At 36.4% G+C, this 72,089-nt stretch overlaps 2 protein-coding genes, 3 long non-coding RNA genes and 1 pseudogene across 5 annotated transcripts; all 6 read left to right on the top strand.

Moving 5' to 3' along the window:
- Positions 1–9,966: 9,966 nt before the first annotated feature.
- Positions 9,967–13,460, top strand: LOC122149060 (adhesion G protein-coupled receptor E1-like). The gene is made up of 4 exons (XM_042778332.1): positions 9,967–10,085; positions 10,741–10,899; positions 13,049–13,195; positions 13,348–13,460. The coding sequence occupies exons 1-4, from the start codon at positions 10,076–10,078 to the stop codon at positions 13,458–13,460; spliced, it is 429 nt and encodes a 142-aa protein (XP_042634266.1). The 5' UTR covers positions 9,967–10,075.
- A 294-nt stretch (positions 13,461–13,754) lies between these two features.
- LOC122149000 lies at positions 13,755–14,448 on the top strand. The gene is made up of 3 exons (XR_006162782.1): positions 13,755–13,896; positions 14,030–14,176; positions 14,331–14,448. It is a non-coding gene; the product is annotated as an uncharacterized LOC122149000 (long non-coding RNA).
- A 1,632-nt stretch (positions 14,449–16,080) lies between these two features.
- Positions 16,081–25,696, top strand: LOC109068279 (adhesion G-protein coupled receptor F1-like). Its single transcript, XM_042778010.1, has 18 exons — positions 16,081–16,137; positions 16,290–16,436; positions 16,695–16,841; positions 17,949–18,095; positions 18,309–18,353; positions 18,743–18,843; positions 19,261–19,328; positions 19,454–19,590; positions 19,714–19,905; positions 20,292–20,492; positions 20,620–20,769; positions 21,086–21,261; positions 21,346–21,516; positions 21,891–23,225; positions 23,405–23,446; positions 24,063–24,122; positions 24,248–24,311; positions 24,481–25,696. The coding sequence occupies exons 3-18, from the start codon at positions 16,805–16,807 to the stop codon at positions 24,567–24,569; spliced, it is 3,015 nt and encodes a 1,004-aa protein (XP_042633944.1). The 5' UTR covers positions 16,081–16,137; positions 16,290–16,436; positions 16,695–16,804; the 3' UTR covers positions 24,570–25,696.
- A 1,082-nt stretch (positions 25,697–26,778) lies between these two features.
- LOC109068242 lies at positions 26,779–28,397 on the top strand (annotated as a pseudogene).
- Positions 28,398–37,453: 9,056 nt separating this feature from the next.
- LOC122149010 lies at positions 37,454–39,254 on the top strand. Its single transcript, XR_006162792.1, has 3 exons — positions 37,454–37,561; positions 38,719–38,850; positions 39,219–39,254. It is a non-coding gene; the product is annotated as an uncharacterized LOC122149010 (long non-coding RNA).
- A 9-nt stretch (positions 39,255–39,263) lies between these two features.
- LOC122149009 lies at positions 39,264–44,485 on the top strand. The gene is made up of 3 exons (XR_006162791.1): positions 39,264–39,329; positions 44,117–44,165; positions 44,362–44,485. It is a non-coding gene; the product is annotated as an uncharacterized LOC122149009 (long non-coding RNA).
- The last annotated feature ends 27,604 nt before the right edge of the window (positions 44,486–72,089 follow it).

Genomic DNA, 72,089 nt, shown 5'->3' with positions numbered 1-72,089 from the left:
TGAATGCCAATGTTTAGCACCACCAAATGACTTATATTATACCCAATAATCACCAATAAGTAAATGCTTCCTTTATTATTGTATTTTACTTAAGTAAGCTTGAGCAACTCATTTATTAATAATAAATGCTAGTTCAATGGTTCTCTTGCCTTCATTGAACAACACAGTTAAAGTACAGGGTAGTAGGGTCGACGTTTAGGTTGTAACATCAGCCTAACACCAACTTTCCCCAGTAATTTGGGCTAGCACAAGCCTTAGACCAAACCAGTGTTCGTGTCCGAAATCTTCCTCTGAGAATAGGCTGTGGGACAAGGCACATGAGCAGAAGTGCCCCCACATTATGCTGCTCTCTGAAGCAGCAAGAAGAGATCCGAGGCGGGAACTCAGGTTTGTCCAGTTGAGGTGGGGTTTTGTAGAGCTTCATGGGGAATTGTTCCAGTCAGTGGTTGTGGATTAAAACAGTAGGAGACACCATTTGGGACAAATAAAGTACACCGTACCAAGGCGCCTGAGAACCGTAAGACAGCAACAAGTGAATCGGGGATTAAATCATCTGTCACAACATTGTATGGTGGCAGTTCGGATTAAAAGGTTGGAACCATTCAAGAATGCTGAGGTGCACAAAGGAACGATGTGTTCCAATAAACATCTGTTAACGTATCAAAAATATGTCACCAAAACATGACAAATTGCGCTCATAAAAACCATATATCGTCTTGTTTATTAAGACTTGTTAACTTCGAGGGAACACTGCAAGATTACAAACGCTGTGTACAACTTAAAAGATGCGGCATGTAGTTATATTGACTATAATAAGCATAAAAAATTCTACAATTTCATATATTTGCAGATTATTTAGGGAATATGGAAGCGAGCAAACAAGCTGGGTCAAAGGATTGCAGATTCAACCCAACCTAAAAAGTCGTATAATGACCAGAGGTGTATTAAAACATGGATAAATCCACTCATCAACTGTTAGTCTCATTTCCTTCCAATGTCCGTTGCGCTCATTGCCTGTGGCGTGGGGTTTCCCTCATTCTGGACAACGAGCTTGAGCGACGAAACCAGGCTGGAGGATAAGGTCACTGCCATTGCAACCACTAGCTGTCGATAAAACTGCGGGGGCAGCTGACATACCTTTTTGAAATGTTTTCCTTTAGAAGTATAGCACAGTGTAGCTCTAGGCAGACAGCGGGGGCAGCTGACATACCTTTTTGAAATGTTTTCCTTTAGAGTTGTTTTTAGTGTGATTCTGTAGAAGGCTCAGCCAGAGGGTATTCAGCCAGTGTGGAAGAAAGACAACAGTGTAAAGCAGAGAAGAAATTCAGATTCGGTTACAGAAGTGCAATCTAAAAATACACAGAGAAAGACAACAGTGTAAAGCAAGGCAAAACATTTGTTGTGCTATTACTTTTTTTTTCTCTGTATTCTTTGTGTTGTTTTTATGTATTATTAATTTTATTTTATTTTTAGATACAAATTTATCCATTTTAAAAATTTGGTCTCCTAATGAAATCAAGTCATAAAAGCTTATGCACTGAAATCAATCTTTTAAAATTAACTCAAATGAAAATATAATAGTTTCCAACAAAACATTGCATTTTTATTTATTGTGTTACCACCTCAGGGGTTGCCAGTTTAAAAACACAGAGAGAACAGAGTCCCGACAACCAGGGAGATGCCGAATAAAAACCAACTTTATTTTCTTGAATGGCAAATATTGAGGGGAAGACAAGGTCAAAACATAAACAAAAACAAACCTGATTTTAGCAGCTCTACCTGACCTCACACAAAAATAAAGAACACAAAATAAAAACAAGTTAAGCTTGACCTAACCTCCATCACAACATAAAAAATGTGAAAATGATATACCAAATAAATGGGGCATCAATCCACCTATGTCCCTTAATTGGCAAAGTGTATTTACAAGCTTATTTACAAAGGGGGTATTTACAAAGTCTTGCAGTGAATACAAATGAAAATCGGAATCCAAGTCGTAGTCAAACAGGCACAGTTTCACTACACTCAATAGGCAGCCGTGGCCTAATGGTTAGAGAGTTGGACTTGTAACCCAAAAGGTACCGACAGGGATTGTAGGTGAGGGGGAGTGAATGTCCAGCACTCTCTTCTACCCTCAATACAACAACTAAGGTGAGACCCTTGTGCAAGGCACCGAAACCCCCAACTGCTCCCCGCAGCACATGGCTTCCCACTGTTCCCAGGTGTGTTCACGGTGTGTTGTGTGTTCACTACTCGCTGCTGTGTGTGTGCACTTGGATGGGTTAACTGCAGAGCAACAAATTCAGAGTATGGTATACTATACTTGAACTACATGTTACATCACTCATATATCTCTCTGGTTACAACACTCTTTTCACAATCAAATGACGATTCTCAACGAACAATGGCAGAGAAAAACACAATCAATCAGAATGAAGGCAAAACACAATGGCACAAAACCAGTAAGGCATTAAGGTGCTTAGCAGGAAAACAATCACCACCACCGGCTAGTTGATGACACACCAACACACCCCTCTGGAGCACAAACGTGTTTATACACAGACAGAGAGATCATATAAACACAAGGATAGTTGAAATAATCATATCTCAGGGACACACCAATTAAATTATTATTTATTTAGTCAAATAAGATGCTGCAACAACAGAACTGTATAATATTCAAACATGGATGAAAATGTTAAACTTGGCTGTCTGATATTCCTTAAAATAAAAGATTCTAGGTCCAGTGTGGTTTACTTGTGGATCAAGAAGCAAAGTTGTGAATGACTTGAGGGATGAATACATTTTTCACCATATGTTTTTGGTGGGAATGTTCACCGGGGTGGGTGACCTCGGATGACCAGCCACCCCTAACTTAGACCCCCACCGTGAGGAGCCGACACCACAGCGTCCGCAAACAGATGGACACGCAGACAAGAAGGTAACTTCAACAGGGATAACAATCTTTATTGAGCACAATATATACAGTGAGCACAAAGCGTGAAATAGACTTCAGTGTCCTCCCTAGGTCTTACTTTCAGCTACGGATGGTACTGATCGTACGTCAGTTCGCCCTGACGGAGCGACCTTCACCAATAGGGCGGCTCTCTTCAAGACTCGGGCAGTGAGGTCTACAGGTAAGGATACTTCTCAGTCAAGGATACTTGCGTCAATACACAGTAGTGAGACAGTGGTTTTAAAAAGGCGTTACTTCACCAGCATGCTGCATTCTTTAGGACTCCGTCGGTGATTAGAAGGTCAGGGTTCTTCGCAGTACCAGAATACTTTCGTCAGGGCACATTAGAGAAAGAGTAATTTAAAAAAGCTTGCTCTCAGCAATGCTGCATTACTTTCAGACTCAGACGGTACGTAGGGAGGTAAGAAGTCTCTCAGTACAGAATGCTGGCGTCGGTGCACGCGAGTGAGTGCGACAGTGGCTTAAAAAGCTTACTTCACCAGCTATGCTGCGATACTTCCAGGACTCAGACGCGTACGTAGACAGGTAAGGGATTCTTAGCAGTACAGAATACTTTCGTCGGGGCACATTAGAGAAAGAGTGATTTAAAAGCTTACTTCAGCGATGCTGCGTACTTCCAGACTCACACAGTAAGTAGGGAGGTAAGAAATCTTCTCAATACAGAATACTGGTGTCGGTGCTACGCGAGTGAGACAGTGGCTTAAAAGTTACTTCACCAGCTATGCTGCATTACTTCCAGGACTCAGACGGTAAGTAGACAGGTAAGGGATTATTTCGCAGTTCAGAACACTTCGTCGGGGCACTTAGAGGAAAGAGTGATTTAAAAAGCTTACTTCCTCAGCGATGCTGCGTACTTCCAGACTCAGACGGTACCTAGGGAGGTAAGAAGTCTTCTCAGTACAGGATACTGGCGTCGGTGCACGTGAGTGAGACGTGGCTTAAAAAGCTTACTTCACCGCGATGCTGCATACTTCCAGGACGGTAAGTAGACAGGGTAAGGTGTTTCCCTCAGCAATATGTTCCTCCTTCCCTAGGGCCTGCAAACAGAGAGAGTGGTTAAGAGGGAGATCTCAGCGCGCAGTATAGTACTCAGAAGCTCAGACCACCCAAGAGAGGATAGCGCAAGAAGATACCTCACCAGCTCAGGCGTATCACTCCTGGGATTCTAATGGAGAGCAGGTATCATAACTTTTCACAAAAAAACGTGTAAGCAGGGTTGGGACTACTTCTCAGCAAAGCACACCACCACTCGTGATCACCACAAATCCCCAGCAATGAATTCAATGTGTAACAATAAGGCAAATAGCACTGCAATTCACTCACACGGTAAGGCTGATCAGAGGTCTCAATCCATTTGTTACACTCCCGTGCGGGATATTCAATCTCAATTCCTCTTCAGCACACTTTCCCTGAAAACACATAGCTTCCCTAACAGTCAGATTTACATTCACTGTATCCTCTTTCAAGCTTTTCGAAGGTTTGTAAAGATGAAATCAATTCACTTATCTTTCTCTCTCCACTTCACAGCGCAGATCAATCGATAATCAGTCCAGCAAGATTCCCACAGACGACGAACTCTGTTCCAGCAGACTTCAATAGAAAAAACCTTTTCCCGGAGACTTCAACAGGAAACACTTTCACACCCCAAATTACTTCCCTGGGCAAGCTTGTGCCCAAACTGCTCTCAAACACAAAGACCCACCGCGCCCCGAACTTCTCTGGAAGAGCCCTTTTATCTTTTGCTTGTAAAGCAGGAAGCCTAGTGTGCACGCCGTCCTCTCTCTCCTCGCACCTGCAGTGCATTAGCGCCATAGACAGTAATAGAAATGGACACTTCCGTTTCTGGACGCGCAGACTAAAAAACTAAGCTTGATGACGACAGCAACCTGTCTGACAGATGTAAATCTTCTAGTAGCTGTGCGTGCAAACTGCCGTCGTTAATCTGCAGAGACGGCGAGCTTGAGCGGGGAGTTCTTTGGCGTGAAGTGAGCAGGAGTAAGTATTCTGATGAATTATTTTGTATAGTATTTTACAAGTAACGCCAGTACGCCATATTAAGTTAATGCATACTATTAAGAAGTTATGTAAAATTATGTTCAAGAACTGATATGAATTCATACCCCAATAGTTATTAACGGCCCAGGGATCGAATATTTTAAATATAATTAATTTTTGATGCACATGATGTTGTATAACGTTAATGGGCGAAGCCGAATATAACCACAAAATGGCGTTAACTGTTACTCTACACATCTACATCGCAAGAGAACAATGGAAGAATCACAGTCATATAAAAAAAGTTATTCAGTAAATCGCTTGGACAAAAGCGTCTGCTTTGGCCTGTTAAAATAACATATAGATAATAAATGGACAATAACGAATGTCACCAATAACATCTATAACTAATGGTTGCCCTTTCATTTTTCTTTCTCATAGGTTTAAAAATACAAACTTTTCTTCGGCTAACACCAGAAAAAGAAGAATTTATTTTAATGAAGTAGTATAAATTAAATTAAAGTTTCGTGGATAAAAGCTACTTCATATGTATTCACCTTGCCACATACCGAAAATTATTTCCCAATTCCCCAAAACCGTTGTTGAAATATTTTGGTCCCGTTGCTTTTATGGACTCAATATCTATGGGCTTCTTCTTGACGTTCCCCACGATTGCCTGCGAGCTTCTCCTCCTGTCTGTACGGTAATTTCTCTACTGTGCGGACAGAGAGTCGAGTGGTTTATGACGCAATCGTTAGCCTCTATTTTTACAAAAAACTGTTTCCTACGGGGCCATAATGTAACATAGAAGGTAATGAGCCCTTTATATATTGTCGTGTATCTTTAGAACATAAATAATGGACAATGGAGTCTTTAAACTCCTCAGATGTAAAGTTATTCGCTGTCAAAGTGACGCCCCAAAATGAATGGGGAGCTCAATGGATGCTAACGCAAGTGAAGTTCTGCTACAAGATGGTCGGCACGCGGACCGACTTCAACTTCCGGTCGACTTCCTTCCCGCCCGATTAGCGCTAATCAGGCCGGACCCAGGAACCGGAGTGGGATGTGTCACACACAAATCGTTCCCCGGGGAACTCGTGACTCGTACCAGAGGGGTTCCGCTCCGCTGAGCGTTGTTGTCACCCGTGACATGAACATATGGTGTACCTTTAAGGTAGAGTTTGTTGGTGCTCTTATCAATAATTTATTTATTTATTGGTCTTTATTTTTGCTTTGTCCATGAGCTGCACTCAATTTTGAGTGGACAGGTTGTTTTTTAATGGGTTTTTTTTTTTTTATGATCTTTAGGGTTTAGTAGAGACGTGCCCATTTAAATGAAAACATTCACCTCAGTGTCTTTTTTTATTTACAATTTATTTTATTTTATTCTATTGCAAAAATTTTCAGGAATTTTTGTATGGTGTCACATGAAAAGAAGAAGCCATTATGACGTATAAATCGCAGCATATTTGTTACATATGTCCTTCCTCATTCTTAGTATACCTTGGTCTGAAAAGGCATTTTGCATATTTGCCACTTGCATTTTTAAACAGGTTATCTGTGAGTTTACAGGATATAAATTATTTAAAAAATAAATAAATCGATAAATCTGCTCTTCTTTAGCTTGCTTCTTAACCTAGTTGTCAAATATACCTGCCATTGTATATTACAAAAATATATTAATTAATTACAAATACTAATTGACAAATTGCTTTTGTTCCTCTTTTCTAAGTCAGTTTGGATAAAAGTGTCTGCTAAATGCGTAAATGTACTATGTAAATGTATTATTCCACTCGGGTATGTTTAGTATTCAAAAAATCAGTATTAAGATTAAGATTTAAACTCCAACTCTAATTTTAAACTCAGTCTCACTTAAGATATTCTTATTATGTGATAATATATTTTGAAAAGGGGAGAAATGCATGGAAACTATTGGAGGGAAAAAAAAAAACAGGTGTAGGTGGATCATTTCACACGGAAACAAAAACCTAGGGAAACAAAAAAACCTAGATCTCAAATAGATTACTTCATAGTTTAGGCTGTACGCAGCATTGTTTTTTTTCCAGACGCAAGGTAAGGAGTGCTAATTCTGTTCTCTACTTTCAAATGCAAATACTCCGTGTTGTTTGTTTATTTGCTGTTTGTTTCATAAAAATGTTTTGGTAGGCTATGTATACATTAAAAAGTTTCAATGACAGGGACCTTTATCTTGATAATGCTTTTTCAGTATCATCATGCCTGTATTTTGTACATACCACACTTATGGTTATTAGAGTCTGACATGTCACATGTGATAAAAATTTTCTGATTTACAGAAAAATCCTGGATGTCCCTATGAATAAAAGAAAATCCATGTTTTGAAGAAATATGCTTAAGTGATTGGAATTTACCTTGAAAGTTAAACATGGCAAAAGGAAGGTACAAAAACATCGCATAATTGTTAGAAATCGTCATGTTATGGCTTCGTATTATGTTTTTTCGTTGGCAGTTTATATCACTATCAAAAGAAGTTTCACGAATAATTTGCTCTGATTGATTCCCCTTTTAAATCAGCACCAGTTCATTTTGTCAAAAATGAAATGAAGAAGAAAATAAATGAAGAAATTTTTTTTTTTTTTTTTTTTTTAACTCAGCGATGATATGAAAAATATGAATGAGCCCTGTTGAAATTAATCTGTTTAAACCAGATTTGTGAGTTTATATGAGCACTATTACACAATAAAAACAATAATAAACAAAAACTAAAAAACAACAAAAAAGAAAAAAGAACAAAAAAAAAAAAAATTTAATTTAACACTTACTTAGCAACACATTTTGTAGTTCATATATATATATATAATTCATAATTATATGAGGGGGTAAAAGGCTCAATAGCAGGGCACAAAAGTTATATATATATTTATATAATATATATATAATTCATAATTATATGAGGGGGTAAAAGGCTCAATAGCAGGGCACAAAAGTTACGCAGTATTAGTATAAATACTTCAGCTAAAATAATGTATTTTGCGTAATATCAAGTCAATACTTCTTCAAAACAATTTAGCAAAGTTTGTATCATATTCTGCTTATTTTGATATATAGAATCTTTTATTTTACTGTTCAATAAATTACACGTCTTTAAAATGTTCATTTTAAAAAGAGAAGAAAATATTACTTTGAAAAATAAAAATTCTGAAAGCTTCTTATTCTGCTTAAGAAATTCCTAAAATAATTTAATATGGCTTAATATGTTCACGATTAAGCAAACAACAGAATAAATCTAATATCACAACTTTCATCTCAATGAAATGAAAATAAAAATTCAAAAGGTGTTAACCTGTAGCAAGTAATTTATTATACTGTAATTAAGTATACATAATTAAGTATACATAATTAAGTATACTGAATTATTATTATTAAAAAGATACCTTATGGTATCATCCCACTGACAGCTTTGTAGCTTTTTGGGAGGTAGAATGTATGTCTCATGTCGTTAAGGCTGCTCTAGTCTACCACCTACAGGCTGTACTGTATGCTACCAGTTTTAAGGTGCTTTTGCTTTCTTTTTTTTTGTTATCAGTTTACAACAAGGATATTTCACATTGATATGATGCACATTTTATATAATTATGGACATTTTTAAGAATGATACATTTTTGGCCCTTAGGAATAGGAATCATCATGGCTTTCCTGCTGACCCATGTGTGTGTTGTGGAAACTCTTGATTTTTCAGGAACAAGTACGGATTTACAGGTAAGGAAAGGCTTTAAAAAAATAAAAAATCAAAATTAAAAAAAAAAAAAAATATGAAAAAAAACAATAAACACTCCTTAAAATTCAAAATAATACAAAATCAAATAAAATGTTTATTACATGTAAAATATACAGAATATACATATGCCAACAGTATGCCAATCACTGACCACAAAAAAAAAAAAAAAAAAAAAAAAAAAAAAAAAAAAAAAAAAAAAAAAAAAAAAAAAAAAACACTGTGATGAGTCATATGATAAACATTTATATGTAAATAATTATTAAATAAATTATTTTGGAATTAGTACCATTCATTCATTGTGAGATTTATATATTTATGTATATATGTATGTATATCATTCCAGTTTAGCTACACAGATGAGTCGGCGCATCCTATAAGACGACGATGTGCAGGTCTGGTTCACAGTCTTGTCCTCCACTTAAATACACATAATAGTTTTATGTTCTATATATGAAAATAAACAAATAATAATTTTCACTTATAATCTATTTGTTTTGAGAGAGTGGCTTTATATTGACCTACTACTGAAATCACATTGTTTTCTTATGTTTAGATCTAGTGGAATACACAAGTGGGAAATACATTATGGTTGTTGAAGTGAATGCATCCGAAACTGCAGAGAATCAGCAAAATCATATCTTTGTGTGAACTCTGTCATACTTCCATTTCAAGTGGATGATGGTGTTGAAATTACAACTTTCAACATTTCAACAGGTGAGACTGTCAAAGCATCATCATTCATTGGCTAAAGATCCTTCTGATGTCTGTAAATTTACAATTAATCTACAAGTAGTGACACTACTGCAGTGATAAAAAAAAAACAACAACAACAAAAAAAAAAAAAACCTGATATCTACTCTTCTTTCTAATTATTCCACCCTTCCTCTGTTTTTCAGTGTGTTCTTTGAATGAAACACAGTATCAGTGTAAATGTGAGGGTCTGTTTGTTTGGCCGAATGACACGTGCCACTCATACGAGGCCTGTGATGACATCACTGATGGTTCATGTACATGTATCAATGCCCCTTCCCAATCGACGGACAGTTGTGCCAAGGTGAAACAAATACAAAGTTGTGCAATCACAATATTTCCTATTTATAATAGCCTGGCTATTAAAAATTGGAAACGTTTTAACACTATCCGAGATGGTCTGTAATTGTTTCTGCTCAAACCTTTACTGTTTGTTCTTGCAGAGCCACTTTCTGCTGAGTTTATGTATGAGTATGAGGCTTGAAATTGATGTTGGTTTTTTGGACTTGTTCCCGGGTGACTACTTGCGCAATCTCGTCACAAACACCAGCCTGCCTTTGACTCTGAACAACAACACACACATCACAGATATTGACATGACTACCGGTAAGAATCTAATATTTCATTCATGTCAGGTGAAAATAAAACATTTTCTAAAGAAATGTAATTACACGACGGCTCCCTGGTGGAATATATTTGAGTTTTAACTGGTTAGTCGCATAGCAATAATGATTGTCCTCCATAGCAACACACTGGCGCTACTCCGCGGTCTCATGTCTTTTCAGAAACTGAAGTCTGAATTGCCCTGCTCTTGCGAACTTAAACATGGACTTCTGACTTTGATTAACAAAAAAAAAAAAAAGCTCAGTTTACCAAGTAGATTTGGAGAACTCCAGGCTGCAGTTACACCCTTCTCAATTTATGGAGGAAGCGCAAACCTTTTGATAAATGACTGGAATTAAAGGAAGAAAATGCGTATCGCTTGGAGGAACAACAAGCTGGCAAGATAAGCTGGATAAGAAATAACTTAAAATAGACAGAAAGACGGAACGTTGTTAATTTTTTAGCGGAAGATTTAAGATTAAAATTAGACTTTTAGTAGATGCTTGTTTAGCAGGCATCATTACAAAAAAAAAGGCTTCCTTCAGAGTGATTCAAGATTCTAAAAAGAAAACTGTCTGGGTTTATTTTGGAATATGTCAAATATTAAGTTTAACCAATAATATAAACTGATCAGTCTTGCCTTACCATTCTATTACAGTGTGTGGGTTAAATGGAACAGAATATGAGTGCAAGTGCGAGGAGCAGCATTTTTGGCCCAATGACACTTGCAGGGCCTATCAGGTGTGTGATGGCACTGTGGGAGGCACTTGTGGATGTATTCAAGCTCTCCCTTTAGAGGGTCCACTTTGCCAGAGAGGTGTGATTTCATTCTTCATGGAATTTGCATTATCATGTTTTTGTTTTGTTGATGATGTTGGAGTTGTTAGAATAGTCTTATGTATTCAAGTATTTTCTAAACACTGTTGTTTGAATGTTTGAAATATTGAGCTATTTTTTTGAATTGTGTTTCCTTTTCAGATATAAACTGAATGTCTGTTCTGTCCATCTGTATGTGTTTGTCCCAAATTCCACCTGCACAAATCAGTTGGGAAGTTACAATTGCTCATGTTTCTTGGATGGATTCACGCAACAAACTCGGAATCTCCCCATCAGCATGAATAACACATGTGCAGGTACATTCCTATATTCAAAAGTTTGTAAAACTTTGAGTTTTCCCTCATTGTCTGTTGATTGCAAATTAAGGGACACAGTGCATAAGGATAAATATTTTTTCTATGACTTATATGACAATCAGAGTTTATACTGTTTTTCATCTCTTCGTGAAATAAAGATGTGAATGAATGTCTTAAGACATCAGAGTTCTGTGGTCCAAAACTCTCATTGCACCAAACTCAGTTGGGAGTTACATCTGTTCTTGCTTGAGTGGATTTACTGTAACAAATAGCAGTGAACCCGTCAGCGGCAGTTAGTAACCCATGCAATGGTGAGCATGTAGAAAAATACATAACACATGTAGAATTGGTGTCTAGCTTCACACACGTATACTCTGAACTTCAATAATAACCTAGATTTTTTTCTTTTTGATGTAATCATCAGCTGAAATTTCAGAACAGTCCATTTCTATTTGTTGTACATGATTCAAAGCTGGTATACTTTATTGATACTTTTATACAAATGTGCTTTTTTTGTTTGTTTTTTTTTATCAAGTTTTTTTTTTTTTTTTTTTTTTTTTTTCAGATATTAATGAATGTCTCAACTCATCGTTGGTGTGTGGGCCGAATGCTAACTGTTCCAATTACAAGATGGAAACTATTCGTGCTCTTGTTGGGAAGGATATAACACTACAAAGATGAATGAGACTATAAATAACAGTAACCCATGCATAGGTGTGATCATTTGTTTGCATTTTGATTGTTTTTCAGATGTAAAACATTTTTTCTGATAACATTTATTTCTGTAATTAGAAAAGGATTAAAAATATTGAGATATTGTTCTGAAATGTCGTTTATTCCCTTTCTAGATATAAAATGAATGTCAATTCAGTCCATCTGTATGTGGTCCAAATTCCACCTGCACAAATCAGTTGGGAAGTTACAGTTGCTCATGTTTGGATGGATTCACTGCAACAAACTCAAGTCTCCCCATCAGCATCAATAACATCTGTACAGGTACATTCTATATTCATATACATGTAAAGTTTTGAGAGTTATTCTTGTGCCTATTATTGTAAATTAAGGGACACAGTGCATAAGGATAAATATTTACTATGGCTTTGACAATCAGTGTTTTTATACTGGTTTTTCATCTCTTCGTGAAATAAAGATGTGAATGAATGTCTTAAGACATCAGAGTTCTGTGGTCCAAACTCTCATTGCACCAACTCAGTTGGGAGTTACATCTGTTCTTGCTTGAGTGGATTTACTGTAACAAATAGCAGTGAACCAGTCAGCGGCAGTAACCCATGCAATGGTGAGCATGTAGAAAATACATAACACATGTAGAAGTGGTTTCTAGCTTCACATACGCATACTCTGAACTTCAATAATAACCTAGATTTTTTTTTTTTTGGATGTAATCATCAGCTGAATTTCTGAACAGTCATTTCTATTTGTTGTACATGATTCAAAGCTGGTATACTTTATTGATGCTGTCAGACTGGACATTTTAAATCTTACCAGTGGGCCATATTTTTATCATTATTATTATTTATTTTTTTTTTTTCAATGATATTAATGAATGTCTCAACTCATCGTTGGTGTGTGGGCCGAATGCTAACTGTTCCAATTACAATGGAAACTATTCGTGCTCTTGTTGGGAAGGATATAACACTACAAAGATGAATGAGACTATAAATAACAGTAACCCATGCATAGGTGTGATTCATTTGTTTGCATTTTGATGTTTTTCAGATGTAAAACTTTTTTTTTAATTACATTTATGTCTGTAATTAGAAAAGGATTCAAAATATTGAGCTATTGTTCTGAAATGTCTTATTCCCTTTCTAGATATAAATGAATGTCAATTCAGTCCATCTGTATGTGGTCCAAATTCCACCTGCACAAATCAGTTGGGAAGTTACAATTGCTCATGTTTGGATGGATTCACTGCAACAAACTCAAGTCTCCCCATCAGCATCAATAACATCTGTACAGGTACATTCTATATTCATATACATGTAAAGTCTTGAGAGTTTTTCTTGTGCCTATTATTGTAAATTAAGGGACACAGTGCATAAGGATAAATATTTACTATGGCTTTGACAATCAGAGTTTTATACTGTTTTTCATCTCTTCGTGAAATAAAGATGTGAATGAATGTCTTAAGACATCAGAGTTCTGTGGTCCAAACTCTCATTGCACCAACTCATTTGGGAGTTACAGTCTGTTCTTGCTTGAGTGGATTTACTGTAACAAATAGCAGTGAACCAGTCAGCGGCAGTAACCCATGCAATGGTGAGCATGTAGAAAATACATAACACATGTAGAAGTGGTTTCTAGCTTCACATACGTATACTCTGAACTTCAATAATAACCTAGATTTTTTTTTTTTTTTTTGATTTCGATGTAATTGATGCCTGAATTTCTGAACAGCCCATTTCTATTAGTTGTACATGATTCAAAGCTGGTATACTTTATTGATGCTGTCAGACTGGACATTTTAATCTTACCAGTGGCCATATTTTTATCATTAGTTTTTTTTTTTTCAGATATTAATGAATGTCTCAACTCATCGTTGGTGTGTGGGCCGAATGCTAACTGTTCCAATTACAATGGAAACTATTCGTGCTCCTGTTGGGAAGGATATAACACTACAAATATGAATGAGACTATAAATTACAGTAACCCATGCATAGGTGTGATTCATTTGTTTGCATTTTGATGTTTTTCAGATGTAAAACATTTTTTTTAATTACATTTATTTCTGTAATTAGAAAAGGATTAAAAATATTGAGCGATTGTTCTGAAATGTCTTATTCCCTTTTTCAGATATAAATGAATGTCAATTCAGTCCATCTTTATGTGGTCCAAATTCCACCTGCACAAATCAGTTGGGAAGTTACAATTGCTCATGTTTGGATGGATTCACTGCAACAAACTCAAGTCTCCCCATCAGCATCAATAACATCTGTACAGGTACATTCTATATTCATAATACATGTAAAGTCTTGAGAGTTTGTCTTGTGCCTATTATTGTAAATTAAGGGACACAGTGCATAAGGATAAATATTTACTATGGCTTTGACAATCAGAGTTTTATAACTGTTTTTCATCTCTTCCTGAAATAAAGATGTGAATGAATGTCTTAAGACATCAGAGTTCTGTGGTCCAAACTCTCATTGCACCAACTCAGTTGGGAGTTACATCTGTTCTTGCTTGAGTGGATTTACTGTAACAAATAGCAGTGAAACCCGTCAGCGGCAGTAACCCATGCAATGGTGAGCATGTAGAAAATACATAACACATGTAGAAGTGGTGTCTAGCTTCACATACGTATACTCAGAACTTCAATAATAACCTAGAATTTTTTTTTTTTTTTTTTTTTTTTTGATGTAATCATCAGCTGAATTTCTGAACAGTCCATTTCTATTTGTTGTACATGATTCAAAGCTGGTATACTTTATTGATGCTGTCAGACTGGACATTTTAATCTTACCAGTGGCCATATTTTTTATCATTTTTTTGTATTTTTTTTTCAGATATTAATGAATGTCTCAAACTCATCGTTGGTGTGTGTGGGCCGAATGCTAACTGTTCCAATTACAATGGAAACTATTCGTGCTCTTGTTGGGAAGGATATAACACTACAAATATGAATGAGACTATAAATAACAGTAACCCATGCATAGGTGTGATTCATTTGTTTTGCATTTTGATGTTTTTCAGATGTAAAACAACATTTTTTTTTAATTACTTTTATTTCTGTAATTAGAAAAGGATTCAAAATATTGAGCGATTGTTCTGAAATGTCTTATTCCCTTTCTAGATATAAATGAATGTCAATTCAGTCCATCTGTATGTGGTCCAAATTCCACCTGCACAAATCAGTTGGGAAGTTACAATTGCTCATGTTTGGATGGATTCACTGCAACAAACTCAGGTCTCCCCATCAGCATCAATAACATCTGTACAGGTACATTCTATATTCATATATATGTAAAGTCTTGAGAGTTTTTCTTGTGCCTGTTATTGTAAATTAAGTGACACAGTGCATAAGGATAAATATTTACTATGGCTTTGACAATCAGAGTTTTATACTGTTTTTCATCTCTTCCTGAAATAAAGATGTGAATGAATGTCTTAAGACATCAGAGTTCTGTGGTCCAAACTCTCATTGCACCAACTCAGTTGGGAGTTACATCTGTTCTTGCTTGAGTGGATTTACTGTAACAAATAGCAGTGAACCCGTCAGCGGCAGTAACCATGCAATGGTGAGCATGTAGAAAATACATAACACATGTAGAAGTGGTGTCTAGCTTCACATACGTATACTCAGAACTTCAATAATAACCTAGAATTTTTCTTTTTGATGTAATCAACAACTGAATTTCTGAACAGCCCTTTTCTATTTGTTGTACATGATTCAAAGCTGATATACTTTATTGATGCTGTCAGACTGGACATTTTTATCTTACCAGTGGCCATATTTTTATCATTTGTTTTATTTTAGATATTAATGAATGTCTCAACTCATCGTTGGTGTGTGGGCCGAATGCTAACTGTTCCAATTACAATGGAAACTATTCGTGCTCTTGTTGGGAAGGATATAACACTACAAAGATGAATGAGACTATAAATAACAGTAACCCATGCATAGGTGTGATTCATTTGTTTGCATTTTGATGTTTTTCAGATGTAAAACATTTTTTCTAATTACTTTTATTTCTGTAATTAGAAAAGGATTCAAAATATTGAGCGATTGTTCTGAAATGTCTTATTCCCTTTCTAGATATAAATGAATGTCAATTCAGTCCATCTGTATGTGGTCCAAATTCCACCTGCACAAATCAGTTGGGAAGTTACAATTGCTCATGTTTTGGATGGATTCACTGCAACAAACTCAAGTCTCCCCATCAGCATCAATAACATCTGTACAGGTACATTCTATATTCATATACATGTAAATTCTTGAGAGTTTTTCTTGTGCCTATTATTGTAAATTAAGGGACACAGTGCATAAGGATAAATATTTACTATGGCTTTGACAATCAGAGTTTTATTCTGTTTTTCATCTCTTCCTGAAATAAAGATGTGAATGAATGTCTTAAGACATCAGAGTTCTGTGGTCCAAACTCTCATTGCACCAACTCATTTGGGAGTTACATCTGTTCTTGCTTGAGTGGATTTACTGTAACAAATAGCAGTGAACCCGTCAGCGGCAGTAACCCATGCAATGGTGAGCATGTAGAAAATACATAACACATGTAGAAGTGGTGTCTAGCTTCACATACGTATACTCTGAACTTCAATAATAACCTAGAATTTTTTTTTTTTTTTTTTTTTTTTTTTTGATGTAATCATCAGCTGAATTTCTGAACAGTCCATTTCTATTAGTTGTACATGATTCAAAGCTGGTATACTTTATTGATGCTGTCAGACTGGACATTTTAATCTTACCAGTGGCCATATTTTTTATCATTTGTTTTTTTTTCAGATATTAATGAATGTCTCAACTCATCGTTGGTGTGTGGGCCGAATGCTAACTGTTCCAATTACAATGGAAACTATTCGTGCTCTTGTTGGGAAGGATATAACACTACAAATATGAATGAGACTATAAATAACAGTAACCCATGCATAGGTGTGATTCATTTGTTTGCATTTTGATGTTTTTCAGATGTAAAACATTTTTTCTAATTACATTTATTTCTGTAATTAGAAAAGGATTCAAAATATTGAGCTATTGTTCTGAAATGTCTTATTCCCTTTCTAGATATAAATGAATGTCAATTCAGTCCATCTGTATGTGGTCCAAATTCCACCTGCACAAATCAGTTTGGGAAGTTACAATTGCTCATGTTCGGATGGATTCACTGCAAAAAACTCAAGTCTCCCCATCAGCATCAATAACATCTGTACAGGTACATTCTATATTCATATATACATGTAAATTCTTGAGAGTTATTCTTGTGCCTATTATTGTAAATTAAGGGACACACAGTGCATAAGGATAAATATTTACTATGGCTTTGACAATCAGAGTTTTATTCTGTTTTTCATCTCTTCCTGAAATAAAGATGTGAATGAATGTCTTAAGACATCAGAGTTCTGTGGTCCAAAACTCTCATTGCACCAACTCATTTGGGAGTTACATCTGTTCTTGCTTGAGTGGATTTACTGTAACAAATAGCAGTGAACCCGTCAGCGGGCAGTAACCCATGCAATGGTGAGCATGTAGGAAAATACATAACACATGTAGAAGTGGTTTCTAGCTTCACATACGTATACTCTGAACTTCAATAATAACCTAGATTTTTTTTTTTTTTTTGATGTAATCATCAGCTGAATTTCTGAACAGTCCATTTCTATTTGTTGTACATGATTCAAAGCTGGTATACTTTATTGATGCTGTCAGACTGGACATTTAAATCTTGTCAGCGGCCATATTTTTATCATTTTTTTTTTTCAGATATTAATGAATGTCTCAACTCATCGTTGGTGTGTGGGCCGAATGCTAACTGTTCCAATTACAATGGAAACTATTCGTGCTCTTGTTGGGAAGGATATAACACTACAAAGATGAATGACACTATAAATAACAGTAACCCATGCATAGGTGTGATTCATTTGTTTGCATTTTGATGTTTTTCAGATGTAAAACATTTTTTCTAATTACATTTATTTCTGTAATTAGAAAAGGATTAGAAACATTGAGCTATTGTTCTGAAATGTCTTATTCCCTTTCTAGATATAAATGAATGTCAATTCAGTCCATCTATATGTGGTCCAAATTCTGACTGCACAAATCAGTTGGGAAGTTACAGTTGCTCATGTTCGGATGGATTCACTGCAACAAACTCAAATCTCCCCATCAGCATCAATAACATCTGTACAGGTACATTCTATATTCAGATTTGTGTGTATTATTACCTTAAATAATTAGATAAATAAGATTTTTTGTTTTGTTTAGAGCATTAAATGTTCTTAATGCTGATAATTTTATATCATAATTTTATAATATCTTTAAAGATTAAAAGAGTAGTAAGCACAATGCTGAATATGCTGAATTTTTAAACCATGTCATGTCTGTTTACTCCAATTCTAACAGTACCATCAACACCAACAACACCATCAACACCACCACCAGCAACAGGTATTTATAGTAAAACAAAATCTGATGTTTGGTTTCATGCAGGATATAATTATTTTCATATTGTTGTTGTGCTAATATTTCTAATTCAACAACAGCATAGACAGGTACCTGAAAATCTAAATGTTGCACAAAAGAATAAGGAATTAAGATGATGTTTCTGTTAGCAAGAGTACAACAATGGTATGAAATGCATGTCAATAATTAATAACATATATATTTTTTATTAATTTATTGTGTTATCATAAATTAATGTTTATTGGGGGACACCTGTGTTTTCCTTGTGTACCCCCTCTGGCTGGGTAGTATTTGTATTGTTTTATGATTAGATATTGAGGTTTGCTGCTTAAACCTGTTGATACAATGCTCATAAATATGCACATTTTTTACAGTAATTGGAATGTCAATGACAATAGATCAGACTTTTGAGAGAAGTCTTACCGACCCTGATAGCAAGACTTTCAAAGATTTATCTGGAAAAATTGAGTCAACAGTGAGTATTCTGTGCTTCATTTTTAGTGAAATGTAATTTGTTTATGAACTTGTATTCGAAATGTATTTATAAAATGGTTCCCAATTTCCCAGTCCTTGATTATTGATTGTTCAACAGCTGTGTTTTATTCTCAGTAACGCATGTCTATGACTGTTTTACTCAGCGGTTCTGTGTATTACAGATGTGTCAGAATCAAAGACTGGAACTAGCCTAATAGTTTTATATATATCATTTTGTATTTATTTTTTCCTAACATCCAGTTAACAATCACAAACAATCCAAATGTAATATCCAAAATATAATATCCTCACATGCACATGATGTTGTAACATGTATTAATACAAACAATAACTTTATTTAATTTTCATGGTTGGGAAAATAATTTCAAAGATAAATTGAGTATTTTGCTTTTAACAGATTGATGCAAGTTATTCTAATAAGCTAACTGGCTACAGTACTGGTTCTATAAAAGTCTCTGCCTTCAGGTATGATCTACCATTTACATTTTTACATTTTTCACCCAACGTATCCATTTATTTACATCCTTTTCAAACAAACACAATGTTAATACATGTCTTCACATTGGTGTGGTTTGTGTTTCTCTCCATAGGCCTGGTAGTGTTATAGCAGACTACACAATAAGTGCAACATCTAATAACCTTGATTTTGGAGCAGCAAACACACAGGTTTTTGACTCTCTAAAAGCAAAAGGAATAAATTTAGTTGAAAATGCTTTTGCTCAAAGTGGTAAGTGTAGTCAGTGCCTAATCATAAACCCTTCACATTTCTTAATTTCATCATATTTATTATTTTATTTTTTAGATTTTGCTTGTTGTTGGGTGATATGAGTTGTGTGGTTTCTATTTACAGATCAAGCAGTTTTCACAACAGATCAGTTATATCCTCTGCAAAAGGTGGACCTGAAATGTAATCGGCCAGACTCTGCAGTGGGTCAGATAAAATGGACAATGGATAACAAAGATCTTGCAGAAAACACAAAATATTCATTTTCCATTGACAAGAAAACTCTCACTATGCTAAACGCTAGTGAAGATTACAGTGGTGAGCGACATATTTATTTATTTATGATTTATTTTTGTCTTGTCTATGATATTACATGGCAAAATGCCTGATTGTTATTAGAGTCCTGTTTTAAAAAACAGACTGCTGTAAATCCGTGCCACAGTTTGATTTAACTACATTAGCATATTGATATGTGGCATAGATTATGAACTATTCAACCAATTGAAATAAAGCTACTCTCATAGTGTGTAAATGTCATGAACATCTCCTCATTAACAAAGTTTTGTTTTGCAAGAAAATAAATAAATAAATGCATTAGAAAAGGTATGAAGTTCCTCAATGTTTAGTAACATTGTTCAGTAAACAAAACCTACTGGGTTTAAGAGATTTGCTCTAATGATTCTGTATTGATTTTTCATACGCAGGTCGATATTCATGCATTATGCAAAAGAATACTATACCATACATTCAGTGGCAAAACATCATTATTAAACGACGTCCCAGTATCATTGTGGGGGAAAATGATCGTGTTTTTCCATGTGATGGCAGCAGTTTTCAACTGATATGTTCTGTCGATGTTGGCTACAATCTTGAGTGGGTCCTGGGTGGAACAGTACAAATTTCAGGTTGTACATACAAATCATTGTTTTTTATCAAACATTTTTCTAAAAGTTATTTAGTTCTACTTCAAATAAAACCTTCATGTTATTAATATGTTTTATAGTAAATGCATTTCTCTTTTTATACAATCAGGATCTGACAGTATCACATTAAACTACGATACTCAGATTGGAAATTGTACAGATCAAACCTTTACCTTTATATGCCGTCTCAAGGATCTGCCACAACTACAGAATTACACTTATAGCTATCGCAGCGTCACAGTAAGGACAAGCACAGAAAGTGAGCCTTCAGTTTCTCATTGTTTACAGCATCAAAGTGCATTTTACTGTTGTACGGTTGAATTAAATGTTTTTTACAGTACTGCAGACTTTTCTTTGGATTGCAACACACCTGATCATCTGGTGTTGACTGTACTGGTCATATTGTTTTGTCATTTGGCCCTAGTTATTTTTGATGCTTCTGCATACTGTGCAAGTAGCTTGCAGGGGTACTTTCAAATCCCAAAATGTATAAAGTGTAATGTGATGGTCTGTTCTGAGAGAACCAGTTAAATCGCATCTGTTTACTTCTGATTTTTAATAAAATAATTCTTCAGTTTATGACTGTCAAAATGAAGAACTTGGAGCTGGAAAAACAAATGAACAGAGGACAGGAGTCTGTGGAACTGGCATGAAAGGCACCGTAACTTACAAATGTGAATCAAAAGCTTGGAAACCATTAGAGGACAACTGTGTACTTGAAGTTATCGACAACCTTAAAAACAAACTTGAGGTAATCTATTGATCATATCTATCTACAATGATCTCACCATTTTAAATGTTTCTGATATTTGAATTTTTGTACTTTGCAATCTAGTCCTTGCGTGTGGAGGAGATTCCAGGGTTTATGGCTAACCTCAGTCTTGCCACATCAGAGAATAATGTTAACATAACCCAGTCTGCTGCTACTGTCCAAGCAATTGTTGACATACTCTTTAAAATTGCTGACTTGTCACAAACTTTTGTCATCAAAAAAACAGTGATGGAGGTATGTATATTCCCATTCAAGCTTGTAAAATTTAATGTGTAGACATGTTATGCTTGTTGGGTTGAATTAAACTATTGTTAGGTAAGATAAATTAATTGATCATTAATTTTACTTACAGTTATTTTGTACTGTTATAGCCACTCTCTCCATTATCATGAATTAAACCTGTTGATTATTATATTATATTATATTATATTTATATTACATTATATTATATTATATTATATTATATTATATTATATCAGGAATTCTTTATAAAAATGTGGCAGTTCATGTTTTTTAATTCTAGGTTATAGTAATATATTATATTTTGTTTTATTAAATATTTTATTAAATTTCATAATTTAATACAGAATTTTATATTAAATTTACAGAGTTTCCTAAACACAGTGGACATTATTGTATCAGGTAATGTCAGTGATACATGGAAAAAACTCAACACAGGCAACAAAACAGGAGACACCAGCATTAAACTTCTGAGCGCAATAGAGAATATAAGTGACCGTCTCATAGATGAGTTTGATATTTATGAAACATCCATTCAGCTGAATAGAACTACAATTAAAAACTCATTCGCTTTAACATCAGCACTGCCAAACTCAACAACGGAGATTGTGATACCACAAGTTCCTCTAGAGACTACCATAACCATCATAATCTTCACAACTCTTGACAAAGTCCTACCTTCTCAAGGTACTAATGACAGCAGGAAATCAAATGTGCGCATCAATGGAGATGTGGTTGTTGTTAAGGTTAATAAAACTCTTAACAACATTTCTTTTACATTTGACATTACTGATCAGTCTTTGGGAAATCCTCAGTGTGTCTTTTGGAACTTCATTCTCAACACATGGGATTCCACTGGATGTGAAGTAAAGCGGAACAGCACTGGTAACCTTACATGTGAATGTAACCACACAACCTCCTTTTCAATCCTAATGTCACCATTTTCCATTGATCACCAAGCCTTAGATATTATAACTTACATTGGCGTAGCTATTTCTATGGCCAGCTTGATTATATGTCTGATTATTGAGACTATCATATGGAAGTCAGTAAGAAGAAATGACACATCCTACATGCGACATGTCTCCATAGTCAACATTGCCGTGTCCCTGCTGATAGCAAACATCTGTTTTATCATTGGAGCTGCGATCGCAGAACAAGAGCAGTCACCCTCACCGGCTCATTGCAGTCCAGTGGTTTTCTTCATGCACTTTTTTTACTTGGCTCTTTTCTTCTGGATGTTATTGTCAGCGCTGTTGCTCTTTTACCGTACAGTCATGGTCTTGTCTCAAATGTCAAGGACCAAAATGATGGTCATTGCCTTCATAGTCGGTTATGGTGCACCTTTGCTCATAGCAGTCATTACTGTTGCCTCAACAGCTGGACCTCAAAATTATATTTCTAAAAGCAATGCATGCTGGCTGAACTGGTATGAATCAAAGGCCCTGCTGGGATTTGTGATTCCAGCTTTCACTATTGTAGCCATAAACCTTGTAGTTTTGATCGTGGTCCTGTACAAGATGTTGAGGAGTGGAGTTGGTGCTACAACTCAACCAGATGAGAAACATGCCCTGGTGGTCATTGCCAGATGTGTGGCCTTTTTGACTCCTATCTTTGGTCTAACATGGGGATTTGGAATTGGAACCATGGTGTCACGTGACTTTGGTATTCATGTGGTGTTTGCACTCCTCAATTCACTGCAGGTACTACTTTGTAATGTCAATTTTAAAGCAAGATTACATTTTGTGCATGTATTCAAATATATGAAATCCACTAATAATGCACATTAAATTATTAAAACAATTTTTTTGTTATTGTATTTTAAAATTGAACCATATTGCAACTGATACCTTCATGTATTTGTAACACTTCCTTCTATTAGGGATTCTTTATTTTGGTGTTTGGAACACTTCTAGACAGTAAGGTATGAGTTTACTTCTATTGCACAGAGCTTTGTAATCTTAAATTTAACCTAGAGATCTGATCATCTGCCATTATGTTATATATAAACCATACATTACAAATTTGACAGGAATATATCAACCAGGTGGGATTCATTTGGAATTTAACTTGACTGGTTATCCTGCTTATTACGTGAATACCCACCAAATATGGGAAAATAAAATATTGTTTTGAGTTGAAAGTATTTAACAATTTTATCTGTAAGAAAAACAAAATAGACCACTACAAAGTACAATCAACCTAGCAGCAATACAGGCACTGCAACAACATTACAGTAATTAGACTACCAAAGTTCTTACCAAAACCATTTAATTACAATCAATAACTGAGATAATGTCAGCTGTGTTTATATGAGGATAAGATCAAAAACTTTAGATCCGAGTATGCAGATTATTATTAAAGGACATGAAAGTAGAACAGGTTCACATGAACAACAACGAATATTAGGAAATATATGACCACTGGAAGTGCAAATGACATATTAGAATCAAGTAATTTTCAGAGAGATGTGTAATAAGCAAACATTTAAGATCCTTTCAAGAAATTTCTAGAAGTTAACGAGAGATCTCTGATTGCAGGTTCGTGAGGCACTACCAGGAAAACAGTTGCTACAGAAACTCAGTTCCAGTCGTACCAAGGTAAATGTCATTCTATAATAACACATACTTATATGAACTCTTCTACTAATGTTCAGATTTTACCCCCTGCTTAAATATTTTTTACATTGAGACTGTGATGTATTTTGACTGATATCTCCCTACAGACCACCAGTGCTGGATCATCATCCACATCTGGACTGCCTTTCTTGCAAAGAAAGGGACGGAGGCGTAAGTAGATGACATATCTGAAAGCTAATATTTGGGAATATATTTTCAGTTAGATTAATCTCTAATGTTGTTACACAGTATTTCTTATTTGAATAAATGTGACTGCTAAATGAGTTAATGTTAATACAGTAGACAGTTCAGTGAGTAACATGCAACTAACTTTTTTCAGATGTGTACCATGTATCCGAAACCAACCTTTCCTCAGCAGTTACATCTTCAGACAGCTCCAGTGGCTCATACGCTGTTGTGAACACTTAAAGCACCAAAAATTGTTTCTGTTACTATGACAAGCTACATTATAGCTCTTTTACTGTACAGCCTCCAGTAAAATAGTAAGATATTGTAAGAATTAGAATCATTTTAAGGGCATGGTGAGTGTAAAGGGCTTTTACTCAGCTTGTTTAAAAAGATTCTTTATTTTTTGTAATAATTTAGAGTTGGAGTAGTATCTCAATATTATTATATTTTTAAACAGTAGTATAGTCTGTACTGCAGTAATTTTCTATATGTGCGGCAGGTAAACTATTTTAAAAGGTTTAATTGAACACACATGCAAAAACATTACAAGAGGGTCTTTCTGCAGGCTTTCTGTTGTGCATCCATTGCTCGATCATTTGACCATTTCTAGAATAGGCCTAGTTGGTTAGTTTCTAGAACTATCTTTGCAATGACAAATGCATTTTCATTCATCAACATATCAGCATTTGCACTGGGTTCTTATCATTGATATATTGTGATTTTAACATTATACATGAATTATATGTTAGTATATACATACTGGCCATCAGTCAGAGTTAAAAATTTCAAGCTGTGGAAAAAAATTCTCCTGTATGTGTTCTTGTTTTATATAACATGATACAGTAGTTCAGCAATATGATAAGCAGGAGTGTTGTATATCTGGATGATTGCAAATGTGTTTTTTGCACAAAGATAAAATAAGTACACTGTAAAATCCAATAGTTTACCTTACTTAGATATAATTAGTTATCTTTACTTAGTTGTTATACTTACTAGATTTTATTAAGTTACAGCTAATTTCAAGGCAAATAAAACAATTTACTTATTGCTTTGAGTGATGCTTACAATATTCAAGTAGCCACAAAGGAACCAATGACATTAATACACCAGTGAGAGGCAGCAGTGCACTAATATGTTGCTAATGTGCAACAAATCAACAGAAGAAGAAGAAGAAATAGAGTTTTTGAGACAGGGCAATTCTTAATAGACTTTTCACTCATTTCCTCCACATCTGCAGTTCTCTTTCTCTAGTTGCATTCACTTGTTTCCCAAAGTCATCTTGAATGTTGCATTGTCAATACAATTGAAAAATCTGAGAGAACATCACATAAGCTGACTTAATAAATTGATGTTGATTTTCCAAAAAACGTTTTTGTTTTAACTCACCATTATAGTGATTAGTGCTCTCTTTGGTTGGCCACTTGGAACTTCATTTATATCATTATAATTCTCTTTATATTGATGCAACAATGCATTGTCAAATCATAGTTATTTGGTTTCAAAGGAAAGAAAGTAATAAATGTGTTAGTTTTAGAAGGTAACACTCCTTCTAATTAAATCATTAGCTATTGTATGTTTCATGTTGATTAACGATTTTTTACAATTTTATTGTTTTTCATAAACACCATATGAATCTTTTATTTGGGCTGATATAATCTTTTAGTATTTGTGTCAATATCTTGCTCCCACAATATCATGCTCACATGGTACACAAAGTCACACAGACTTCAACATTCAGCACACCAAACACAACAATGGTAACAATTCAATTTTATTTATTTTATTAATTGTAACAATAACCATTTTATTTTCTCTTTTGGTTGTACTACTACTGACACAAGACAGCAAATAAAATTGACAAAAAAAATAAATAAATAAAAAACAGTTAAATAAATCAGTTGCATAATTTATTCATGCCGCAATGCACTCTTGGAGTTAGTAATTCTGAGTAGCTATACTAAATCAAGAGTAAACCTAAAGTAAATAATCAAGTACCCCCTAAAGTTCTTTTTTAGTTACTAGAACTGTAGTGTAAGTGAACTATACTAACTAAGCATTTGTCAGTACAACATACTATGCCTATTTCATTTTACTTAGTCTTTTTACGGCAATCGGTAAACCAATTTCCTGAAATTTCCTATTAATGTGAACACTAATAAGAAGTTAACACAACTAATTATTTTAAGTCAACAGTACTTAATTATACTTAAGTTTTCTGTACAAACTGTTTATGTTATGCAAACTTAAAACTAACACACTACTTAGAAATTTTAAGACAATCGGTTTCCTTAATTTTTTAAGTAAAGTCAGCTTATTACAATTTACAATGTACATTATATTTCACACTTTATGGGAGAAATTTCTTCATATTAAAGAATTTTATAATCAATTTCCAGGATTTCCTAAAAACAGTGGACAATATTGTATCAGGTAATGTCAGTGATGGAACAAACTGAGCAAAAACAATACCAGCATTAAACTTCTGAGCACTATTGAGGATATAAGTGACTGTCTCACCAATGAGTTTGATATTTATGAAACATCCATTCAGCTGAAAAGAACTAAAATTAAAAACTCATTCGCTTTAACATCAGCACTGCCAAACTCTGTAACAGAGATCGTGATACCACAAGTTCCTCTAGAGACTACCATAACCATCATAATCTTCACAACTCTTGACAAAGTCCTACCTTCTCAAGGTACTAATGACAGCAGGAAATCAGATGTGCGCATCAATGAAGACGTAGTTGTTGTTAAGGTTAATGAAAGTATTAACAATATTTCTTTTACATTTGACATTACTGATCAGTCTTTGGGAAATCCTCAGTGTGTCTTTTTGTATCTTCAATCTCGATGTATGGGATTCAACTGGCTGTGAAATAAAGCAGAACAAAACTGGTAACCTTAACGTGAATGTACTGTAACCACACAACCTCTTTTTCAATCCTAATGTCACCATTTCACATTGATCCTGATTATTGCATAGCCTTAGCCTATATAATTTACATTGGAGCTATTTTGATGGCCAGCTTGATTATATGCCTGATTATTGAGACTATCGTATGGAAGTCAGTGAGAAGAAATGACACATGCTTCATGCGACATGTCTCCATAGTCAACACTGCCGTGTCCCCGCTGATCACAAACATCTGTTTTATCATTGGAGCTGCAATCGCAGAACAAGAGCAGCCAGCCTCAGTGGGTCATTGCAGTCCAGCTTTTTTTTTTTTTTTTCATGTACTTCTTTTACTTGGCTCTTTTCTTCTGGATGTTAATGTCAGCGCTGTTGCTCTTTTACTGTACAGTTATGGTCTTATCTCAAATGTCAAGGGCCAAAATGATGGTCATTGCCTTCATAGTCGGTCACGGTGCACCATTGCTGGTAGTGGTCATCACTGTTGCATCAACAGCTGGACCTCAAAATTATATTTCCAAAAGAAATGCATGCTGGCTGAACTGGAATGAAACAAAGGCCCTGCTGGCATTTGTGATTCGAGCTTTCACTATTGTAGCCATAAACCTTGTAGTTTTGATTGTGGTTCTGTACAAGATGATGAGGAGAGGAGTTGGTGCCGAAACTCAACCAGATGAGAAACATGCCCTGGTGGTCATTGCCAGATGTGTGGCCATTTTGACTCCTATCTTTGGTCTAACATAGGGATTTGGAATTGGAACCATGGTGTCATGTGACTTTGGTATTCATGTGGTGTTTGCGCTCCTCAATTCACTGCAGGTACTAGTTAATAATTTTATAGTAATTTTATAGTTAATAATTTTATAGTAAGATTAAATTTTCTCATTGCAATTTTATACCAATAACAATCTACTTTAATGCTGTACGTTGATTTATTACAAATGTCCATGGTCTTATGAATTTCATGTATTTGTAACACTTCCTTTATTAGGGATTCTTTATTTTGGTGTTCGGAACACTTTTAGACAGCAAGGTATGAGTTTACTTCAGTTGCTTTGTAAAGTGCAATTTAACATCTAATAAGATCTGGCATTACAGACATATTAATGCATATGCCTTAAACCATACATTTCCATATTTCACAGCATCAGTGAAATCACACTTTATAGGTTTATTTCAACTGTTCTACTTATTACATGGCTGCTCAGCAACATAATAAAGGATTGCAGTGAAATTTTGTCTGATTCTTTTAATGTAATGTCACCTGGACAATGTGCTCAAGTGTACCAGGGTTTTCCAAAAGTGATGACCCCTTTCACCTGCAGGGTCTATGTGTTTGGTTCCTGCTACAGGTTTCCAGAACAGTCATGGTTTAGATTATATTGCTTTGGTAGAGAGGTTAGAGGTAGATGAAGGGATTTTACCTGGGTCCCTGAAGGTTTCTCCAGGATTGGTGAAGGTGCAGGACGGCCACCAGTTAGCTGTTCCTATTGTAAATGCTGGTGCTTAAGATATCAGTTTGGTCCCTCATACACACCTGGCATGCTTGCATGTAGCTGAGATAGTAGCAGGAGGTTCAAAGTCTATTTCTTTTCGAAATGAAGGTCCTGGGGAGGTTCAGATGTCATTAGGTTCTGAAGAGGCTTTGGTCTTGAGTCATGAGGCTGGATCTACCTTTTCATATGATTCTCAATTTGAATGTCCTTTATTGGAAAATCAGCAGATAGCTCAGGTTAAAGCATTACTGAATGATTATGCTGATGTGTTTGCTTTCAGTGATAATGATTTAGGCTGCACCTCAATTGTACAGCATGAGATACCAGTCACTGATGATGTCCCAGTTTGTCAGCATTATTGCTGTCTTCCACCAAGCCAATATGAAGAGGTGAAGGATCACATTAGACCGCTTTTGGAGTAAGGTATAATTAGTGAGGGCTGTAGTCCATAATTCCTCACCCTTTGGTTATTGTCAAGAAAAAAAAAAGCAATATGCGGATGTACGTTGACTATCAACAGTTATATTTAAGGACAAGAAAAGATGCATATCCACTCCCTAGGACAGAGGAGTAACTTGATGTGCTTAGCGTGGCCTAGTGGTTTTCAACCTTGGATCTCGATAGTGGTTAAATTGAAGTGGAGGATGCAGAGAAGGACAGACAAAAGACAGCTTTTTGTTTTCCATTTGGCCTGTATCAGTTTAATCGTATGCCTTTTGGGCTTTGCAACGCTCCTGAAACATTTCAGCGACTCATGGAGAGAATTTTAGGCGATCAGCACTTTCAGTCTTTGCTTCTGTATTTAGATGACGTGGTTGTGTTTTCATCATCTTTTGAACAACATCTTAGTCGTTTTAGGTTAGTTCTTTCATGTTTTAGGGAGTGTGGCCTTAAAGTAAAATGGAGAAAATGTTCACTTTTTCAGCGCCAAGTGTCCTATCTGGGACATGTGATATCTGCTGAGGGGGTTGCAACAGATCCTGAGGAAACCCGGGTGCAGGCGCGCAGATGGCACTAGGGACGGGGGGGACATGACCCCCCAGATTCATAGTTACCCGATTCGTCCCCCTCACTGTCCCAATGAAAGGCTCTATTGGTAAACAGAGGATTAATCAGGGTTTCCGCTATGTACATTAGCCGAAGTAGTGGCGAGTCTGGCAAGTTTGCCCGCCATTCCTTAAACGTGTACTAAGCGATTTTTGAAACACGCTTTTGACCGCAGTGTCTGACAAAGCCCCAAAACACACGTGTAGCCAATCAGCAGTAAGGGGGCGTGTCTTGTCCTGATAGCAAGAAAAGAGTGCTCAATTGGAGTGCAACTGACGCATATTACATTACATTTACATTTAGTCATTTAGCAGACACTTTTATTCAAAATTAGCATATTAGCAGATCGACTGTAGATTGAGAGAGATGGCAGATAAAAAAGAGGAAAATATCAGAGAAACAAAACATTAAAAAGAAGGGTTACAATCAGGCAAGAGGCAGGACCCATGTAAATATCGGAGCAGCTTTCCAACGGTGGAGAGAAACTGAAGGAGTGGGAAGGGCTTGAATTGGACGCCGAGGTTGCTTTGTTTCTTTTTGATAGGTGAGTAATGTTGATTTTGCTTTGTTTTACAAAACTTATCCATGTTGCCATTTGTTTGAATATGCTTGTGTGTCATCTTCACTTGTTTCCACGATCGTCGTTGCCATGGTTGCGTATGTACGTGTGGGGCTAAGATTTAAAATAGGGGCGAGGTAGCACGGTGGCCGAGAGAGCTCAACGCGCTGCAACTTCACAAAACACATTCAAATAGAAAAAGCACCAGCAAATTAAGAAAACATCTTCATCAGTTTGACAGCACACGTACTGCAAATACTCGCAACACAACGAAATACAAAAACAAGCTGCAAATGCTCACTCACAAACAAATACAGAATCAAGCTGCAAATATTCAACACAAACAAAATTCCCAATACAAAACGAAAACTTACTTTTTTTTTTTTTTTTGTCGTAGTGATTACCATTTGTATAACCACAGTTGTACAAATACCATGGTTAAACTATGGTTAGAGTAGTAAATCCATGGTTAATTTGTGCATGATTACAGTAACCATATTTTGTTTGACGTTTCGACATTTAGGTTCTCTTGTGTGTGTGTATGTGCTACGACACTTGACCCTGGGGTCCTATGAGGAGCTGGTAGCTGCCTCAATTGTGCCTGTGATCATATACAGGTGCATCTAAAAAAAAATTTAATATCATGGAAAAGTAATTTAGAGTTTTTTGTTTTAATTCTGATGGTTACAACTTGCAGTTTAGAAAAATTAAAAATTCAGTATCTCAAAAAATGTGAATATTTTCTCAAAGATCAATAAAAAAAAAAGATTTACAAAACAGAAATGTTCAAGATCTGGTTGGGGCTTCTTTTGCATGAATTACTGCTTCAATGCGGCATGGCATGAAGGTGATCAGCCTGTGGCACTGCTGAGGCGTTATTGAAGCCCGGGTTGCTTTGATAGCGGCTTTCAGCTCCTCTGTATTGTTTGTCAGATGTTTCTTATCTTCCTCTTCACAATACCCACTAGATTCTCTGTGAGGTTCAGGTCAGGCATGTTGGCTGGCCAATCAAGCACAGTAATATCATGGTAATCAAACCACTTGGAAGTGGTTTTGGCACTGTGGGCAGGTGCTAAAGTCCTGCTGCAAAATGAAATCAGCATCTCCATAAAGCTTGTCAGCAGATGGAAGCATAAAGTGCTCCAAAATCTCCTGGTAGATGGCTGCATTGACTTGATAAAACACAATGAACCAACAACAGCAGACGTCACGGCACCCTAAATCATCACTGACTTCAGAAACTTCAAACTGGACTTTGGATTATGTGCCTCTCCAGTGCACCAGACCTTGATTTCCAAATTAAATGCTAAATTTACTTTCATCTGAAAAGAAGACTGTGGACCACTGGGCAACAGTCCACTTCTTTGTCTCCTTACCCCAGGTGAAATGTTTCTGACATTTTTTCTGGTTTAGGAGTGGCTTGGTTCTAGGAATGTAACAGCTGTAGTCCTTTTCCTGAAGACATCCAAGCATGTTGACTCTTAATGCACTGACTCTGGCTTTAGTCCACTCCTCGTGTAGCTCTCCCAAGTTCTTGAATCGGCTTTTCCTGACAATCTTCCTAGGGCTGTGGTCCTCTGTGTTGCTTGAGCACCTTTTCCTACCACACTTTTTCCTTCCAGTCAACTTTCTATGAATATATTTTGATACAGCACTCTGTGAACAGCCAGCCCTTTCAGCAATGACCTTCTGTGGCTTTACCCTCCTTGTGGAGGGTGTCGATGATCATCTTCTGGACAACTGTCAAGTCAGTAGTCTTTCCCATAATTGTGGTTAAATGTTCTAAACTATACCCAAAAGGTACCCAATATTTATACTCAAAATGAATCAAACTAATCAAGCTCAAATGGAATATTCAAATTTTTTGAGATGTAACCATCAGAATTAAACCAAAAAAAGCTTTTTTGAATGAAATTACAAAAAATAAAGACCTTTTCTATGATATTCTAATTTTTTGAGATGCACTTGTACTATCATCTATGACTGAACTGGTGATTTTTCTGGACAGAAAAAATTTGACTGCTGGACAGCTTGGTCCCCCCCAGTTAAAAAATCCTATCTGCGCCCCTGCCCGGGTGGTGTCCCAATGGCCACGACCAGATACAGTAACAGAACTTAAATCTTTTTTGGGGTTTTGCATGATATTACAGGCGATTTGTGAGAAAATATTCTCAGCTGGCAGCATCTCTGCATGCCCTTGCAGCATTAGCTACACCAAAGGCATGTAAGTCAAAGACCACTAGAGTGCCACTTGGTGAACTGTGGGGTTCTGAGTGTGAATCGGCTTTCCAGGTATTAAAAGAAAAGCTAGTTACTGCCCCGGTACTTGGCTATGCATATTTTACAAAGCCCTTCTCTTTAGAAATTGATGCTAATCATTATGGCTTGGGAGCAATATTGTCCTAAGAAGGGAAAGGGGAAGAAGACCGATTGCATATGCAAGTCATGGGTTAAGGCCATCTGAGTGGAACATGGAGAATTGTAGTGCCATGAAGTCAGAGCTGTTGGCACTGAAATGGGCAGTCATAGATAATTTTCGTGACTATTTGTTAGGTCACAAATTTATAGCATTTACGGATAATCCGTTGAGCCATCTGCAGACTGCCAAGTATGGTGCCACTGAGCAGATGTGGGTCTCAGAGCTGGCTAGATTTGACTTTGAAATTCATTATAGGCCAGGGCATAAAAATGGGGGGGTGCATTGTCACGACAAACCCAGTTAATAGCTAAACCTGCATTTGGGGGGAGCATTTTTAATCAAACTCCAGAGAAGGGTCATACAGTGATGGTTAATGAGCAGACAACCACATGTAGCGTCCCTGTGTTTTCATCGGCAGTGTGGGCAGCTCAACAACAGGCCAACCCCATTATTGCAAGGTTTCTTGTGTATTGGCAATGGGAGAAGGTGGTAGAGGAGGAAGGAGTCTTGTATTGCCAATTTGTGAATACTAGACAAGGCCAGATTAATCAGGTGCTCCTACCTCAGAGTTTGAAGGAGGAAGTCCTTCATGGGTTACATGACGAACATGGGCATCAGAGGGTAGAACGCACTTTCAAGCTGGTCAGAGCTAGATGTTATTGGCCAGGAATATTTCAAGATATTGAAACTTATTGTAAGCAATGCGAGTGATGTATTGTGCCAAAAGCCTCAGTGCCAAAGCTAGTAACCGAAATGGGTAGTTTGTTAGCTAGAAGACCCTTTGAAGTGGTAGCTATGAATTTCACTGTTCTAGAACCTTATAGTGATGGTAAGGAGAATGTCTTAATTTGCACTGATGTGTTTTCAAAATTTGTGGTTGCAGTACCTACATGGGACAGAAAGGCAGTGACTGTGACAAAATCCCTTGTTAGGGAGTGGATTCACAAGTATGGGGTCCCACAACTAATTCATTCGGATCAAGGGAGATGTTTTGAGGCAGAGGTTATTCGAAACTTGTGTAAAATGTATGGGATTAGGCAGAGTCAAACTACCCCCTATCACCCTCAGGGCAATGGTCAATGCGAGACGTTCAATCAAACCCTACATAATTTAAGAACTCTTTCACCATCAAAGAAAAGACGATGGGTTGAATATTTACCAGAAGTAGTTTTAGCTTATAATACAACAGAACATGCAAGTACTGGTTAGCAGAAAGTTAACCAAAGTTACCAGTTGACATTTTGTTTGGGGTAAACCAGTCAGATTTTACAGAGGCAGTGAATGAGTGGGCGGGTCAGGAGTGATTTAAAGATGCTTATCAAAAAGCAAGGGGGCAGATGGAGCATGCTGCTGAAGTTAGGAAGAGACAGATTGGTCCACCTTCACTACAGACGTCTTGGCAGGTGGGTCAATTGGTTTATCGTAGAAACCACAATTTTTCAGGAAGGCATAAGATTAAGGATTTGTGGATGCCTATGCCCTTCAAAGTGATAGCTCAGCCAGATGTCACTATATGTATACATTTGCTCCTTTGGATGAGTCTTGCCCACCAAAAAATGTTCATAGAACAGAATTGAGGCTGTGTGGCCAGGGGTAGTAGGGGCATTTCATCAGGGTGTTCATAGTGAGGTAGTCTCTGATAGTGAATCAGATGAAGCATGGGTTGTAAGGGAAGAGGCCCCAACTGAATCCTTGCAGAGGGTGGGAAATCGATCTGAACCAGAGTTATGTTGTGAATCAGATGTTGATTCAGTGGAGCAAGTTGGTCACTCAAGTACCTCCAGTTCAATTGCGGCGGTCTAGTAGACCAATAGCAGGGTGGCATTCTAATCCATTTAATCTACCCAGATCTGTTGTGTCTAATGGAGAAGACAGTGGGGTTTTAGAGTAGACCATTGCTTATAAAGGACACTGGGCTTTTGATGTCATCTGGAAAAGTGTGGGGATTTTTAAGTCTTTTTTGTTTTGTGCAGGTGGTTAGTAAAATAAATTATAAGATAATTTGGACGATGATCAGTGGTGGGGGCGGTGAATGTGATGGTTACAACCACTATAGTATTTATGGTAGTCCTGTTTGGTAGGGTGAGTACGGTAGGTTCTAGCCTCATGTCCTTTATGAATGGCATGGTAGTATGCTGAGTTCCAGGCAGGTTTCCGAGTCCATGAATCAAAAACTTCAAACCACGACTAATGACTTTGTAACGTTCCAGGCAATGCACGCCAAACTTCCTGAGCGCAAGGAATTGTAGTTAGATTATTAATTTTATTGCAACGTTATATTGTCCTAAAATCTGCATACATAGGCGTACCACCTGCATAAACACCGCATCCGTAGGCAATATTATCTGTAGGGGCTGCCATTGTTGTTTTGCGGGCAATGTGACATCAGAGCTCGGAACTGGGAGTACATCGATCTAGTACGAGTTCACAGGTGGGAAGTCACGGGTTTGACTACCGTTCCAGTGCACTTTCACGGGTATAAGGTTGGAAAAACACGGGTTACGGGTTGCCTGGAAACGCGGCATTAGCTTTGGAGTAATGGCGGCGTGCACGCTGAATGCCAGATGGGTGGCTGTATTTTTTTCTTGGAGACAGCAATGATGGTTTGTGCCACCTTTGGAAACAGTTGTTGTAGCTGTTGTTAGGTATGTGACAATGTTTGATGTAATACTTTTTAAAAGTGTGATATTTTGTATAATCATGTGCATTTAAATGTTTTTTGCAAATGGCAATGATGGTTTGTGCCAGAGTTGGAAAACTATTATCGTAGCTGGTACTAGGTATGTGATATATGGTTGAAGTGCATGTTTGTTTTATATTGTGCTGTATTGAAATGTGTATTCTTGTATTTATATATGTTATTTGATGTGTGCTGTTTTAAAAATTTATTTTGAATGTTCTAGCAAAATAAGGAGGGTGTCTTTCTGGCTCTGTTTTAGGAGGCTGGCCTGTGTCACTGTTTTGAATTATTTTTTATGTCTGGTGTAAAGTATTGCACATTTGCACATGACATATTGGGGGTGTTGAACCCTTCCGGTATCAACTTGCTACCAGTTAAGCCTATTTATGTTTTAGAAATTTTGTTGTGTTGTTAATAAATGATGGTGACATGGATGATTTGAGTGGAGAAATCTATTGTTTGTCATAGATAGGCTTTACACTATGCATAGTATACATACTGGATACTTTATAAATAGTAAGAGTAGTATGATACTGTATTTCGAAAACACAGCATCTGAGTTGACTGAACTTACTCCAGGACACGTTTTTGGAACCAGCATATCTCAAGTAAGCCAGGTTTGGGTTAATCAACAAGGAGTTCAGGATAGGCTATGTGGTAAGTTAACCTAAGATTTCTAGAATACACCCTTGAGAATCACTGATTAAAATAAATCTGTGTTAATTTTCCATCTTCTGTGAAATATTTTATAAAATAAAAATATACATCCTAGCTAGGTATCCCACAAAATGCATGCCAGTTTAAAACAAAAAGCACAAAAAAACATCCTAAACATAAAAAACTGCCTTTTTCAGATCAACGTGGATATATAAGGTTAACCTTGATTGCCCCTGTTAAATATGAGAAGTGATTAATGTTACCTAAGTAAAATAGTTTTGAAATGAGAATGCTGTTAGTCAGGATCTTTGTCATATTTTTGTTTTCCACTTACAGATAGAAAAGCAGAAATACCACTGTCAGCTGCATAAGAGCTTGATGGTGTTATGATGTCCTTGTTATATTATAATATAATTTTAAGCAAAATAAAATTTTACAGATTAACAAACCTTTCACACCAAGAACAATAAAAATATGATAACAATAACGATAACTTTATTAGTGTCCACACCAACACATGATAACTATGTTTATTATAAGCATGCACTCAAGTTATGTCGTCTGTTGTTTTAAATGCTCGAGCTCTTTAAAGCAGAATGGATTCTGGATTCAGTTTGCTCTAGCCCACAGTTTCACTCCAGGCCTCCAGCCCTGATTAACCACAATTAAAAGTCTGATCAAAAGCTAATAAAAGTCTTCAGGATTACTATTTATTTTTATGTGTAGACCTTACTCTCCTCTGACTTTAGAGGGACCCTCTCAGCACACGGCCCAAGACAATGTTCCCAGGCAGGGCTGCCCTTAGGGTGGTGCAGCTGCACTTTAGGGAGCCCTGTGGCAAACAGACCGAGAACACCGCCCCCACAGAGAAAGAAAAATTGCCTGATGAAGCCTGCATAACAACTCTCATATGCTCCCTTTAACAGATACTGTTATGAGTGTACAATCATGCTTGATGACAATAATATATTTGATACTCCACCCATGAAAATACATTTTCTTACATACAGTATATACACAAATGCATAACAACAATTTGATTTAAGATGATAAAATCTATTTATTATATTGAATATGGTAGTTTTACTTTGTTTATTGAATTTCAGAGACAAGGCTTGATAAAAGTGTCACTATATTTATATACTGTCTAAGTGCCAATGAGTGATTTTTTTTTCTAAGTGATATGTGAAAATAAAGCCTATTATACATGATTTACTCCTGATAATGTAGCCCACAAGACCTCATACTGTCTGTCAACACAAGAGGACAAGGAAATAATAGAGGGAATCATATTTGTCTAACAGGTGACCCATTACGCAGTCACATAATTGTGGTGACCTGCACTAAGGCACGTTAAATTCCAGGAAGAGTTTTGTAGGTGGATCATTTGACAAGGAAACAAAATCTCAGACTTTGAGAAACTAGTTCAGCATCTCTTCATGGTTGTTTCCAGAGGCAAGGTAGGAGTGACAAATCAGCGTGTTTATTCTTTTAAACAAAAAACTGCTGTAAACTGCCTTTCTGAAGTACAGTTATTGAAGGAAATGCTTAAATTGACTTTGAAGTGTTCTGTTCAAAGCTGAACTTTTGAAAGTTGTCTTTGATTGAGTCTGTTATTGATGTAAAATGGCAGAAATTTGACCTAATTTCAGGTGAGCAACTGCAATTGACTGGTTTGCAACAAATACTTATTAGTGCTTGCAGTTTGTGTCAGTGTAATTTCTTATGGAATAATCCTGGATAAATTTTCTGACTGAATGCAAAGCTACTTTCATGAACGATTTAACCCTACAGTAATGTACTGTAAATATTTGCTGTAAAAGTAAATGAGACAATAGCTATGTTTCCATCCACCTATTTTTATGCACATTTTGGATTATCGCATAAAAAACCGCTGGGCGGAAAGGCCAAGATGAGCATAAATTCTAAAAATGCGCATAAAAAATGTATGTGCACAACTGAATAGGATCAACTTTTTATCCGATAAGAAAAAATGCGCATAAACTACGATGAATATACATTTACCGAATAAATTCCACCATGCGCATTGAAAAAGTCGTGACTTTAAGCTATGAGACGGGATAACTTGACTAACCAGCTGACCGATCTCGCTCATAGCATCTAGCTATATGTTGTTTTGGTTGTTCTGAAATGCCTGAGGAAAGTCTGTCATCAAAGTATTTCTGTATAATTACACGACTGCGTTCCCAAACAGCAGGCATCCACCTCTAAAAGAAATGACCGCTTTGTGTTCCGTCTGCTCTCTCTGAAGCGCAAGTAATTTATTAGGCCTACATATGAAAATTGTTATATTCAGTGGCTTCTCCTAGTTTTCTTAAATACATTTAGTGGCAGTTTATCAGGAAGTGACTTTTTGTTCTCTTTGACTCGTTGGATGGAAACATAGCTAATGTTGAAACATATAGTGCTTCAGATTTTTTAAGGAATTGCATTTTGTGAGTCAGTTGAAAGTAGATTTCCATGAAGTTCTTTTAATTTGTGACAAACCCAATGAAAGAATGATTATTTTGAGCTCAGATCATCACAAAAGACCTTAAACATCTTTAATCAAAATTTAGTCTTATTGTTCAATTTTAGCATTGTTCTCTGATTGCAGGCTATGTGACAGAATTTCCTACAGACGTAAAGTGTTTGGATGAGCCATATTATTGCCTTTTGTTCTGAAGAAATACCCTATGTGGAAGTGATTTTGACTGGCATACACCAGTGAGAAACATGGCCGGTCAAGGTACATTAAATTACAAATTATTTTTGATTCACTATGACTACTTTTGTCACAAAAATGCTATGCAAGCCACTCTACTCATTCATTTCAAAACACTGAGCCTTGAAAAGGTTTTAGTTCCTCTGATATAATTACAGAAATGTTGTGGATTGATTTACGACATCTCACTAAAATGGATTGCGTTTGGTACTCTTGCCCTCCAAAAATGCTCACTGTCAGTTTAGATATTTGCATTGAATAAGACAGAATTCACGTCAAATTTCTCTTTTATTTCTTGAAAATAAATGTTTGTTTTTCCTGATATCCTATGTGATATATGTTTACTCAACAATAATTATAATATCTCTAATACTGAACAATAATTTTCTCAGATACAGGACAAATATTAAAGTACTTCACAGGAATCATCATATCTGTCCTGCTGACCCATAAATTTGTTGCAGGAAACACTTGATTTCCCAGAAGCAAGTATAGATTTAGAGGTAGGTGAAGAATTATTTATACTGCAGGAATATAGATCTTACAGGTCCATGTCCAATATGGAGCAAATGCAAAAATACAAAATGAAACCAAACATTAATTTTTCTTCTTTTTTTTTTTTTAGCTACTTCATAAATGAACAATTGCCATTTTCTTTCCTTTTTTCAGTTTTACTTTTGCTAAATTGTGACTTCAGAAATGTTCATTTGAATAAATAAAATCTAAACAATTTTCTATTTTTCCATATTTTTTTAATCTTACAATTTGGGCTGCGGGCTGCACCATTCGCGGATGTGCCGCAGACTGTTTGACAAACGCTTAACGTGGCTTAATGTATCCTACGAAAACAGTGACACTGGAGGACACCTTACCCAAAACCCACATAGCAAACGGACTTGGCCCAAATGTGGCCTCAAGCTGGCACTGCTGGCCTCCTGTCGGCAATGGCATGTACCCTTTCAGCCAGAGCTGGGCCATGTGTGCCAATGACGGCAGGGCGGGGATCCGGCAAACAATATGAGGGCTGATTGTGGTGGGGAGGAGTGTGGCCCAGATCAGTCAGGTGATATGTGGCCCAAATCAGGCTATGATCTGGCAGCATATTATGTGACCCCATGATAAACAACCTGCATGATAATGGTTAAATGATCACATACATTTTTAATGAAGTGTAGTATTGTTAATATGTAGTCTTTGAAAATGGCAAGTCAAAACAGAATGAAACATTATCATTTCAAAATTAAGCAAATTAGTAAAGTGCATTAAACTGCACTTAATTAATTTTTATATTACATTTTATATTATTATTCTTGGTACAAATAATCTTAGAATCCTTACATGAAAAGAGAGAGATAGAGAGAGAGAGAGAGAGAGAGAGAGAGAGAGAGACTTTTATCATAACCATCATGTAATACTTATTTGGTTTACCATGAGGCAGCATCATCATTATTATTAGTATGATGTCATGCACAAGCATTAAATAAAATGATCATGAAAGTATTTTATTTTTTTATTTAAATCCTCTGTATCCATGTGATGCTTGGTGTGAGGAACAGAACAGATCCAAATTCAAACCGCATTCATGTATGTATGTATCTCTCCTTCCTCTGTAACATTTAAAAATTTGCCGTTAATAAGTTTTACAACAAGTTTTACGGCAGCGATATCAACACGCTCATTGGCTCTCGCCGGTTTCGTCATAGATTGCGACATGCCGTGTTTCCGGTGATGCGTGTTTTGAATGAGAAACGCGCGCCTTAACAGAGTGGATCGGGATAGTATTTTCAGCGTTTAACAATTTAGATTATTCCCAGCTCCTCGCACTACTATTATATTCTGCCAGAGAGGACTGCAACTGCAATGTATCGTCATTCGGACTACTGTGGTACTGCTCTTTGACACACCTGTAATAAATTATTATGATTAAGTTACATGAGTCTATCTGTTAACGTTTTCTCTTATAGAATGCATTCTTTATATACTCACTCTTTATTGGTTGATTTGTTCTTTATAAAAATAAATAGAAAAATCAATGGAAAAGGTTTTTTTTTTTTTAATTTTTTTTTTTTTTTTTAATTGCACAGTTACATGATGTGTGAGTTTTAAGTCTGATTTTCTATTCAGTTTAATGTACTTTATTGGCATAGTTTGTGTGTACATTAATGTACAGATGTGTGCCGGATCTGGGCCAACACTATGTTGCTGTCTGGTTTACCAAAGCATGTCACAAAATGAATAATTGTGATTATAGTAAAATACAAGGCAATAATCTGAAATATTAAGATTCTGTATTCCCAGAGAGCAATATAGTGTTGATCCAGATCCGGCCCACATCTGGCCCGCATGAAAATCTAACAAACTGCTTGCTGTCTGGGTTGGGTCTGGGCTATATAAGGCTCAGGTGTGGCTCAGATTTGGAGATTCTGGTTTACTTAAGGCTGAGAATTGGCACCAATAATAAAACCTGTTTTGGCCCAGTTCAGGACAGTTCAGGGTGATTAACTGGCTGAGATTCGGCCCAGTTATGGCCCATGTGTGGCCCTTGTCTGTAATCCAGTTCGTGGGCCACTTCAGGGCCGTCATTCTTTGCGGCACTTGGGCCGAGGGAAAAGTGATTGTGTGGCCCGGATCTGGGCCAGAAGACATTTGCTATGTGGGAAGCATATAGGTTACTATTTACAGACCAGCAAAATAGCCCATAATATGAAAGCAAATTGCGCTAAATTGCACGTTAAGTGTTTTGTGCCCCACTGAAACCTAAAGGAAATATGTGGCTCAATGAACGAAGACAAGACAGTGGTATAAATTAAAAGCACAAACTCTGTAGCCTATATGTATTAATACAATTTATTAATAAAGTATAGATACAGGAAAGCAGATGAGAACATGATTGCTACACGCTAAACTGTTATCCTCCCTTAATGGAAGAAGACGGTGTAAAAGTACAGCTAAATTCGGTGTAGGCTACTACACCTTATTAATATTTCCTACTGGGAAGCAGATGTGACCGGAATATGAACGCGACACGCAAAGTCTCAAGTTAAGTGTTTTCCTCCCTTTGAAATCCATTATTAGAAAATGGCTTATGGTTTAATGCATTAAGACAGTCGTTAAAAAAGCAAAGCATAGGCTACATCTTATTAATAAAGCATATTTACACACATGCATTAGAGCCCAGAATAAGAACGCAACGCGCAAGTTTCCCGTGAAGCGATTTTCTCCCAACTATCTGCCACACACACACACACACAACCACCGGGGGACATTCTAAAATGCGTAACGTGGCTTAATGGATTAACACTGTGTTTTTAAAGGACCAAGTTCAGTAAACACTTTATTAATAAAGCATATAATGTACAGACAAACAGGTGACTCCAGAATTAGAACGCAACATGTTTAATTGCGCGTTAAGCGTTTAACGTGGCTTATGCATTAAAACAGTTTTTAAATGACCAAACTCAATAAACATTATTAAAATAAGCTAAAGCTTTATTCATAAAGCCACAAAAATTTGTCTACATGTAAGTGAATTGACGTGACATACAGCCAAGTATGGTGACCCATACTCAGAATTGGTGCTCTGCATTTAACCCATCCAAAGTGCACACACACAGAGCAGTGAACACACACACACACACACACACACACACACACACACACACACACACACACACACACACACACACACACACACACACACTCAGAGCAGTGGGCAGCCATTTTATGCTGCGGCGCCCGGGGAGCAGTTGGGGGATCAATGCCTTGCTCAAGGGCACCTAAGTCATGGTATTGAAGGTGGAGAGAGAACTGTACATGCACTCCCCCCACCCACAATTCCTGCCGGCCCGAGACTCGAACTCACAACCCTTCGATTGGGAGCCCGACTCTCTAACCATTAGGCCACGACGTCCCACAATTTAACCATTTACACTGCACAGTAAGACCGATTAAATATAACTATAAAAATTTAATTAATAATAGTGATAATATTATTGCACTTTCCCTTTAGTTTTAAAACTCTTTAAACACGTTTTAAAATAATTAAACAAAATAATAAAGTGTGATAATACTATAAGCCTATATTTTGAAATAAAAAAGGGAGTAGCCTATTAAATACAAATAAAGTTATTTTATAATGAACTTTAAAAATAAAATGCTAATAATTATTGATTTTTTTTTCCATTTTCAACCTTAAAATCTGAATTTCCTTCATATGTATGTGTATGTATATATATATATATATATAAGTTTACAGACAACAAAATATACTTGGGCCATTCCGGTTAGATTCTTGCCCTGTCGGAGAGACTTACCACTCAGCCCGACTGCCCCAATCAAACCACTCCACATGCCTGTGGACTCACTGCCCGATTCCGGCCCGAGTCAATCGGGCCAGACACTGCCTCTTCCGAGATAGAATTGGCCCGACACTGACCTACTTTCTCCACTATCTGAATTGCTGCGTATTGAATTTTAGAATATTGAATTTGATGTTCCAAATTTCCTCTTCATCTTGAAAACTTAAGTTGTATTTTTAAAAAACTGGATATTTGCAGTCTAAAAGTAAAAAAATAAATACATAGAAAATACATTTTAAAACTCTGCCATAAAAATATTCAGTTGTGTTAAATTTCAAATGTTTAATTTTAAAGTAAAAAAAAAAAAAAAATTCTAATTCAGAACCATGTTAAATGCCACATAATATTCAGTTTTGTTAAATGACACTTGTTAATAATTCAAAGGCTCTTTTTATACACAATCATGTTGCCAATTGTCCTAATAAGTTGCAAATTGGTCCTCCAGCTGTTCCTTATATGTACATTTAACTTTTCTGGCCTCTTATTGCTACCTGTCCCAACTTTTTTGGAATGTGTAGCTCTCAATGAAATCCAAAATGAGCCAATATTTGGGATGACATTTCAAAATGTCTCACTTTCAACATTTGATATGTTATCTATATTCTATTGTGAATAAAATATAAGTTTATGAGATTTGTAAAATATTCCATTCCTTTTTTATTCACAATTTGTACAATGTCCCAACTTTTTTGGAATCAGGTTTTTAAAAACAAACATTATGTAACTGATTCCTGTCTTTTCTAGATTAACTTCCAATAATATATTATTTTAATGAAATATTTTGTATTCATTAAAAGCACATTCAAAATATTTAACATTGTTTATAGCAATAAAACACAAATTTATAGTATAGAACCATGATTAGATGATCAACTCACGTGATAATTGTTTATATACGTAAATAAATGTATTTTTGTGTTATTTTATTTCAGTTTAGCTACATAGATGGGCAACTGCATCATAGAATACCAAGAAGTGCAGGTCTGATTCATGGCTTTACTCCTCTAATCATACACACTGTCCTTATAATGGTTTAATGTTTTGGATATAAAAATAATGATACATTAACATAAGATGCTTTGTCGTTGTTTTTTGTGATTTTGACTGTCAAAAGTTTTGTCTTTTTATTAATTTGAAGAGTACAATCCTCCTTAAAATCTCACCCTTTTCCCCAAAGGTACAGAGCTACTGGAGTTCATTGTGGTTATTGAGGTGAATGCATCACTAGCTGTTGTGATTGAACAGATCAGAGCGTCATTGGCCTCCATTACGTTTCCTCTTCAACTTGATAACAGCACTGAAAGTTACTGCTGCAAACATTACAAACAGGGGAGTTCAAAAGCCATTTACATCATTCTTCCTTCTTCATTTTCTTTAATGTTGTCCGTCAACATTGTGTTATATTTACATTAGTGTGCCAACCAAATGCGACAGAATACCAGTGTGTATGTGAAGATGGTTATGCATGGTCATACAACAACAACTGTCAGACATATGAGAACTGTGGCGACATCAGTTTTGGCTCATGTGGATGTATCAGTGCTGTTCCCAGTGATGGAGAGATGTGTGTGCCGGAGAGTGGTAAGAATGATGAACAAACAAGCCCAACAGCGAATGCACTCAAAAAACCTGTAAAAATGTTTGTAATGATTAAAAAAGTAAAATTAAAAAAGTTGCAGTATAAATAAATAAATAAATAAACAAATAATCTTAATTTGTTAACTAAGTTACCTTACATAGTACTGGCTAAAAGTTTTTTGGCAGTGACATAAATTGTGTGTCTTGCCAAGTTTGCTGCTTAAAGCTGGCTGCACAATAGACAGCAGATTTTGCAAAACACAATTTATGACACTGCCAAAACTTTTGGCCATGACTGTACATATACAGTTAAAAGTATATATCTGCAGTTATAAAACTGTTAGTTCCAGTCCTGGATTCTGATTGGTCAAGAGCACGACTATGACTGTTTTACCAATGGTTCTGTGTATCACCAAAGTCCCTTTAAGGCAATTCATTTTTACTTGGTGGCCAATCTTTGAAATGCCTCTCGGGCATGCAAGTGAAGCTTCTATTTCTTTGAAAGGGGTTTAACATCAAATTTTCCAAACTGTTTTTGGAAAACAAATTTTCCATTCACCAAGCTTGTGATTAAATTTCGTATTTGAAATCACCAATGAAATCTGACAACGACTGTCTCATAAATGTTGTTTCTTTTGCACAAATAGCATAAAAAAAGCTTCTTTTTCAGGCTTATCAACTCTTAGCAACCATCCTTAGCAACATAATCAATAAAGAGTCAAAACTGTTCCATTTATTACCTATTTCAGCAAAATTCACTGTTTATTGTTTATGAGCGATCCCTGCTTGCGTTATGTTGCATCATTCACCTTTGATTTTGAGGCAACGCCCTTCCCACTGTTAAAGAAACTCTTCTCAAATGTGAGATAAGTTGATGAGCGCACGCATGTCTGTGTGGCTACTGTATGTCCATTAGTTTACACTGTAAGGACTGCAGTCTTGCGCTGTGCCACAAATCAGTCTGTTTTAAACTATTAGGCATCATGCCTAAACCACGGGCCTTCAGCAGTAACTTATTCACAATATAGCACGGTCTCTCGTACATAATTGCTTACATTATTTATTTAACAAGACTGTGTGTGTGTGTGTGTGTGTGTTATAACAACTCCAACTCTTTACAAAAGTGTTGAATCATTATCACAAGGGGATTTGAATATTGTTTCCTTTTACTCATTTGTCAAAAATGTAAATCACAGAAACAGCATGAGTGTAAACACGGTTATGAGGCAAATTAGACACTGTGTTAGACCCATGCAAAGATATCCCAATCCGTTGACCCTTTTATAAAACCAAATGAAACCGACATATAGCAAAAGTTCATGAGTAGGCTTATTGCCCACAAACCCAAAACCGTCCTTTCAAGCCAAAAATAATAATAAAGATGATACTCAACAGTCTTTGGGGTAGGGAGGGAACTTGAAGTCCTGATGAAAAAACAATGTCCCCAAAAAGAGAAAAAATATAAATCCACTGGATCAAGGCCCCACCAAAAAACAGGTTATCCTCCAGCTGTAAGGAAAGGTACCCAGAGTATCGTCCAAAATGTATATCCCAGACCAGATCGTGCCCATATGAAATGGCTTCGAAGTCTAATATGCAAGGTCCCTATACCCAGAGATCACTTAGGACAATTACCCAGAGCTAGCTTAGCCCCAAAACAAGCACCTCGCCCAGAAAACGTTTTCTTTCCAAAATGGCTGCCCTCTCCCTCTTATCAGTAGGCCCATCATAATAAGAGTCCTTAGGAGCCAACAAAAGTCCCCCTCAAACAAAAAGATTTTGGAAAAGGCTCAAAATCAACCTAACTTAAGTGAGCATAGTGCAGGGCTTTACTGGGGCAGTGCCACAGAGTCCCCCCCCCCCCCCCCACCGGAGGCTATTTTGTAGATTCCCCGCCAAAGTATTGTTTAAGGTTGACCACATTTACATTGTCCACCTTTACCCCCAAACCCCATTCAACAAGATAGTTCACAGGCCCCAACTTCCTTTTTATCTTCACAGGGCCCTCCCATTTAGGGGCTAGTTTAGCTGAAAAGAAATCATCGGCTTTTGACATTGGATGAGCGCGGACCCAAAACAGTCTCCCTCTTGGAACTGTACAAATTTCCGTTGGGCATTATAATACCTGGCTTGTTTGGCGTGTGCCTTCCTCATTGCTTTTAAAGCATCCTGCTGGAGGTGTTGTTGTCGTTCTATGAGGGAATATCCTGATTGTCCTGGATTTGGAGGATGAGTAACAAGTCTTTCTAGGGGACCTCTCAGCTGCCTGCCCAGTGCTAGTTCTGCAGGTGAGTGTCCTGTGGTCTCATTGCAAGCAGTATTAATAGCAAAACGAAATTCAGCCAGCCACCTGTCCCAGTCACGATGGCATTCACCTACAAAGGATGCCATCATGGTCTTGAGGGTTCTGTTGACTCGCTCTGAGAGATTTGTTTGAGGATGGTAGCTGGTGGTGAGTTTCCTTGTTACTCCCCATCTCTTACACATATCCTCCATCAGCTGGCTTAGGAACTGGGGCCCGCGATCTGACAGTAGGAATTTTTTTGGAAACTCCCCACCTTGTAAACACCTCCTCTATGTAAGGTACAAGGCAACGAAATGCAGTTAGCATCTAACCAGGAGTGCAATAAGCAGTAAGTACAGAATATACAAGGTCTACAATATGTACAATAACTATACAGATAAGTATTATGGACAAAATTTACAGATTTTAAATACTATCAGCATGATATACAGATAGGTGTACTATGAACATATTATACAGATGAAATATGTGAAGTGTATGTACACTATAGGCAGAACTATGAACATATGAACAATTTACACTATTGCAATGGAAAGTAAAGTGCATAGAAAATATTTCAGTGTGCAAATGGGTTATTCAGTGTTCCTGGATGAACAGACAGTAGTGCAAGTAATAGCAGGTTTGCTGTTTTTGCTTGTTGTAAATAAATAAATAAATAAATCAGTCAGATGTAGTGATTAAGTGGGGGAGGAGTCTGTGTGTATGGTGTGAGGGGTGTCAGAGGGCAGAGTTCAGCAAGGAGACAGCTGTAGGGAAAAAAGCTGTTCCTGGATCTGCTGGTCCTTGTCCGGAGGCTCCTGAAGCGCCTCCCGGAGGGCAGGAGGTTAAACAGTCCATGGTCAGGGTGAGAGGAGTCCTTAAGAATGCTGCGAGCTCGACGTACACAGCGTTTCCTCTGGATGTCCTCAATAGCAGGAAGTGGTGTCCCTGTGATGCGTTGGGCAGTTTTCACCACCCTCTGCAGTGCTTTGCGGTCAGCCACCGTGCAGTTTCCATACCAGACTGTGATGCAGCTGGTCAGGATGCTCTCGATCGCACACCGGTAAAAGTTCACCACTATGGCTGAAGACAGCTGGTTCTTCTTCAGTGTTCTGAGGAAGAAGAGGCGTTGATGAGCCTTCTTGACCAGGCTGGAGGTGTTTGTGGTCCAGGACAGGTCCTCCGTGATGGTGGTTCCCAGGAACTTGAAGCTGGAGACACGTTCAACAACCAACCCGTTAATGTGGATGGGGTCATGCATGCTTCCTTTCTTCTTCCTGAAGTCCACAATGAGCTCCTTTGTTTTACTGGTGTTAAGAAGCAGGTTATTGTCAGCGCACCATGTGGCCAGGTGCTGAACCTCCTCCCTGTAGGCAGTCTCATCGTTGTCACTGATGAGGCCAATCACCGTGGTGTCATCTGCAAAATTAATGATGGAGTTTGATCCATGCACAGGCTTGCAGTCGTGGGTGTAGAGGGAGTAGAGGAATGGGCTCAGCACACAGCCCTGTGGTACGCCGGTGTTAAGTGTGATGGTGGTGGAGTGGGTGTGGCCTGACCGAACATGCTGAGGCCTGTTGGTCAGAAAGTCCATGACCCAGTTGCAGAGGGAGGTGTTAATGTCCAGGTCTCCAAGTTTTGTTGGTCAGCTTGGAGGGAATGACGGTGTTAAATGCTGAACTGAAGTCAACAAACAACATCCGTACATATGTGTTGTTATTGTCCAGGTGTGTGAGTGCAGAGTGCAGCACTGTGCATACTGCATCCTCTGTGCTCCTATTTCTGCTGTAGGCAAATTGATGTGGGTCCAGTGTGGGTGGGAGGCAGTCTTTGAGGTGTGCTAGGACCAATCGCTCAAAGCACTTCATAATGATGGGTGTGAGTGCTACGGGGCGGTAGTCATTCAAGCACATCGGGGAGGAGTGTTTCGGTACTGGCACAATGGATGTGGACTTAAAACATGTTGGCACAGTTGCTTGGGTGAGGGACAGGTTGAAAATGTCTGTGAAGACCCCTGCAAGCTGCTCTGCACATGCTCTAAGCACACGTCCAGGAATGCCGTCCGGGCCGGCAGCCTTGTGTGCGTTGATCCGGCTTAATGCAGTGTGGACATCTGTGGAGGTGAGTTTGAGAGGTTGGTGATCTGCTGAATGTGTGGTTTTGGTGGCCGTCTCCTTGCTGTCGCTGTTGAAGCGAGCATAAAAGTAATTTAGCTCGTTAAGGAAGGAGACGTCCGTGACCGTTGGAGTGGAGTTGCTTGGCTTGTAGTCACTGATGGCCTGGATGCCCTGCCACATGCGTCGGGGGTCAGAGTTGTAAAAGTGTTCCTCTACCTTCAGCTTGTAGCAGTACTTGGCCTTTTTGATGCCCCTTTTCAGGTTAGCCCTGGATTTACTGTAGGCCTGAGCGTCATCTGACCTGAAGGCAGTGTTGCGGGCTTTCAGCAGAATTCGCACCTCCTTGTTCATCCATGGCTTCTGATTAGGGTATGTTGTGATCTGTTTTTCTGATGTAACACTGTCAATGGTGGTGTTGATGTAAGTCAGTACAGAGGAGGTATAGATATCAATGTCCGTGTGAGAGCCACAGGCAGCCTGAGAAGCAAACATACTCCAGTCCGTGTGTTGAAACCTGTCCTGAAGCAAAGAGTCTGCTCCAGTTGGCCACACTTTGATGGTTCTCACTGATGGCTTCACACGGTTGATGAGGGGTGAATACTTGGGGGTGAGAAACAAAGAAAGGTGATCAGACTGTCCGAGGTGGGGGGGGGGGGTCGCGGTGTAAGCTCCATCAATGTTTGTGTAAACATGATCCAAAGTTTTGTCTCCTCTGGTGTGGCAGGAAACATGCTGGTGAAATTTGGGGAGCACTGTCTTTAATTTGCAGTGATTAAAATCACCCGCGACAATAAAAGCAGCCTCCGGGTGAGCAGTCTGTTGTTAACTAATGGCCGCATGAAGTTCGTTCAAAGCAAGCTTGGCATTAGCATCCGGTGGAATATAGACTGCAGTTATTATGGTGGAAGTGAACTCCCGCGGCAGATAAAAAGGTCTACATTTAACCATGAGAAACTCTAGGTTAGCTGAGCAGTGTTTCCCAACAATGACAGTGTTCGTACACCAAGCTTTGTTAACATAAATGCACAATCCACCACCTCTTGTCTTGCCGGAGTCATCTGCTGTTCTATCTGCCCGGAGCGTGTGTAGCGTCCGGTTTAGCTCAATAGCATTATCGGGTACGTCGTTGTGTAGCCATGTTTCTGTGAAAACCATGACATTGCAGTCCAAAAGTCTCTTACTGTGGGTGATGCGAAGTCGTAACTCATCCATTTTGTTCACCAGTGACCGCACATTAGCGAGGAAAATGCTCGGTAAAGAGAGCCGGAGCGGTGTTAGCTTTAGCTTAGCTCTTAGAACTCCGCGCTTCCCCCGCCTTTGTTTACGATCTAGACGCCGCCAGCGAGCACTTCCGCCCGGCCGGGTAGAGTGCGCAGCCTCGGGTGTTCTGGCGATCTCAGGGATGAGTCGAAGATTGGTGATAAAAAACTGTTGGAAAAAGTCCTCACCGATATCCAAAAGCTCCTGTCGGGTGTATGATGTTAAAGCAAAGCTGTTCAGTACGAACAGACCCGAGATGAGCGGGAAAAATACTGCAAAATTGCAAAAAACTGGAGAGACGCTATTGAGGTCCAGATAGAAGTCTTGCCAGGCGACTGATTTCTGGTCATTTCTTGGTCTTGCTATCTCTGATGGGAAAAAGCTCCAGCCATTTAGTGAAGTAATCAACTACTACCAGAAGATACACATTTCCTTTTTTACTTTTGGGAAGGGGCCCCATAAGGTCCACCCCTAACAGTACCCCGGCTCCTCCACCTCCGTGGACTGAAGTAAACCCGAGGGCTTACTGTTGCTGGGCTTGTATTTCTGGCAGACTGCGCATTCTTTCACATACTTCTATACATCTTTGTGCACTTCCAGCCACCAGGCAACTTCTAGGATTTTTAGAAGTGTCTTCATTCTTCCTAGATGTGCCCCTAGTGGATTGTTATGGAAATAATTGATGAAAGTAGTGGTTAGAGTCTTGGGCACTACTAGCTGGTACCTTGTACCCACAGGAAAGGGCATCACTCTGTATAACACCCCTTGTTGGACTTCCCACCTAATGCGGTTGATGTCATCCGAGACTCCGAGCCCCCCCTTTAACTCACTCACCTCCACATCCTCACTCTGGGCTTTAATATTTCTGCCATGTTTTGATGGAATATCCAAATTCCAGTGGGAGGATTTCTCGTCAACATAAACAGCCAAAGGAACGTCGCAATACTGAGCTCTTGACAAGGCATCGGGAACTACATTCACCTGTCCCCTTTCCGGTATTGTACCTGGAAGTGAAACAGCTGGAGCCTTAAGGTCCATCTCGTCAACCGAGAGGTAGTTTTGGGTGAATTAAAGGCCCAAGTCAAGGCAGCATGGTCCGTATACACCACGAATGGTACTCCTTCCAGGTAGGGGTGCCACTTTTCAACGGCCCACACCACTGCAAGGCACTCTTTTTCTGAGGTTGAATAATTCACCTCTGCTCCCCTCAAACCTCTCGAGGCATATGCAATCACCTTTTCTTCTCCACTGATGTTCTGGGTTAGAACTGCTCCAAGGCCAACTGAGCTAGCATCCGTCTGGACCTGGAAGGGCTGCGACAGATCAGGTTGAACTAGTACAGGGGCATGTTGCAGCGCGTGCTTGAGACTCTCAAAGCTCAACTGTGTTTTTTTGGTCCATGTCCATTTCACCCCCTCGGTTTCAACATTGGGGGTTCATCCTCTTCACTTCCTCCAGCCTGACTATCAATATACATATCACTCATCATGGAACTTAATTCTATTACCGGCAATGGTTCTCTGTATGCAACTCCAGGGGGAGGTTGATAAGGACGGGCCTCTGGACACTCTATCCCCTCACTTGCCACTGCCTGCTCACCAGCCTTATCTGATGGATTATCCATGATTACAGACAGATACTATTACAAAAATATAAAAGGTACAATATCAATCTTTAAACAGTATCTCACAATAATTCAATCCCCGTACGGGCCACCATCTATAACAACTCCAACTCTTTACAAAAGTGTTGAATCATTATCACAAGGGGATTTGAATATTGTTTCCTTTTACTCATTTGTCAAAAATGTAAATCACAGAAACAGCATGAGTGCAAACACGGTTATATGAGGCAAATTAGACACTGGTTAGACCCATGCAAAGATATCCCAATCCGTTGACCCTTTTATAAACCCAAATGAAACCGACATATAGCAAAAGTTCATGAGTAGGCTTATTGCCCACAACCCAACCGTCCTTTCAAGCCAAAAATAATAATAAAGATGATACTCAACAGTCTTTGGGGTAGGGAGGGAACTTGAAGTCCTGATGAAAAAACAAGGTCCCCAAAAAGTGAAAAAATATAAATCCACTGGATCAAGGCCCCACCAAAAAACAGGTTATCCTCCAGCTGTAAGGAAAGGTACCCAGAGTATCGTCCAAAATGTATATCCCAGACCAGATCGTGCCATATATGAAATGGCTTCGAAGTCTAATATGCAAGGTCCCTATACCCAGAGATCACTTAGGACAATTACCCAGAGCTAGCTTAGCCCCAAAACAAGCACCCTCGCCCAGAAAACGTTTTCTTTCCAAAATGGCTGCCCTCTCCCTCTTATCAGTAGGCCCATCATAATAAGAGTCCTTAGGAGCCAACAAAAGTCCCCCTCAAACAAAAAGATTTTGGAAAAGGCTCAAAATCAACCTAACTTAAGTGAGCATAGTGCAGGGCTTTACTGGGGCAGTGCCACAATGTGTGTGTATATATATAAGTAAAAAAAAAATATGAATGACCTTATAATTTATGGTGAAAAAACACAAAAGCCCCTATATGAAGCATGACAAAACAATGTATTTTATTTAAATAGTTATGATCAGTTATGCTGATAAGGCTGTATTATTATGGTGGTTATCAGTACATTTATTTAGTATGTTTATCATATCAGTATTTATATCAACAAATATGTATACTGTAAATATATGGCACCAAAATGCCTCTCATAATGTCTAGAAATGTTGCCAGTTAAATTCTAGCAACTTGCAATAAACACGTTTTTGTACAGTATCTATGATTATTATTTTTAATATCTGTAGGGATTGACATATCATGGAACAGTGTTTACTCAATATGTAGGCTGATTATTCTGTATGTATTAATGCTTACTGGTTGTAAGTGTTATTAATATATAAAACATTGTATTGTGATGAAAAATACAGTATTGTAAAAATGTACACTCTAATATTAACTGCAATGGAAAAAATACCAAGCTGGTGATGTGCTTGCTGATTCTCTCACAGAACTGCCCTTCACAAACTTCTTGTTTGAAATTGAGATGGAATCAACAAGCATCTCTGTGATCAGGCAATATCTGCAGAACATCACCTTTCCACTTCAATTAGATGAGGTGGTTGAAGTATTAGATGTCGACATCACCACAGGTGAAGAATGTCACATGACCTTGTGAACACATACAGTAGCGCTAATTTGTTAAATATGAGCTTACATTTGCGTTGTATCCTTTCTTAGTGTGCAATTTCAATGACAGTGGATACAAGTGTGTTTGTGAGGATCATTATTTCTGGCCGTGTGATAAATGCAATGAATATGGGAGCTGTGATGACATCACTAACAACACATGCAGCTGCATCAATGATATTCCAAGTGACAGACAGTTCTGTCAAACAGTCAGCGAGATAACAAGTAAAAATTATTTTATATATTTGCTGTATGCAATTAATGCAGAAGATCTGTGTAGTCAGTGAACTGTTTACTAGTTTTTTTTTCTAATAAAATTATCATTCTTTTCCCGGAAGATACCACAGCATGTGGGCAACCACCATCAGTATGTATGTAAAAAAACATATGACTTCAATCCCATTGTCAAGATCATTGCAAACATTTCCTGCATATTAAATAAGGAATGAATGTTCCCTAACTATTTTTATCTTTCCCCAACCAACTTAGTTTCATCTGAATATCTTATTGAAATTCAGATAGATGCAGAGATACTGCCATCACTGATCAGCTGAGGAACCTTCTGATGTCTTTCAGTTTGCCCTACACAATCAGTAACAGCACTAACATTACAGAAATCAACATAACTACTGGTATGATCTCTGGCTCTGCTTCTGTAATATTTTACTTTAAACATCAAATATACTACCATAAACGAATGATAAATTTGTGGATTCTGCTTGTCAGTGTGTTCACTGAACCAAACACAGTATCAGTGTAAATGTGAGGGTCTGTTTGTTTGGCCGAATGACACGTGTCACTCATACAAGGCCTGTGATGACATCACTGATGGTTCATGTACATGTATCAATGCCCTTCCAATCAACGGACAGTTCTGCCAGTTAAAAGAAGGTGAGAAATTACATTCATAAATCTGAAGAAAAAAAAACAAAACAAAACACTCTCATAAATTCTTTTATATTTCATGTTTGATTTGTAGCACCCCAGTTGTCTCATGCAACTAAATCATGCACATTCATTAACTTCGTAGCTGTCTTTTCTTCTTGAATGAGACATTACACAAGACATTGCATCTTTGCAGGAGAGACAGATCAATAATCGTGTAACTAATTTTTCTGTTCTTTTGATATTCTTAACTTATTAAACTGACTTATTTAAATGAATTGTTTGGATAATTTTAAAAGTAAAAAAAAGAAAAGACAAAGATGAAAATACCTTTCAGACCATTTAGATTGTAGAAGTGTGCATTAAATTATTTTTTTTATATAAATTTATTATTAATAAAAATATTTCATAATGGATTAAATTTTTTTACTGTTGTAGTCTAATGATCATTCAGTTACTGCATCAAAAACTATAATTAAAACTTGGTTCAGCATATCATAATTGGACACTTGAATATAAAAATAATCTGAATTAGTATCAGTTGATCTCTATTGCAGAGTAAGGAGCTTTCATAAAAATACAGCAACATATCAACATTCCAGAAAAAAGACAAGAAGGAGTGGCATGAAGAAAAACCTGTCTTTGACTGTGAGGGTACATAGTTTTACTTCTGTTCTGCTTAAACTGCTTCTGTTTGATCTTTCAGTACCTTCTGACTATTTTGATTGACATTGATGTGAGATTCTTTGACTTGTTCCTGGTGGACTACTTACGGAATCTCTTCACAAACATCAGTCTTCCTCTCACTCTGAGCAACAGCATAAATATCACAGATATCGGCATGAATACTGGTGAGCTCAGAAAGTTTCTGTGTTTAAATATGAGTATAAATTTGATTAAGTTTATTTTCATATTGCTTATCATGTAAGTTTCTAAGACTCCATAAAATAATCAAATTTGGGGTCTTGTTGGTGAGACAGTGTATTTTCTCATCTGTACCACAAAAACAAGTGTAGATTGTCCTCTGGATATTAACATGGTCATATAAACACAGAGTTACTCCCCATAATATATTTTTACACATGGATGTAATGTTTCAGAAATACTTTCTTAATTTTACACATAACATGAGTAATTTAAGTGAATTCTATTGATTATTTGAATATACTGTAGCCTAAAAGTCTGCTTTTTGTTTTGTTATAGTGTGTGGGTTAAATGGAACAGAATATGAGTGCAAGTGTGAGGAGAATCATGTTTGGCCCAGTGACACCTGCAGGGCCTATCAGGTGTGTGATGGCATTGTGGGAGGCACTTGTGGATGTATTCAAGCTCTCCCTTCAGAGGGTCCACTTTGCCAGAGAGGTGAGAAATCACATTAGTTCACAAATGTACTGATTGTATTTGTAGTAACATGACCAGTGTGAGTTTACTCAGCGACACTCGACACGTTGTTTGGAAACCTTTAATTGTAACATTTATGTATAACCTTCTCACTCTTTTTTCCAGACATCAATGAATGTGAAGATGCAGTGTCAGTGTGTGGTCAATACTCAGATTGTATTAACATCATTGGGAGTCACATGTGTTCATGCTGGAGTGGATATAATACCTCTAATAACGACAGTCCTGTGAGCCACAACAACTCATGTGATGGTAAGTTTTATGAACTGATTTTGTTTTAATGTTGTTATGTTTGTATTTTTTAATAGTGTTTTGTGTGGATAAATATATATATATATATATATAAATATATCATTCATATATATATATATATATATATATAAATATATATATATATATATATATATAATATCTATATATATATATATATATATTATGTTTTTTTTTTTTGCATAGATATAATGAATGTCTGGTCAGTCCATCTGTATGTGGTCCAAATTCTAACTGCACAAATCAGCTGGGAAGTTATAATTGCTCATGTCTGGATGGATTCACTGCAACAATTTCAAGTCTCCCCATCAACATCACTAACACATGTAGAGGTAAATCCTGAAATCAAATTAATATATAGCCTAATTTTGTAAAATAACCAAAGATATTCTTTTAAGGCATTTCATTTAATTTTTTTATCATCATCAAAATATATTTAACACATTTATTGTTTAATTAACAATTAAACAACAATTAGTGTTTTCATCTAATGCATACAGAATTTTCTTCATCCCCTATTTTTATATTTGGTAAACAAACCACAAGAAATATGAAATATGAATTGCCATGAATTTAATATTAGAGTGTTCCTAATAGCAACAATACATGTTTTTCATCTCTTCTTGTAATAAAGATGTGAATGAATGTCTTGAGACACCAGAGGTCTGTGGTCCAAACTCTCGTTGCACCAACTCAGTTGGGAATTACAGCTGTTCCTGCTTGAGTGGATTTACTGTAACAAATAGGAATCAAACAGTCAGCAGCAGCAACCCATGCAATGGTGAGCATGTAGAAAATATATTTCATCATGATGCATTTGATTAATATTTTAAATAATTGTGACAAATATTAAATTACTATAATCATCTGTTATATGAATTGCTGTATGCTTCAGATACTAATTCTTTCATCTATGACAGAAGCTGGTTAAATTGATGCTGGAGTAGTTAAAATAACTGTTCCGTTAAGTCTTATGGCCTGAAATATAATCACGATACATTCATAATTTCCCTCTTGTGAAACTGGATTATGTTATTTTTGTTGGTAAAAGTCATAGTCATCATTTCTGGATGTTTTTCCCTCTCTTTTTCTACAGTGACTCTACCTTTAACTGAATATCTGATTGAAATTCAGATCAGTAACATGGACAGTAATATCACTGATCAGCTGAGGAACCTTCTGATGTCTTTCAGTTTGCCCTACACAATCAGTAACAGCACTAACATTACAGAAATCAACATAACTACGGTATGATCTCTGGCTCTGCTTCTGTAATGTTTGGATAGCTAAGATTAAACTTTATACATCATGAATGCTGCCATAAAAAAATGAATTTTGGATTTGTTGACTATCTTCCTCTGTTTTTCAGTGTGTTCTTTGAATGAAACCCAGTATCATGTTGTAAATGTGAGGGTCTGTTTGTTTTGGGCCGAATGACACGTGTCACTTATACAAGACCTGTGATGACACCACTGATGGTTCATGTACATGTATCAATGCCCTTCCAATCAACGGACAGTTCTGCCAAAGTGAGACACTGACATCATTCTAAAGACAACATAATTTTTCTCCTGTTAATTATTTTGTTCTGTTTCCTGCTTTAATTTTTAGAATCAGCATCAGAATCAGAATCAGAAATCAGAATCAGAAAGAGCTTTACTGCCAAGATGCTTACGCATACAAGGAATTTGTTTTTAGTGACATATAGCTTCCAGTACACAGAGACAAACAACACACAGGCAATTTTAAAAAAAAAAGGAAAATACAATAGACAAAATATTGCAAATAAATCTAAAAATAAATAAATTGTATGAACATTTGTGCTATAAATGATAAAAATAAAATAGAGTAGAGGATGAATTTGCAGGATGTACTAAGATGGAGTGTGGTAACAATTAATATAAGGATATTGCACATTTTTATTGCATAAGTGGGGAACATTTAACTGTTCATGAGGTAGATTACCTGGGGGGAAGAAACTGTTCCTGTGCCTGGATGTCCTGGTATTTGCAAAATGCATTTTACTGCATTTTATTACTAGTTTGACAGACTGATTATTTGCTTGTTTTTGTTTGCAAGTAATTCTATATAAAACACATGGTCTATTATAAGGAGTTTTGTCATAAATATATTTCCAACTACTATAACATTCTTTAAATATAAAGCTCAGTCTGCAAAGAAGATAATTATCGAAAATAACTAACATGTTGCCATTATAAAAATGTAAACTACTGATACGTTGTTCTGCTCAACCTGCTTCTGTTTGTTCTTTCAGTTCTACCTTCTAAGTATGTGATTGACATTGATGTGAGATTCTTTGACTTGTTCCTGGTGGACTACTTACGGAATCTCATCAAAAACATCAGCCTTCCTCTCACTCTGAGCAACAGCATTAATATCACAGATATCGACATGAATACTGGTGAGATCAGAATGTTTCATCATGTCACATGCTAAGCTGAGTTCAGTTATTAGAAGAGACTGACAGTTTGAACACTGATCAATGAATCCCATTCTATTACAGTGTGTGGGTTTAAATGGAACAGAATATGAGTGCAAGTGTGAGGAGAATCATATTTGGCCCAAGTGACCCCTGCAGGGCCTATCAGGTGTGTGATGGCATTGTGGGAGGCACTTGTGGGTGTATTCAAGCTCTCCCTTCAGAGGGTCCACTTTGCCAGAGAGGTGAGAAATCACATTAGTTAACAAATGTACTGATTGTATTCGTAGTAACATGACCAGTGTGAGTTCACTCAGCGACACTCGACACGTTGTTTGGAAACCTTTAATTGTAACATTTATGTATAACCTTCTCACTCTTTTTTCCAGACATCAATGAATGTGAAGATGCAGTGTCAGTGTGTGGTCAATACTCAGATTGTATTAACATCATTGGGAGTCACATGTGTTCATGCTGGAGTGGATATAATACCTCTAATAACGACAGTCTTGTGAGCCACAACAACTCATGTGATGGTAAGTTTTATGAACTGATTTTGTTTTAATGTTGTTATGTTTATATTTTTTAATAATGTTTTGTGTGGATAATGTTGTGTTCTGTAATATTGTGGATTTATTCATATATTGTGGATATATATATATATATATATATATATATATATATATATATGTATATGTTTATTATTGTTTTTCTTTTTTCATAGATATAAATGAATGTCTGTTCATTTCATCTGTATGTGGTCCAAATTCTAACTGCACAAATCAGCTGGGAAGTTATAATTGCTCATGTCTGAATGGATTCACTGCAACAATTTCAAGTCTCCCCATCAACATCACTAACACATGTAGAGGTAAATCCTGGAATCAAATTAATATATAGCCTAATTTAGGAAGATAACCAAAGATATTCTTTTAAGGCATTTGATTTCATTTTTTTATAATCATCAAAATATATTTAACACATTTATTGTTTAATTAACAATTAAACAACAATTAGTGTTTTCATCTAATGCATACAGAATTTTCTTCATCCCCTATTTTTATATTTGGTAAACAAACCACAAGAAAAATGAGATATGAATTGCCGTGAATTTAATATTAGAGTGTTCCTAATAGCAACAATACATGTTTTTCATCTCTTCTTGTAATAAAGATGTGAATGAATGTCTTGAGACACCAGAGGTCTGTGGTCCAAACTCTCGTTGCACTAACACAATTGGGGGTTACAAACTGTTCCTGCTTGAGTGGATTTACTGTAACAAATAGGAATCAAACAGTCAGCAGCAGTAACCATGCAATGGTGAGCATGTAGAAAATATATTTCATCATGATGCATTTGATTAATATTTTAAAATAATTGTGACAAATATTAAATTACTATAATCATCTGTTATATGAATTGCTGTATGCTTCAGATACTAATTCTTTCATCTATGACAGAAGCTGGTTAAATTGATGCTGGAGTAGTTAAAATAACTGTTCCGTTAAGTCTTATGGCCTGAAACATAATCACGATACATTCATAATTTCCCTCTTGTGAAACTGGATAATGTTATTTTTGTTGGTAAAAGTCATAGTCATCATTTCTGGATGTTTTTCCCGTTCTTTTTCTACAGTGACTCTACCTTTAACTGAATATCTGATTGAAATTCAGATCAGTAGCATGGACAGTAATATCACTGATCAGCTGAGGAACCTTCTGATGTCTTTCAGTTTGCCCTACACAATCAGTAACAGCACTAACATTACAGAAATCAACATAACTACTGGTATGATCTCTGGCTCTGCTTCTGTAATGTTGGATAGCTAAGATTAAACTTTATACATCATGAATGCTGCCATAAAAAATGAATTTTGGATTTGTTGACTCTTCCTCTGTTTTTCAGTGTGTTCTTTGAATGAAACACAGTATCAGTGTAAATGTGAGGGTCTGTTTGTTTGGCCGAATGACACGTGTCACTTATACAAGACCTGTGATGACACCACTGATGGTTCATGTACATGTATCAATGCCCTTCCAATCCATGGGCAGTTCTGCCAGTTAAAAGAAGGTGAGCAATTACATTCATAAATCTGAAAAAAAAAAAAAACACTGTCATAAATTCTTTATATTTCATGTTTGATTTGTAGCACCACAGTGTCTCATGCAACTTAAATCATGCACATTCATTAACTTCTACTGCCAAGTCTTTTCTTCTTGAATGAGACATTACACAATACATTGCATCTTCCAAAGAAGACAGATCAATAATCAGCTAACTATTTTTTTTCTGATATTTTGAACTTATTAAATTATTTAAATGAATTGTTTGGATAATTTTAAAGTAAAAAAAAAAAAAAGACAACCCCAAAACAAAGATGAAAAAATGAATTTCAGACCATTTAGATTTTAGAAGTTTGCATAAAACCTAGAATTAGGGTACGATCTTTTTATTATTAATAAAATATTCATAATGGATGTCGTGTTTTTACTGTTGTAGTCTAAATGATCATCAGGTACTGCATCAAAAACATATAATTAAAATTGGTTCAGCATATCAGTAATTGGACACTTGATATAAAAATAATCTGAAATTAGTATCAGTTGATCTCTGTTGCAGAGTAAGAGCTTTCATAAAAATACAGCAACATTCAACATTCCAGAAAGAAAAAAGACAGAGAAGGAGTGGCATGAAGAAAAACCTGTCTTTGACTGTGAAAATACATAGATTTACTTCTGTTCTGCTTAAACCTGCTTTGTTTGATCTTTCAGTCAGTACCTTCTAACTATGTGATTGACATTGATGTGAGATTCTTTGACTTGTTCCTGGTGGACTACTTACGGAATCTCATCAAAAACATCAGCCTTCCTCTCACTCTGAGCAACAGCATTAATATCACAGATATCGACATGAATACTGGTGAGATCAGAATGTTTCATCATGTCACATGCTAAGTTGAGTTCAGTATTAGAAGAGACTGACAGTTTGAACACTGATCAATGAATCCCATTCTATTACAGTGTGTGGGTTAAATGGAACAGAATATGAGTGCAAGTGTGAGGAGAATCATGTTTGGGCCCAGTGACACCTGCAGGGCCTATCAGGTGTGTGATGGCATTGTGGGAGGCACTTGTGGATGTATTCAAGCTCTCCCTTCAGAGGGTCTACTTTGTCAGAGAGGTAGGAAAACACATTAGATCATAAATGTACTGATTGTAATTGTGGTTACATGACCAGTGTGAGTTTACTCAGTAACACTTGACAAGTTGTTTGGAAACCTTTAATTGTAACATTTATGATATATATATATATATATATATATACAGAGCTGGGTAGTAACGGATTACATGTAATCTGGATTACGTAATCAGATTCCAAAACTCAAGTACTTGCAATTAGAGTAAACTACTTTTTAAAATACTCGTAATCAGACTACAGTTACTTTTTTATGGATTACATGAGGGGGGGGGGGGGGGGGGGGGTCAGAATCGCTCAGAAGTAATCAGCAACAAGATAATGGAAAATGGAGGGGAACGCAGCCTTTAATCACTGGATGTATAGACATGATTTCATTTTTAAAGAAAGACATGGGGGAAAATGTCACTGCCTACCACGGATTAATTTGCTGTCCACAGAAATCTTTGACCTAGCAAAGTTATTGCTGGGAATTTCATGTTCTTTAATATATATTTTGTAATGTTTTGATTTTTCTTCATTTTTACTACCTCATGCACTTCAAGTGTTTTGAGATGAAATATTTGACCTAGAAATGATCTTTAATATATATATATTAGCAATGTTATTGTTGTGAGTTTCATGTTCACTGAAAAAAAAAAAATGTGGAGTAGGATTTACTTGAAAAAAAAGCTTGGAAACAATTTCTCACTCAGAAAAGGCTAGTTAATTTACAAAAAAAAAAAAAAAAAATGACAAGTAAAAACCTAAAACATAATTATTAATAGCTTTAAATAGAAATGTTTAAGTTACATTTACTTGGGAATTCCCAGTAAATTTGATTGCCTCTTTGTTTGTAAATTTTACTTAAATAGTGCTTATCACTGTAAATAAGTGTGCTGTTAAATAACAGTAATTTAATGCACTGAAAAAAAAAACAATAAGATTCCCTTCATTTTTCTCTCTTTTGCAAGGTTTGCACACATATATTTTAAGTAAAACTTAAAGTATTGAATTAAATAAAATCTGTAAGCAAATAGACTTTAGATATAATTATTACCCAAATGAACACAGAGACCTCAATACTTGGTACACCAATGACGGTTACAATCAGTGAATAGTGTTTGAGTATAAATTGCTCATTTTGAGTAGAAAATGAACTCCAGATGTCATAAAACAGTAAGTTACTAAACTTAACATCAAAAAGCGACCATAAAAACAGTGTAAATACAACTCGAAAAACAGTGAAAAAATTTAAAATTTTTAATTATTTGTGTCCAAGTTCATGATGGGAAATATGGGATCATAACTTTGATATTTACTTAAAGAATAATTGTAAACATAACAAACAATTCCAACCTAAATATACTTATAAGTTCCAACTTTAATTTCTACAAGCTTAAATTGAGTACTAACATAGAATTTACTTTATTTTTTTTATTCTTGCCTTAACTAAATTAATGTAGAAATTACATTTGTTTTATGTAGTATTTACTTCACTACAAAATCCTTTTTATCAGTGTTCTTTAATATTAATTTTTGTAATGTTGTTATTGTTTGTCATTTCCTCATTGTTACTATGATCTTAAAATGTTTTGACTAGCAAACACTAACAGCAAGGTACATTATTAGTATTAGTATTTTTGTAAGTATTAACTGTCCATACATTGCACTTGAAAAAGAAGCTGTTGTGGCTCTTGTTGGTGAATTAAATATATTTTATGGAATATATTTTTTCTTTGTATCTGTCAAAAGATTAGGATAATTCAATATATGTGATATCAAATAAGGGTTAGCACAAATGTAATCCAAAAAGTAATCCAAAAGTAATCAGATTATGTTACCAAAAATGTGTAATCTAAGAGATTATATTACTGACTACAAATTTTGTCATGTAATCTGTAATCAGTAACTGATTACAATTCATAAGTAATCTACCCAGCTCTGTATATATATATATATATATATATATATATATATATATATATATAGATATATATATTATATATATATATATATTATATATATAATGTTTTCTTTTTTATCGCATTAAATTGAGTGTACAAAGCTGATTTGTCTTTACAGCTTATAAGAATACTATTGTGAGTTTAAGCTGTTCCTGTTTGCAGAGAGTAACATCACCCAACAAATGATTCATTTTTATCTCTTCAACTTTCTGGAATATTATTAATCAGTTATGCTTAATATAAGTTATCATTTAAGCTTAAAGTAAATCAGTTATTAATCAGTTAAGCTTCACAGACCATATTGCTACAACGACCCGGTCCTGCAGATTTGCCCTATACAACTATAGGAAGATTAGACCCTTCCTGTCAGAGCAAGCCACCCAACTTCTTTTCCAAGCTCTTGTTCTCTTCAGACTGGACTATTGTAATGCTCTCCTAGCGGGCCTTCCTGCATGTACTATCAAGCCTCTACAACTGATACAGAATGCAGCAGTGAGGTTTGTCTTCAATGAGCCAAAAAAAGCTCACGTTACTCCTCTCCTCATCAGGTTATACTGGCTACCAGTAGCCGCTCGCATCAAATTCAAGGTACTGATGCTTGCCTACAAGACGACCACTGGCACGGCACCAATATACCTAAACTCACTAGTTCAAACTTATGCGCCCTCCAAAAGCTTGCATTCTGCAAGTGAACGGCGCCTTGTGGTGCCATCCCAAAGAGGTTCAAAATCACTCTCACGGACCTTTTCCTGGACTGTGTCCGGCTGGTGGAATGACCTCCCTATCTCAATTCTAACATCAGAGTCTTTACTCATTTTCAAAAAAACATCTAAAGACTCATCTTTTTCGCCAGCACTTGACCAACTAATACTAGCACTTAAATTTTTCTTGTCTTTCCTATTCTTGGAAAGAAAAAAAAAACATGCTACGAGTTCTGTGCTACACTAACTGAGACTTGTCATGGCACTTGTATACTGTTGTTCTTCTCTCGTTGGTCTGATTGCTTCTATTGTTCTCATTTGTAAGTAGCTTTGGATAAAAGCGTCTGCTAAATGATTAAATGTAAATTAATTGTGGTGAACGTCTTTTTTTTTTTCAGTTTTCATTGTTGTTGTTTTTTTTGTTTGTTTGTTTTTCATAGATATAAATGAATGTTTGTTCAGTCCATCTGTTTGTGGTCTAAATTCCATCTGTACAAATCAGTTGGGAAGTTATAATTGCTCATGTCTGGATGGATTCACTTCAACAATTTCAAGTCTCCCCATCAACATCAATAATACATGTAGAGGTAATTTCTAGAATCAGATTTATACTTTAAATACAAAACTTTTGTAACATAAGGTAGCTATTTATCACATCACATCATATTTAACAGTTTATTGCTTAAGCAGCTATTAAAGAACAAATTTAACTGCTGCCAAAATAATTTTCTACATCTTCTCATTTTAAATTTTGGCAGCCAAAGTGTAAGAAAGAATAGATTTACATGATGGTGACTTTCATATTAGAGTGTTTATAATAGCAACAATATTTATATTTTTCATCTCTTCCTGAAATAAAGATGTGAATGAATGTCTTGAGACACCAGAGGTCTGTGGTCCAAACTCTCATTGCACCAACTCAGTTGGGAATTACAGCTGTTCCTGCTTGAGTGGATTTACTGTAACAAATAGGAATCAGTCAGTCAGCCCCAGTAACCCATGCAATGGTGAGCATGTATAAGATGTGTTCATCATGATATATTTAATTTATATTGTGTGTAAATTTAACAAAAACAACAGTTCAGCCTATTTTATGGCTTGGTGCATGTTTCTTTTACTTCTGCTTTAAGCAATGATTAAAGCTGTTTAGATACATGGTTGAATTTAAACACCTTTGCATTAAATCCTGTTGGCCAAAAGTTCATTATCTATTAATAATTTCCTTGAACTATGTTTACTGTATTTGTAGGTAAAAGGCATAGTCATCATTTCTGAATGTTTTTTCTTCTCTTTTTCTACAGTGACTCTACCTTTGACTGAATATCTGATTGAAATTCAGATCAATAGCATGGACAGTAGTATCACTGATCAGCTGAGGAACCTTCTGATGTCTTTCAGTTTGCCCTACACAATCAGTAACAGCACTAACATTACAGAAATCAACATAACTACTGGTATGATCTCTGGCTCTGCTTCTGTAATGTTGGATAGCTAAGATTAAACTTTATACATCATGAATGCTGCCTTAAATAAAAAATTTGGGATTTTTTGACTCTTCCTCTGCTTTTCAGTGTGTTCTTTGAATCAAACACAGTATCAGTGTAAATGTGAGGGTCTGTTTGTTTGGCCGAATGACACGTGTCACTCATACAAGGCCTGTGATGACATCACTGATGGTTCATGTACATGTATCAATGCCCTTCCAATCCATGGGCAGTTCTGCCAGTTAAAAGAAGGTGAGCAATTACATTCATAAATCTGAAAAAAAAAAAAAAAAAACACTCTCATAAATTCTTTATATTTCATGTTTGATTTGTAGCACCCCAGTGTCTCATGCAACTTAAATCATGCACATTCATTAACTTCTTAGCTGTCTTTTCTTCTTGAATGAGACATTACACAATACATTGCATCTTTGCAAAGAAGACAGATCAATAATCAGCTAACTATTTTTTTCTGATATTTTGAACTTATTAACTTATTTAAATGAATTGTTTGGATAATTTTAAAGTAAAAAAAAAAAAAGACAACCCCAAAACAAAGATGAAAATGAATTTCAGACCATTTAGATTGTAGAAGTTTGCATAAAACCTAGAATTAGTAATCTTTTTTATTAATAAAATATTCATAATGGATGTCGTGTTTTTACTGTTGTAGTCTAATGATCATTCAGGTACTGCATCAAAAACATATAATTAAAATTGGTTCAGTCAGCATATCAGTAATTGGACACTTGAATATAAAAATAATCTGAATTAGTATCAGTTGATCTCTATTGCAGAGTAAGAGCTTTCATAAAAATACAGCAACATATCAACATTCCAGAAAAAAAAGACAAGAAGGAGTGGCATGAAGAAAAACCTGTCTTTGACTGTGAGGGTACATAGATTTACTTCTGTTCTGCTTAAACTGCTTCTGTTTGATCTTTCAGTACCTTCTGACTATGTGATTGACATTGATGTGAGATTCTTTGACTTGTTCCTGGTGGACTACTTACGGAATCTCATCAAAAACATCAGTCTTCCTCCTCACTCTGAGCAACAGCATTAATATCACAGATATCGACATGAATACTGGTGAGATCAGAATGTTTCATCATGTCACATGCTAAGCTGAGTTCAGTATTAGAAGAGACTGACAGTTTGAACACTGATCAATGAATCCCATTCTATTACAGTGTGTGGGTTAAATGGAACAGAATATGAGTGCAAGTGTGAGGAGAATCATGTTTGGCCCAGTGACACCTGCAGGGCCTATCAGGTGTGTGATGGCATTGTGGGAGGCACTTGTGGATGTATTCAAGCTCTCCCTTCAGAGGGTCTACTTTTGTCAGAGAGGTAGGTAATCACATTAGATCATAAATGTACTGATTGTAATTGTGGTTACATGACCAGTGTGAGTTTACTCAGTAACACTTGACAAGTTGTTTGGAAACCTTTAATTGTAACATTTATGATATTATATATATATATATATATATATATATATATATATATATATATATATATATATATATATATATATATTATAATGTTTTCTTTTTTATCGCATTAAATTGAGTGTACAAAGCTGATTTGTCTTTACAGCTTATAAGAATACTATTGTGAGTTTAAGCTGTGTCCTGTTTGCAGAGTAACATCACCCAACAAAATGATTCATTTTTATCTCTTCAACTTTCTGGAATATTATTAATCAGTTATGCTTAATATAAGTTATCATTTAAGCTTAAAGTAAATCAGTTATTAATCAGTTAAGCTTCACAGACCATATTGCTACAACGACCCGGTCCTGCAGATTTGCCCTATACAACTATAGGAAGATTAGACCCTTCCTGTCAGAGCAAGCCACCCAACTTCTTGTCCAAGCTCTTGTTCTCTCCAGACTGGACTATTGTAATGCTCTCCTAGCGGGCCTTCCTGCATGTACTATCAAGCCTCTGCAACTGATACAGAATGCTGCAGCGAGGGTTGTCTTCAATGAGCAAAAAAAAAGCTCACGTTACTCCTCTCCTCATCAGGTTACACTGGCTACCAGTAGCTGCTCGCATCAAATTCAAGGTACTCATGCTTGCCTACAAGACTACCATTGGCATGGCACCAATATACCTAAACTCACTAGTTCAAACTTATGCGCCCTCCAGAAGCTTGCATTCTGCAAGTGAACGACGCCTTGTGGTGCCATCCCAAAGAGGTTCAAAATCACTCTCACGGACTTTTTCCTGGACTGTGCCCGGCTGGTGGAATGACCTCCCTATCTCAATTCTAACATCAGAGTCTTTACTCATTTTCAAAAAACATCTAAAGACTCATCTTTTTCGCCAGCACTTGACCAACTAATACTAGCACTTAAATTTTTCTTGTCTTTCCTATTCTTGGAAAGAAAAAAAAAAACATGCTACGAGTTCTGTGCTACACTAACTGAGACTTGTCATGGCACTTGTATACTGTTGTTGTTCTCTCGTTGGTCTGATTGCTTCTATTGTTCTCATTTGTAAGTAGCTTTGGATAAAAGCGTCTGCTAAATGATTAAATGTAAATTAATTGTGGTTGAACGTCTTTTTTTTTCAGTTTTCATTGTTGTTGTTTTTTTTTTTTGTTTTGTTTTTCATAGATATAAATGAATGTTTGTTCAGTCCATCTGTTTGTGGTCTAAATTCCATCTGTACAAATCAGTTGGGAAGTTATAATTGCTCATGTCTGGATGGATTCACTTCAACAATTTCAAGTCTCCCCATCAACATCAATAATACATGTAGAGGTAATTTCAAGAATCAGATTTATACTTTAAATACAAAACTTTTGTAACATAAGGTAGCTATTTATCACATCACATCATATTTAACAGTTTATTGCTTAAGCAGCTATTAAAGAACAAATTTAACTGCTGCCAAAATAATTTTCTACATCTTCTCATTTTAAATTTTGGCAGCCAAAGTGTAAGAAAGAATAGATTTACATGATGGTGACTTTCATATTAGAGTGTTTATAATAGCAACAATATTTATATTTTTCATCTCTTCCTGAAATAAAGATGTGAATGAATGTCTTGAGACACCAGAAGTCTGTGGTCCAAACTCTCATTGCACCAACTCAGTTGGGAATTACAGCTGTTCCTGCTTGAGTGGATTTACTGTAACAAATAGGAATCAGTCAGTCAGCCCCAGTAACCCATGCAATGGTGAGCATGTAGAAGATGTGTTCATCATGATATATTTAATTTATATTGTGTGTAAATTTAACAAAAACAACAGTTCAGCCTATTTTATGGCTTGGTGCATGTTTCTTTTACTTCTGCTTTAAGCGATGATTAAAGCTGTTTAGATACATGGTTGAATTTAAAAACCTTTGCATTAAATCCTGTTGGCCAAAAGTTCATTATCTATGAATAATTTCCTTGAACTATGTTTATTGTATTTGTAGGTAAAAGGCATAGTCATCATTTCTGAATGTTTATTTCTTCTCTTTTTCTACAGTGACTCTACCTTTGACTGAATATCTGATTGAAATTCAGATCAATAGCATGGACAGTAATATCACTGATCAGCTGAGGAACCTTCTGATGTCTTTCAGTTTGCCCTACACAATCAGTAACAGCACTAACATTACAGAAATCAACATAACTACTGGTATGATCTCTGGCTCTGCTTCTGTAATGTTGGATAGCTAAGATTAAACTTTATACATCATGAATGCTGCCTTAAATAATAAATTTGGGATTTTTTGACTCTTCCTCTGCTTTTCAGTGTGTTCTTTGAATGAAACACAGTATCAGTGTAAATGTGAGGGTCTGTTTGTTTGGCCGAATGACACGTGTCACTCATACAAGGCCTGTGATGACATCACTGATGGTTCATGTACATGTATCAATGCACTTCCAATCCATGGACAGTTCTGCCAGTTAAAAGAAGGTGAGCAATTACATTCATAAATCTGAAAAAAAAAAAAAAAACACTCTCATAAATTCTTTATATTTCATGTTTGATTTGTAGCACCCCAGTGTCTCATGCAACTTAAATCATGCATATTCATTAACTTCTTAGCTGTCTTTTCTTCTTGAATGAGACATTACACAATACATTGCATCTTTGCAAAGAAGACAGATCAATAATCAGCTAACTATTTTTTTCTGATATTTTGAACTTATTAACTTATTTAAATGAATTGTTTGGATAATTTTAAAGTAAAAAAAAAAAAAAAAAAGACAACCCCAAAACAAAGATGAAAATGAATTTCAGACCATTTAGATTGTAGAAGTTTGCATAAAACCTAGAATTAGTAATCTTTTTTATTATTAATAAAATATTCATAATGGATGTCGTGTTTTTACTGTTGTAGTCTAATGATCATTCAGGTACTGCATCAAAAACATATAATTAAAATTGGTTCAGCATATCAGTAATTGGACACTTGAATATAAAAATAATCTGAATTAGTATCAGTTGATCTCTGTTGCAGAGTAAGAGCTTTCATAAAAATACAGCAACATATCAACATTCCAGAAAAAAGACAAGAAGGAGTGGCATGAAGAAAAACCTGTCTTTGACTGTGAGGGTACATAGATTTACTTCTGTTCTGCTTAAACTGCTTCTGTTTGATCTTTCAGTACCTTCTGACTATGTGATTGACATTGATGTGAGATTCTTTGACTTGTTCCTGGTGGACTACTTACGGAATCTCATCAAAAACATCAGTCTTCCTCTCACTCTGGGCAACAGCATTAATATCACAGATATCGACATGAATACTGGTGAGATCAGAATGTTTCATCATGTCACATGCTAAGCTGAGTTCAGTATTAGAAGAGACTGACAGTTTGAACACTGATCAATGAATCCCATTCTATTACAGTGTGTGGGTTAAATGGAACAGAATATGAGTGCAAGTGTGAGGAGAATCATGTTTGGCCCAGTGACACCTGCAGGGCCTATCAGGTGTGTGATGGCATTGTGGGAGGCACTTGTGGATGTATTCAAGCTCTCCCTTCAGAGGGTCTACTTTGTCAGAGAGGTAGGAAAAACACATTAGATCATAAATGTACTGATTGTAATTGTGGTTACATGACCAGTGTGAGTTTACTCAGTAACACTTGACAAGTTGTTTGGAAACCTTTAATTGTAACATTTATGATATATATATATATATATATATATATATATATAATATATATATATATATATATATATATATATATATATATATATATATATATATATATATATATATATATATATATATATATATATATAATGTTTTCTTTTTTATCGCATTAAATTGAGTGTACAAAGCTGATTTGTCTTTACAGCTTATAAGAATACTATTGTGAGTTTAAGCTGTTCCTGTTTGCAGAGTAACATCACCCAACAAATGATTCATTTTTATCTCTTCAACTTTCTGGAATATTATTAATCAGTTATGCTTAATATAAGTTATCATTTAAGCTTAAAGTAAATCAGTTATTAATCAGTTAAGCTTCACAGACCATATTGCTACAACGACCCGGTCCTGCAGATTTGCCCTATACAACTATAGGAAGATTAGACCCTTCCTGTCAGAGCAAGTTCTCTCCAGACTGGACTATTGTAATGCTCTCCTAGCGGGCCTTCCTGCATGTACTATCAAGCCACTACAACTGATACAGAATGCAGCAGTGAGGGTTGTCTTCAATGAGCCAAAAAAAGCTCACGTTACTCCTCTCCTCATCAGGTTATACTGGCTACCAGTAGCCGCTCGCATCAAATTCAAGGTACTGATGCTTGCCTACAAGACGACCACTGGCACGGCACCAATATACCTAAACCTCACTAGTTCAAACTTATGCGCCCTCCAGAAGCTTGCATTCTGCAAGTGAACGGCGCCTTGTGGTGCCATCCCAAAGAGGTTCAAAATCACTCTCACGGACCTTTTCCTGGACTGTGTCCGGCTGGTGGAATGACCTCCCTATCTCAATTCTAACATCAGAGTCTTTACTCATTTTCAAAAAACATCTAAAGACTCATCTTTTTCGCCAGCACTTGACCAACTAATACTAGCACTTAAATTTTTCTTGTCTTTCCTATTCTTGGAAAGAAAAAAAAAAAACATGCTACGAATTCTGTGCTACACTAACTGAGACTTGTCATGGCACTTGTATACT

Source organism: Cyprinus carpio, chromosome A20 (genome assembly GCF_018340385.1).
Source record: "Cyprinus carpio isolate SPL01 chromosome A20, ASM1834038v1, whole genome shotgun sequence".
Taxonomy (NCBI): Eukaryota; Metazoa; Chordata; class Actinopteri; order Cypriniformes; family Cyprinidae; genus Cyprinus; species Cyprinus carpio.
Note: the sequence above shows the minus strand (reverse complement) of the source record. Positions and strands in the feature narration are given on the sequence as shown.

Excerpts from the sequence above, each read along its gene's own strand:
- LOC122149060 (XM_042778332.1), top strand. Across the intron at positions 10,900-13,048 it reads GGGTCCACTTTGCCAGAGAG|ATATAAATGAATGTCAATTC; the intron begins GTGTGATTTCAT and ends TTCCCTTTCTAG. Across the intron at positions 13,196-13,347 it reads CATCAATAACATCTGTACAG|ATGTGAATGAATGTCTTAAG; the intron begins GTACATTCTATA and ends CGTGAAATAAAG.
- LOC109068279 (XM_042778010.1), top strand. The coding sequence starts at position 16,805 with ATGAATGAGACTATAAATAACAGTAACCCATGCATAG. Across the intron at positions 18,096-18,308 it reads CATCAATAACATCTGTACAG|TACCATCAACACCAACAACA; the intron begins GTACATTCTATA and ends CAATTCTAACAG. Across the intron at positions 23,447-24,062 it reads GAACACTTCTAGACAGTAAG|GTTCGTGAGGCACTACCAGG; the intron begins GTATGAGTTTAC and ends CTCTGATTGCAG.